This window comes from Haliotis rubra, unplaced genomic scaffold (assembly GCF_003918875.1).
Source record: "Haliotis rubra isolate DU_JTF1 unplaced genomic scaffold, ASM391887v1 Scf445, whole genome shotgun sequence".
NCBI lineage: Eukaryota > Metazoa > Mollusca > Gastropoda > Lepetellida > Haliotidae > Haliotis > Haliotis rubra.
Genome location: NW_025767130.1, coordinates 397,131 through 469,219, shown reverse-complemented (window position 1 = coordinate 469,219; position 72,089 = coordinate 397,131). Strand labels below are relative to the sequence as shown.

General features: G+C 41.4%; 1 long non-coding RNA gene across 1 annotated transcript; it reads left to right on the top strand.

Annotated features, from left to right (window-relative positions):
- Positions 1–68,621: 68,621 nt before the first annotated feature.
- Positions 68,622–69,612, top strand: LOC124289625. The gene is made up of 3 exons (XR_006901715.1): positions 68,622–69,068; positions 69,259–69,387; positions 69,572–69,612. It is a non-coding gene; the product is annotated as an uncharacterized LOC124289625 (long non-coding RNA).
- The last annotated feature ends 2,477 nt before the right edge of the window (positions 69,613–72,089 follow it).

Genomic DNA, 72,089 nt, shown 5'->3' with positions numbered 1-72,089 from the left:
CAAACACCTGGTGTCTCTCCAGGGTCCCCAGACAATGGCGTGATGGCTCTTTTGTCTGTGGTTGCCCTGTACCTGGTTCCGACAGCTGACACCCTGATATTCTACCCTGGATACATGCCACAAAAAGATTGGACGCACGGAAATACTCTGAGGATTGTCACCTGTTCCAACATGACATTATCCATGATCGTTAATTCAATCAAGTAAGGCAGCAAACCTGCCATATACAATACCACCCTCCAAAATGGGAGGCACTGGAAGTATCTTGGACAAAAAAAAAGTTGTCTGATTTCTAGGGATTTCAGCTATACGGGCTGAATTACCCCCTTTAGAGATTTCTTAAGGACATCGCTAACCACTTCGACCTTATTAAATGCCAACCATTGCAAAAGGTTTGCGTCATTGAATGATTGCATGATGAAAGGAATAGCTAAATGGAAATAGAACAGAGAAAATACAGTTAGACTGAATAAAGAATTAGAATGGATGGACAATACCTAGGAAACTTGAGAATATGCCAAGTAGTCAATACAAATTTCCACAAGAGAAATGTAAGTGCAATAGAGATGAAAGAACAGTGTTACCGAATATTGTCGTAACTGGCGATTGGGTGTTAGTAAACCCTACCACAGTTACCTATTAATTATGGTCGTTCCACATTGTCGGGGAGATGGTAGCTCTGGCGCTCCACTCGCTTGGTCCGTTGCAGGACGCTAAGTCAAGGAGTGAGGGTTCTGACGACCGTGACTCCTAATTAACCACATAACAGTCATGTACTGGCACACATACATTCAAAGATAAACGCAACACCAAGTTTATACTCACATAGCTTTTACTCAGTCTCAGTCCATCTCTACAACTTCAACATCAGACAAGGCAGGTTCGTACCACACGAGGCAACTGAGTGGCGTGGACTGGCTTCCGTCACTAAAAAGCGCGCACCACTCGATCAGTGCCCAACCTGTCTTTTTATATGGTTCGAGCCTGGCCTGATCTTGATCACATGTTTCAACTAATCATTTTGATTCGGTTAGCCTGTATCCGACCTTGCACTCATGAATATTACGATTGGAAAAGTACCGTTAACAATCATTCGGTTACTCATCCCTTTATTGTTTGTTTCAATATAAGATTAATTTGTTATGTCTTTCACAACAAATGTGTTCTGTCTCTCTTTCCATAGCCTACGGCTAAACGCCATTGTATGGAAACTTTCCGTCTCCATACCGTGCCTAACCGTTATGACTCATGAGCAAAACTGCAAATCTAAATACGAATCTGATGTAATTCTCTCATGGTTTTTGGGATGCATTTTTACCTTATAACAATATTAACGAAAATCCGATGCTTGAGAAGCGGGGCCGAATGAGTTCTGATCATGGTCTTATATACCTATGGAAGGGTATGATTTGACAAAATTTGTCAACAGTTGCAATCCATTCTTTGTCACGAGCTGAAGTGTTTCAAGACGTTTACATAGTACTGGTAAGCAGGCCTTTTGCCGGACATTTTCCAATGGAGATTAACATAGGATTTACTACCCCAAACAAGTCGAGACAAATCACGCGAAATAATTGCACAACAACTATACAATTTTTTGTATACATATATATCACATGGGGAACGTCATTAATCACTGTAGGTTTTTCAAATCGCTTTTGTAATCACCCCAACCACGAGTCACTAACACATTGGGGTGTTTTCAGTGCTATTGACACCCGTTTCCCAGGGTGACATGCATACAAATATTGTATAGCTATTATCCAGATGGGGTTCCCCATTCACAACCACGAGTCACTAACACATTGGGAGGTCACAACGAAATGTCTGAATATTGTGGTATTGACACCTACCGTGATTAATGACGTTCCCAGGGTGATATGTATACAAAATATTGTATAGCTGTTGTGCCAATTATTCACGGCTATTATCCAGATGGGGTTTCCCAATCACAACCATGAGTCACTAACACATTTTGGAGGTTACAACAAAGGTTTGAATATGTGTGGTGTGTATATCACCACACACAGACAACGATATACGGGGATGAAATAGAATTATAATAGCATCACCAACACCGCATTAAACAAACTTCAATCACCACCCACGTTCTACGCAAAGTACGAACATATACCACATCCGCGAAATGGATTCGGTTCTTATTGCGCGAATACTACATCATCTATTGACGTTGGCCTATGCCCACACAATTTTCCAAGACTTGAAATCAACGTCACGTGAATCAGTTGGGCAAGCACTAGTCTCTATAGACGAAGAATCCGTTATGACCAAGTGGAGAGACTACATAAGTATCATTCCTAGTCTGCGCGCCATATCACCGTTGTATTATTTAAAATATGAATGCAGGGACTATCGCGATACGGTTTTTATAACAGATCATTGGCAAGAAGAGCTTTATCATTGTGTGTTGAGGGTGAAAAGGAGGAACACACCATCCGTGGCGGTGGAGGTGTATGGCTCAGCAGATATTAGCTCGTAGGTATTATGACCCGAAGGAACCAGGTGCCTTTGGAGGATATCAAAAGTTTGAACAGACTTTGAAAAACACCCCCACATCAAGTCGCAGTGTGTGAGGAAGTGGCTTAACAAGCAAGACACGTATACCCTCCACAAAGCTCCACGTAGAAGATTCAAGAGAAATAGAGTTATAGTCAGCAGAGTCGGGGTACAAGCAGACGCTGACTTATGCGATGTGTCAAACATAGCACATAACAACGAGGGTGTAAAATGCCTGCTTATTATCATTGACTGTTTTTCCAGATTTGTATGGATCAAACCAATCGGAAAAGATAGCCCCCGCCATGAAAACCTTATTCACAAATATTGGGGCGAGGGTGCCGTTCATGCTGAGGACGGATAAAGGCATGGAGTTCCAAAATAATGCTGTGAAAAAAGTTTAGTCAGTTTCATGTTAATCACTTTGTTACACCAAATGATGACATTAAAGCCAACTTTGCCGATCGTTTTATTAGAACATTGAGAACTATGCTATACAGATATTTCACGTACAAGAGGACGTATAGATACACGAACATTACACAGGATATTGTTTACAACTATAACCACCGTCCACACAGATCACTTCCCAACGGGGAGAACTCCAGCCGATGTTAATCACACGAACAAAGCTCGCATATGGTTGGATATGTACGACAGTAACAAAACAATGATTAAAACACCGTGCCACGTGAGGAGAGAGGTAAATCTGGAAAAACAATTACCACACGTTCAGAGATATGCGTTTAAGATTGGAGATCTAGTGCGACTATCCATGAGCAAGAGAGCCTTTGAAAAAAGAGTACCAAGAGAAATGGACTCAAGAGGTCTTCAATGCTGCGAGTCGACAGAGACGAGATGGTATTCCTATAAACAGTTTTGAAGATCTGCAGTCAGACCCAATCCAAGGTTCATTTTATCAATCCGAATTGAGCAAATTTAAAAAAAACCCAAAGGAAACACTTTGGCGTATGGAGGGTATTCTAAAGTACAGAACAGTGAAGGGGGAGGTAATAAGAAAGGCATCAAGCAAGCGCTTGTTAAATGGGTAGGTTACCCAACGAAATTCAATTCGTGGGTTGACGCGAAAGAGATCCCATAAACCCGCACCAACAACCCATAACAAAAAAACAACACAACGCCAGCACGAAGAAGTGAGTCACAAAGAAAGGATAACATATCACAATGAAGGACGAATGGATAGTCGCCCACAGCAACAACAGTGCTTTATACTTCCCAGACAACCAGCCACACAAGTTTTCCCTATATCGTCAGCAACCTCTACAGTTGGACGGTCATTGGAGTGTTGCTTTGAGGGAATTTTATGCTAAACGCTCAAACGGAAGGAGGAAGACCAAGGTAACAGATGACATGCTCTACATCTATTGCTCCATATGCGAACCAATCATTGTGAACGGCGTCCACTTCTACGACGGGTAAAATCAACAACATATTCCACAACCACACAGTCGTGGAATATAAAAATAGATGATCCATATGATATAAGCATTCGACTCGTCAATGACACTATTCAACAGATCGACATATACATAACAGATGTAAGCGGCACTCCAGCCACATTCTTAATAGATGTGTCATCATTGACACTTCATTTGAGACGATACCCTTTTTTGGTTTAGACATTCCCTTCAACTAAAACGAGAGAGGAGTCATGTCGGATAGTTTAATAGAATACCGATGAAAGCGATGATGGTTTTACATTCCAAACATATCTAGGTGGCGAAAATACTATGATGACGTCGCTGAGGGAAGGAAGAGGAGCAATACCACAACAGACCACCCCCTCAACACTATCAGGTTCAAACCTGCTTCTAATATGATCACATTGGAACAAAGCCCAACATCACATGATTTATTGCCCCCTCCACTTACCTTTTCTACTACAAAGTCAACAACAGTCGTCACTGACAAGGAGGTCATTCCACAAAAGGACATAAGAAAAGTAACCCCAAGTGAGCAGGTCATAGATCAAGCAAAGGCAGAGATCAGATGACACCCCGAGTCAGTCTCTACAAGCGCAATGGGCTTTATCAATAAAAACGCGGACAACGTCGCAGTAGGCAGTAGTGCAAGACAGCGCCCTCTGGGAAAGGGAGAAGTAGAAGAAGGAGGACAAACCACCTCACAAAGCGAACAACCACAGTGAAAAACAAGAAGAAGAAGAGTAGGAACACAAGTGGGAAGAAGAAGAAGCTGAAGCGTGGATCCGGGAGAAAGAGAACCATTGAAGACATCTTTGGTTATTCTGCTAATCCCGCATACAGTGATTTCAAACCCACTATCAAAAGCTATACTCGGGACTTGATGCAAAAAGATGGGACACTCAAGTAGGAAGAAACAAAATCCATGAATTGAAGCCAACAATCGGTTATACCTACTTGGGTTGTCAGTCAAGACGTGATGAGGTAATTTTACGACGATGTCGTATTGGCCACAGTCGGTTTACACATGACTATCTGCTAAAAACGGATGGGGATGGACCCCCCCATATGTCTCTCCTGTAACGAGGTTCTCACCGTCAAGCATATTCTGCTTGACTGTGTGGATTTTACATCTGCAAGGGACTCGCATTATCACGCAACCAATCTGAAAGATCTGTTCTCCAGCGTGAGCGCTCATCTGATACTAAACTACCTGAGGGAAGTCGATCTATATCATAAAATGTAACTGTGTAATGTCAATAACGAATGTACCTGCTTTTCAATTTAGTGCTATGACATTCTCTGTTCTAAAATGACAACGTAATGAATGTATGTCTTTGAAACAAAACCACTTTGTACTTACAATGTATATTAATGCAAACTTGTTCTCGTCACTATATGGCTGGAATAATGCTGATGTGACGTAAAGCCCAACTCAACTCATTCTTCTCAACTCAAAAAAGACAAACCAAACAAACAACAAACCCTAGAGACGAGCATAACAAGTCATCGGATATGACGGCGCTAACAAACGATCCCAAGTTTTTCACCGAAACGCAACATCCCGAATTATCCTTATTCGACCTACCACCAACACAAACAGCGGTTGAAAGGGTCTATCTACAAGATTGTCGCCCAGTATCACCTCTGTCTGCATCCGCACCCATCGAATTTCACATTAGTGGGCAAAACGGGTTGGAATACATCGACCTCAGAAGATCACCCTGTATGTCAAATGTAAGATTACTCTCGCGGACAACTCAGAACTGGTTCCCGATGAAGAATGCGGTCCAATAAATCTCTTCTTGCATTCCCTTTTCGGACAAGTAGACGTATGGTTGCAAGGTCGGTTGATTAACTCAACAACGAATCACTAGCCTTCATTCAAATGCTTTTGAACACCAATTATAACGACAGCACAACAAAGATGGGGGCGCAACTTTTTTCAAAGGACACTGCAGCAGAGTTAGATAAAACTAACCCAAATGGGAATAATTTGGGCATGTTCAGCAGGTATGAACTCACTTCCCAGAGTAAAACGTTCGACCTGGAGTCCCCCTTGATGCATGACCTCTTTCAGATGAAACGCTACATACTGAACCAAGTCGACGTGCAAATGAAATTGTACAGATCCACTCCCCAATTCTTGCTCATGGCAACCAAAACGGACACTGCGTATGCTGTTCAAATCGATGACATCATCCTGAAGGTTATGAAAGTGTGTGTGAATCGAGGGGTCATATGGGGACACAATGAAGCGCTATCTAAGACACCAGCCAAATACCCCTATCGAAGAACGGAAGTTAAGATGTTTTCTATTGTCAAGGGTCAAACCAGCTAAGCGTGGGATAACATATTCCAAGGCATTCGTCCAAACAAGATTGTAGTGGGGTTTGCTCCTCCAAGGCTACGGGGATTGGTAACTACCAGAAGAATCCTTATAACTTTGCCAACTGGGACTTATCGCAGATAGCATCGTCGGTGAGTCAGGTCCCATGAAACTGCGCTTTGGAGCGGAAACAGGGCGAAGCTACATCCCAGCCTATGTCAATCTATTCCGCTCTACTGGATGTTGGATGATGGGTGATGGAGAAAGTGTTAATCGGGTGGACATTTCTCGGGATGAGTTCCATGGTGGGTAAGGACTGTAGGTCTTTTCATTGGATCCGGTGTTCGGTCAGAACAATGATGGAACATATCTACACCTTCAAAAACAAGGAACTCTTAGACTTGAAGCGCAGTTTGCAACACTGCTTCCCCAGACCGTATCGTGCGTGGTTTATGGAGAATTCTACCATGACTTCAGTAAACACTGGATTGTGATTGGTTAATTAAAGTCATTCAGAGGTATATAATCACGTTATACAGGTCTCTGTTTTCCGTGCGCAATCATACATGGTTTACGGTAATGCACTATTTTTGTCTGCCCACTAACATGGCGGACACCACACAACCTACCGATGCATCGATAAATTACGGCGATTTTACTGTCGGAAATTACACATATGTCTTTAAAGATGGATTTAGCGATGACGGGCTCGACTCACTACTTGCGTAAATCACAGCAATAGGTGTTTATACATACAAAAGTACTTCGAAAGCATGGAAACAAATATTCAGTCGAACAAGATCTAAACATCGTCTGCTTTCCGAATAAAAATTCAGCAAAAACAAATTTGTTTACGTTGAATCTATGTTATGTCAGAATAGATCCAGCAATAGACTGCTACAAAATTTCTGTGTTAAATTTATTATCAGCTTTCGTCAACGATATCGCCACTGATCTTGATCTGGTAACAGAGGATGCATTAACATCGAACGCCGAAGAAATTTTAATGCCCTCCGACCACATAAATAAACATTTGGGTTATCAATTCAAACAAAATGATATTTTGAAATTTGTACTGTTTCAAATTTAGCGGTAGTAAAACACAATTAGATCTACAGAACCTGCAAACCATTCTGTTTAGCCCAACATATTTTTTTCTAAATGTATAATATCGTTGAAAAAGTTATTTAGCTTAGTCATGATCCCTCTTGTCCATTACACTGCTTGATCTAAAGTATTCTATTAAAGTATAATTAATTACCTTACCGTGTTTATGCCAGAGGCACACCCTCGTGTCCTGATCCATCCTTTCGGGAAATATCACCACAAATCTGGCTCTTTGTCAACAGACTCGCGAACATGCCAGCGAATCCGATTCAATTTGAATTCACTACAATTTGAGTTGAGTTGAGTTGAGTTGAGCTTTACGTCACATCGGCATTTTTCCAGCCATATAGTGACGAGAACAAGTTTGCATTAGTAAATATTGTAAGTACATACTCGGAATGAGTTTTGTTTCAAAGACATTTATTGATTACATTGTCATTCAAAAGCAGAAAAAGTCATAGCATGAAATTTAAAGGCAGGTGGTTTGTGACATTTCATAGTTACAATTTATGGTTGTTACATTTCACAGTTACAATTTATGATACAGATCAACTTCCCTCAGGTAGTTCAGTATCAGATGGGCGCTCACGCGTGAGAACAGATCTTTTAGGTTTGTTGCATCATAATGTGAGTCCCTTGCAGGCGATAAGTCCACGCAGTCAAGCAGAATATGCTTGACGGTGATCACCTCATCGCAAGAGACACACATGGGGGGTCCATCCCCATCCGTTTTCAGCAGGTAGTCATGTGTAAATCGACTGTGGCCAATACGACATCGTCGTAAAATTACCTCATCGCGTCTTGACTGGCAACCCAAGTAGGTATAACCGATTGTTGGCTTCAATTCATGGAGTTTGTTTCTTCCTACTTGAGTGTCCCACCTTTTTTGCATCAGGTCCCGAGTATAGCTTTTGATTGGGTTTGAAGTCACTGTATGGGATTAGCAGTGGAGATAGGGGCTTTTCGAGAGCTGCTTTTGCTGCAGCATCGGCCTTAGTGTTACCTGCTATGCCGACGTGACCCGGCAACCAGCAGAGGATGATGTCATATTGGCCAGTAGAAAGGTGGTTGTACTGTTCTAATATGTCCAGGATGATTGGGTGACTTGAAGTCACATTTAGAAGTGCTTGAAGGCAGGATAATGAATCTGTAAATACAATGAAGTTTTTGGACTGATTTTGCTGTTGAATGTAGGTCAAAGCTGAGAAGATAGCTTTGGCTTCAGCGGTGAAAATGGAACTGTTGTCGGGGATCCTAGAGGAGACAGTCTTGGCTCCAATGACTGTAGCACTGGCAACTTGGCCATCGTCCTTGGATCCGTCTGTGAAAATGGATCTGTGAGTGTTATACTTGGAACGTAACTGGTTGTATTCCTGTTGGAACACCAAGGGATTAGTTTCAGACTTTTTGAGTTTGGTGAGGGTGAGATCGACCTGTGGTTTCACCATTTGCCATGGTGGTGAGGATAGAAGTCGGTATGGTGCAATGATGTCGAGATCAATTTTAGCTGCAGTTATGTGTGGTTTGATCCTGATTCCAAGTGGTGGAACCAGGCTTGGCAGTTTAGGAAATAAGATTTCATAGAGCGGGTTGAAAACACAATTGTATGCTGGATTGGACTCATTTGAACGTAATTTAGTGATATACTGCAGTGAGAGTTTAATGCGGCGTTGTTCAAGGGAAGGTCCATTGGCCTCTGCATATAGACTGTCTACCGGGGAGGTCCTAAAAGCTCCCAGGCAGAGCCTCAGTCCTTGGTGGTGGATAGAGTCTAATTTTTCTAAATTGCTTTTGCAGGCTCCACCGTAGACAATGGAGCCATAATCTAGTTTACTGCGAACTAATGATCTGTACAGGTGGAGGAGGGTGGTCTGATCCCCTTCCCACTCTGTATTTGAAACTACTTTTAGCAAGTCTAGAGCCTTCAAGCACTTGGTTTTCAATGAGTATTTCTACTGTGATGGTAAGAATGTTAGGGTCTGGATCCTTGTGTGGTTTATATTTTCGACAAAAGTGGTGTTTTTTTGATCCATTTTCATTGGAATGTCGTGCATGGTGGGTCAGGACGTTAGTGAGGCTGTTAATTTTGATGCTAAAAGTGCTGCAGGATGCTGCCTTTTAATAGTCTGGTCAGTGGAAATAGAGACAGTGTGGACCCCCGAACTTGAAATTGTCTGTTATTTAAAAACCGAGATATGAATTGAGGTAGTCTACCCCTCAATCCAAACTCGTGTAAATCTTTTAGGATACCATGTTTCCATGTTGTACCATATGCTTTTTCTAAGTCGAAAAAGATAGATACTGCATGTTGTTTGTTGACAATGGAGTTTTTGATGAATGATTCCAGACGCACCAGATGGTCAATGGTACTTCGGTTTTTTCGGAAACCACATTGGAGGTCACTGAGGAGGTTATTGGTCTCCAGGTACCAGATTAATCGATTGTTGACCATGCGCTCCATGGTTTTGCAAACGCAGCTAGTTAGTGATATAGGACGGTAGTTTGAGGGATCAGTATGATCGCGACCTGGTTTTGGTATAGGGATGATAATGGCATTGTGCCATGAAGGGGGGAAAGTGTCCGGATGTCCAGATGTCATCAAATATATTTAGGAGTGTTTCCAGGCCTGTGTCAGGGAGGTGTTTCAGAAGCTGATAATGGATTTCATCAGCTCCTGCCGCAGTATCGTGAGCTTGTCCTAGGGCAGTACGTAATTCATGGAGGGAAAACGTTTCGTTGTAATCCTCCCCATTATCAGAGTTAAAATTGACTGGTTTCTTTTCTTGTTGGGTTTGATATTTCTGGAACTGAGGGTTATAATTTGATGAGGAGGAGTGGTTTGCCAAAGTTTCGCCGAGTTTGTTTGCAATTTCAGATTTATTTGTTAGAAGGGGAGTCACCATCTTTCAGGTGGTGAACTCCTGATTTTGACCCTTTGCCCTTGATCTTTTGAATCATGTTCCACACCTTGGACATGGGTGTGCGGGAGTTGATTTTGGACACATATTTCCTCCATGACCGGCGTTTAGTTTGTTTGAAGGTACGTTTTGCCCTGGCATTTGTCATTTTAACAGCATTCAGGTTGTGCACTGTAGGATGTTGTCGGAAATATTTTTCCGCCTTCTTCCTATTTTTCCTAGCTTGTTTGCAGTTTGTATCAAACCATGGTTTGCGTATGTGCGGGTTTGCAGAGGACTTAGGAATACTTTTGTCTCCGATGGCATTTAGGACGTCTGAAAATAGTTCCATGGGGTCAGGAAAATTCCTGAAGTTGTCCGGCTTAAGTTTTTCTGAACATAGGTTTTGGAATAAGGGCCAGTTGGCCTTAGTAAAATTCCATCTTGTTGATGGTGGTTCATCCGTGGGGTTGATAGGAGTAAGAATTGTTGGGAAGTGGTCGCTTCCACAAAGGTCGTCATGGACCGACCATTCGAACTCATTTGAAAGATTAGAATCTGTAAGTGATAGATCGAGAGCAGAGTATGATCCGGTGGCAGGATGGAGGTAGGTGTTTGATCCATCGTTGAAGATGCATACATCATTATTGGACAGAAACTCTTCAAGGATCTTTCCCTTACTATTTGTATCGTTACTCCCCCATAGGGGGTTATGGCCGTTGAAGTCGCCCATGATTATGCAGGGCTTTGGGAGTTGATCGTATAAGTTCTGAAGATCTGATAGGCGGACAGTTGAGGTGGGAGGGAGATAGAGGGAACATAGTGTAAACCCTATGTTCAGAGTTATGCGGACAGCAACAGTTTGTAGGTTGGTGTTAAGTGGAACAGGGCTATGGAGGGTGCCCTGCCTCACCAGGATAGAAGTGCCTCCTGTAGCTTTTACACCGGGAGGAGAAAAGGAGTGATAGGAACTGTACCGACGGATGTCAAATTTATCGGTCCTTTTTAGGTAGGTTTCTTGGAGACAAAACGCAGATGGTTTGAAGTCTTGAATCAATAACTGTAATTCATTATAATTATTCTTAAGTCCTCTGCAATTCCATTGGATAATGTTTTGTGGATTCATGGTGCTTCCACTGGTGACATGTCACGTGAACGAGAAAGCGTTTGATGAACTCCTATTGGTGTCTGGTGGAGATGGAGTTACCTCCATATCCAGAGAGGGCCAAAGGAGTTATGGACCTCGATGGGGACCTCTGAGGGAGAGGTGGCCTTTGGTTTTGTGTTTGGCGGTTGTTCGAGTTGCTTTAGTCTCTCTAGTCTCTTTTTTCCCATTTTTTCTGCGCGCAGTTTCTGTCTCTGGTTTTGGCATTTGTTCTGGCGTTTGTGATTCAGAAGTTTTGACTTTTGGCGTTGGAGATGGAGTGGCTGAGATAGGCTGAGTTGTGTTGAGTTCAGTTGGCTGGGAAGACGTGACCCATGTCAGGTCGGTCTGACATGAGATGGTTGCAGTAGTGATGGTAGGACGGGAGACAGCAGCAGAGTAGGTGATGGTTGAAGGGGCTGCAGTTAGACTTGCAACCCTCTTCTTTGCTTCGTGAAAGGAGATATTTTCTTTGTGTTTGATCTTCAGTATCTCGGATTCGCGTTTCCATACTGGGCAGAACTTGGAAGAGGCCATATGGTTACCACCGCAGTTTGTGCACTTCACTTCCTTAGTACAGTCGTTGCCCTCATGCTTGTCACCACAGCGGTAACAGACAGCAGAGGAACGACAGGACTTGGATCCATGTCCAAACTTTTGGCAGTTGTAGCACCGGAGTGGATTGGGGACATACACCTCCACACCAATGCTACAATAACCAGCTCTAATCGAGTCAGGAATGTTTGCTCGCGCGAACGTGAAGAGATAGGTGTTCGTTGGTTGAACAACACCATCCTTTTTGAAGGTAAATCGTTTGACGGCTGTGACGGATTGCTGAGATAGTTCCTTGACAATTTGTTCTTCAGTCATGTCAGACAGGCATCGAGCTCTGTCCCGTACAATGCCTCTACACGAATTAAGGGTTTTGTGTGCTGAGACAGCGACCTTGATATTTACAAATTCTTGTATTTTGAGAAGATTTAAAGATTGGTGTTTCCGTGTACATTCTATCAGGAGAGAGCCAGATCGGAGCTTTGTGACATTGGCAACCTCTCCGCAGATACCAGCGATACCTTTGGAGATTGCAAAAGGGTTCAATTGCAAAGGTTGCTTGTCACAAGCCTCAATAATCAGGAAGCGTGGCCAGTAGTCAGGTCGGGGGGGGGCGTACTCTCGTCAGACGAGGAATTGTCGGTATCCATGTGTCGTCTTTTTGAACCGGGGTATTGGGAAGCCATGTCGTAGGTAATGTGGTTCGGCATCCCCTCTCCCCACCCACCGTGGAGTGTCAACAAGGACGGTCTTATATTGCAGCGGATCTCCAAGCTGCAAAGACCAGGGATAAGGGGGTGTTATACTCCAGCGAATTTGACATGAAATGCTGTAGGTGCCTACCAGATTAAAGGTCAGGATGGTTCTGTCCATGACAATCAATTGGAGACGTACAGAGATCGGAGGTCAGCATCACCAGATTGGCCCATGAGCCACCGCCTTCTGTGCATGGGTCTGCGAGGCTAGTTTGTTTTGGTGGAATATTTGTTAACTTTTTGAACATGGTCAAAAGTGTTATGTGATACCACGTTTTGTATAGACATTCCATGCACAGGGCAAGGCGTGACCAGCCGATTGGTAGAATCGGGCCTATTCTACCACCCGTCTAGGCAAAGTTAGGGTCGAAGTGGTGTGTTGGATTAGTGAACACTATTGCCGGTTCCGTCATCCTCAACCACCAGACTCCCTTCCTCTGCCGACACAGGGATGCAACCCACGGCAAACGGGTTGCCCAATTTGGTCGCCTCTTACGACCAGCAATGGGGTGCTGTGGACCTATTCGACCCCGGGTCCACACGGGGGCGAAGAGCCATTAGCGTTACCCAGCACCCACCACGAGGAGGTTGCTCTTCAAGGGGTGCCCACTACAATTTGAAGCCACTAGGTCACAAAACACTTTCCAAATTGTTGAAAATAATATCCGTAGAATCGAATTTGAGAACAAAGTACACACATGAGTGTGTAAGAGTCACCACAGCTGTCGCACGCAGACGTAGACGTGCGTGAAATCGTCAAGTTGACAGGGCGCAAAATTCAACAGTATCTAAATTCGGTACAACACGGACTTCTCGTTACAGCAAAAGCGCCCCTACTCTTAAATTTTTTACCAGTACCAGTAATTAGATATCAAAGACTATCTCAGTCATACAATCAGGTTAACCTTGCGCAAACTGTCAGAGGCTCTCCTGTCGCATCTTTCCAAATTTGCACGTAAATGTAAACAATGACTTCGAGAAAAGGTCAAGGCCATGAGGTTGCTACCACTTTTCTGGTTGGGAAAGGGTCTACGGTGGAATTTTCAAATGTGAACCAAGCTTTTTAAACTTATTTGATATATGTTTTCCAACTTATCAGTTAATGATTGGTGATTGATGCATTGAAACAAAAAACGTGATTTGTTATTACTGAATCTGGAGTTTGGTGGCAAACCGTCAATGACTAACAAACACCCCTTTTCGGGCGATACCACTTGAGATTGGAATGCGAGGCCGCTTCACGTATTGACTTGTAACCAAAGAAAGAGCTCCACCTGAAATTGTTCATAAAATTGTCATGGTAGAATGGAGATAAACCTACTGTGTTGGAAAATCAGAGGTATATAACGAAATTATAATAGCTCTAAATTGTTCATTTAAAACCTCACGCTATGCGTTCGGTTTTAAATTAAATTTAGAGCTATTATAATTCCGTTATATACCTCTGATTTTCCCACACAGTAGGTTTATCTCCTAATTCGACGACATTTTTCAAATAGAGAAAAGCAGGAACGTTGTCCTATAAGAGAAGGAGTGCTGTGGTGAACAAAGTTATGAACACTCACCAACTGGAATGTATCATACAGTGCGACCCCATACTTAGACAACACGTTTTGGTAGTGTTCGCTTTGAATCATTTAACAAAAGACCTGGTGCAGCGTATGACAAGGAGGGAGGATTATCCATCTGCTATTACAGTTAATACAGAGAGAGATCTCATGAGGATGGTCAACACTGGTTTGCTGTTTACGTAAACGAGGACAGTATTGAAATTTTTGATAGCCTTGGGTTCGATCGAGGAATAGTCCACTGACTTAAAGAGGTACAGGACTTTGTGGAAGATATAAATACCAATGACTGTCGTCATCATCGTTTTCATATCAGCAGAAGAGCGCTTGTTCGGAGTCACATCAGAGTGCAGAGTCTCTAGGGGAAAATCCTTGGAACAATACGTTGTGTATTACCTCTTGTTCCGGTTGAGAGGGTGGCGTTTGAGAGAGATAATGCTTGAACAATTTTCCCGCAACAACTATACTGGAAACGATCGTTATGTTTATGAATATATAGCAAGGAGGTATACGTTGTGTGTCAGTTCGCAGCAAACGCCACTTCACTATCGAATGTGAGGTTCGGCGGTTTCTTCTTCTGCTATGTATACACAAGAGTCTAACGACTATACGAACAACATGGAAAGTGTTAACCACGCTATGCTCCCCTTTCCAACACCCTCCACTCATCTTCATAAGCGGGGCAACTCAGTCTGGCAAAAGTTCGTTCACGAAGAGACTTATAGATCACGCACACGCTATGTTTGACACAAGGTTGACGAAGATAATGTACTGGTACTCTATGTGGCAGCGGTTGTATGACAGCATCGAATCATCGACTTATGGGGGCGAGGGAGTGAAGGTTGAATTTCATAAGGGTTTGCCAAAAGAAGAGGATATAATAGAATGGAGCAACAAGGAACGTGAACACAACTTGTTGGTCATAGATGACCTTAACAACAATGAGTCACCACTTAACCATTTCAGTTTGTGTTATCAGCCAAAACCTGTTTCCATCAACATGCTACGGGAAGTATGCCAGAACTATTTCACTGAACTCACATTTCATTATTCTTTTTAAGAACCGAAGAGACGCGTCGCAGGTGGCAACCATTGGTAGACAGATCCTCCCAGGGAAGGTGGCACTCTTTCTGGACGCATATGAAAGAGCAACGGAACATAATCCATACGGTTATTTGTTGATAGATCTCTCACCCAAAGGAAGCAAGAAGTACCAGTTCAGAACTAAAATATTCCCTGGTGAACTGGTGACCGTGTATACACCAACAATACAATGAGTAGTAAGCACCTTATACGCCACCCCTTTTACGAAGAAACATATGTTTTCCTGCGACTCATTGCGCACACTCAATCTGACAGACAGCGGAAGGCATTACTGGGTACTATGACCACTCAACAAATGGATTCTTTGTGTGAGATTTGTCTGAATATGTTACGAGGAAATATCCCTTTATCTGAGGACTATAAAACGAGACTCCGGAAGAAGAAAAAACAGTTACGCCTTATAGCAGACAGGTCGGTGAGCAGAGTAAACACCAGGAAATTATTGGTGGGAATTAGAAAGGAGTTACCGGGTATCATTTCTTTGTTCGGGGGAGGAAATCGCTCTCCCATCACAGTGGAAGAGGAAGGAGAAGTTGGTAGTGGTGAAGAAAAGGAAGAAGAAGAACTCCCTAGTTAGGGTAAGGAAGTCGCAAACACAATAAAATAAGAGGAAATCATGTGCACGAGCTCAATCCGAGCCCAAGAACTGGTGCTCGTTCCAAAGAGGAAATACGAACTGCTGTTAAAAGGTGGTGAAGAACCTCATCATACTGGTTCTTCTTTATTGTTACACCCGATGATACACCCCCGATTGCGGGAGGTGGGGGTGGTTGAAAGCTAAAGAGGAAGAATCTCAAAAAGACATTACGTCGCCTCCCGCTTTTTGTGTGCATGTGTGTTAGAAATGCTCACCAGCTAAAAATAAATGTGGACCATGTATTTACGTGCTTAAGACTGTTGTAATATGTGTTTATTTATTATTATTATATATACTGTTATATAGTATTTATGTGTTTACTTGCCTTTGGCTTTGTTTGTGGGTATACGAGTATAGGTGTATTTAGTCGTTTATTTTTTTAAGAGATGTATTTGTTTCTCTATTATTACAATAACATTGTCTGTTTGTCTCATTCTTTGATTGTACAACAAGCGTCTAACTGGGTTTAACTCTACAATAAAACTAAAAAAATAAAATTAAAAAAAAAAGCCAGTACTTTGCTATATTTAGCGTGTTTTCCACACACACACACACACACACACACACACACACACGATGGGCGTGCTTACACAGTCGGGAATGAACATTAAGCCCCCATTTCTGAGCGAATTGTCTCCCACCATGCACACAAACGTGAAGATGTGAATGGTTGTTGTTGATGGTGTTGTCACCCGCCGAAGAGGTGGACGCAACTGATTCACAATTGTTGCTGTCCACGTGTTTATGGAAGCGTGTATTATCGTCGAATGTTGCATGACACTTCAAACATTCTAATCTACATCTCGAAACACACAGTTTATAATGTTTTTCGTACTTGCTACGTCCTCCTTTAATCCACCTATTGCAACGTTTACATCTAATTAGGTTGAGAGGTTTTATCCTATCGTCTCCTCCTCCCACCATGGTCAAATGACTCTCTCTCTCCTTCTATTCGGTTACTTTCCTATTTGCTTTGAACGTGCGTGCGGCGTTGATGTATGAAACAACTTGTATCGCATTTTCAACGGGTAGACACACCCCATTACTTTTCTTGAAGGTAGTCTTCTCAGCACCAGTCTTCCGACTGCTAACTCTTCTGATGTTGACGTACCAATAGTTATTTAACTTTGAATACGTCACCTTAAAGCGGGGACGAACTGAGAGCATAAACCCGGATGTCATGACAGCTCGGCTTCGTTTCCTGTACCTCTTCCTCACGGTTGTGAGTTGCCGCTTCAGTAACCCCAGGTTGGTTGCGAGCTGTTGGTGTGAAACAATAAATTTGAGCTAGCAGTGATAGGATAAAAAAAGGTAAAGGAAAATAACTTAAGAAACACACTCTCACACACACACACACACAACGCATTGCGTGTGAATGTTTTTTGTGTTTTCCACGCAATATTATGTAGAAGGAGCGCACACACGCACACACGTTAATACTCACCTTTTTTAGCAATGGTCCAGGGCATCTTAAATTTGCTGGCTATATTCTGGGTGTTTCTTTTAACCACGACCACCATCACATCATCAATTTTTACTTTAAGAGTGACAGATATAGCATCCTGAATGACGACCCACTACCCCCATTTGAACCTCAGTTCTTCCTCCTTGTCATCACCGTCTTGCTCGATGGTGGAGGATGAAGAGCAAGAGAGTTTGTCATCATTATCAGTGTCGTCAAGGTCATCATCATCATCATCCAAACTTATTACGGTATCGTCGTCATCATCCGTGGCGTTCCCCGCTTCCTCCTTTCGAGATGGTTCGGGTTCGCTACTTCTTCGCTCGGCTTTGTTCAACGGTCTATGGAGCTTATTGGTACCCCCTCCCCTTCTTCACCACTGCTTATGTTAACGATTGTGGCTTCATCATGCTGTTGGTGGAAAACCAACCCTTTCCTGATGAGTTTAACCGCCGGTGTAGTGTCAACCGAGTCGTCTACCTTGGTGGGCGAGGTGCGAGGTCTTTTTTTCCCCTCAGAAGAAAGCTGACATAGGTGGAGTTTCCATTTCTCCTAGTAAACCGACGGCCCCTGCTTTGTAAAAATGCAAGATGTCATTTTTTGGAGATAGGGTCGCGTATTGATATATATATATACCCTACCGACCACGGGTTGTCATGTGTCAGCACTTTAACATACACATAAACACACCCACTCGTTGCTATGTCGCATTAAAACATCATGCTTTATGAAACACCATAATCGAGTTTTGATTGATATTTGTGAATTAGATTGAGTAGGTTTCGGTGACTACATACACGAGAAAGTGAGAGGGTACGATTTCTCACGTTCTCATTTGCCAGTGAGTGTTTTTTGCGTTGACAACACACAACCTGTCTATCCGTCTCCACACACACACACACACACACACACACACACACACAAACACAAACACACACTCGTCAAGGAGTGCTATACCCCATCCCCTAACAGCCACTGGAGGGAGGACCTAGCGTTTGATTGATATTTCCGGAAAGTTTGCAAGAGCGTTGACTTCCCACTCCCAATTAACCCTTCTATAGTCACGACTACAGGTCTCCCCCATACCTCGTCATCCTTTAACGGTCGAGTTTGTGATGTTTATGCTCGTTCTTAAGTCAAACTCGAGCTTTAGTAGATAACGTATATAAAGGGAGGGGTGTGACTCTGTCTATGGAACATGTAAGAGTCATATCATACATACACATACAATACAGGAGGAACCGCCCACTATCGCAACACCCCATTACTAGTATCATCTGTGTGTGTGTGTGTGTGTGTGTGTGTGCGTGCGCGCGCGCGTGTGTGTAGGTGTAAAATAAATAAATGAATAAATAAATAAATAAATGAATGATACACTTACCTCGCGAGGAGCTCAATTATTGTGAATTGTTGGCCAAAATCATGCGCAGTATGTGTCCTCTTCCACGTCCGAGTGAGGGGGTGGGGCTGATAACGCAATATCACAACATTTTTAGTAGATGATGTAAACGTATTATTATTATTATTGTTATTATTTATATATTCATTTATATTACACACACTCACACACACAGAGACAAGTGCACGCACCACACACACACACATACCCGCGGTATTCTTCTACCGGCCAAAGATCTGGCAAGCGCGGTATTGCCCTTGGGAGGGTCCTCCTGATAACGCAATATTACAACATTGCAGAAGATGTAGACGTATTATTAGAATTATATTTACATTATATTATTAGTATTATCATCATTATCGCGCTCTCTCTCTCTCTCTCTCTCTCTCTCTCTCTGACGCGTGCGAGCACACACACACACACTCACTCACACGGACACACACTCTCTCACACGCACACTCACACCCACCTACCCGCGGTATTCGCGTCGTGGGCGATGGGTTTGGTGGAAGGGTGGTAGCGGGGTAGTAAACCTTAGTATACCCCTACCCAGAGGGGGTGCTCTCGCCGAGGGCTCTGCAATATACACCGAAGGGTTGTCCGACTCTCGAATGAAAGCGGATGCCACTTCCTTGACCACTCCAAAATAAAATTTCATTAACAATAAATGACGTGACAATAACTTTTATGTTTCCACGATCAAATAAAACACCACACATTATTGAAATCAGTACGATAGTCTATTTGGTGCTCTCCTTCGGCATGTGGAGCGTCTGGGGAGCTGTGGAAGGTTCCCTTCCTCCTGTTGTTGTGTACGAGGATGTTGTTGGTGATGTGTTGGTGGAGGCTGCTGGAGCTGTTGGGGGTGTTGCGGAGCAAGCTGGTGGTGTGGCTGGTGGGGTTGTTGCTGCTGTCGTTGCTGCTGTTGTTCCTGTTGCAACTGCATCAGCTGTTAGGGAATGCGCTGCACATAGTCCAGAAGGTGGCGAGTGATTCTCTCCCTCATGAGAAGAGCGAACCCACCAACAAACCAGAGAAGGAGCTCCATCACACACTTTGCAAGGCCTGTAATAGATAATGCGAGTTACAATCACCTCCACACACAAAGACGCATCTATTCGAGGTGCCGATGATGGATAATCGCGGGCTACGAAGGTGACTGCCGTCGCGCTCTGTCTATTTCCGAAATGTCTAACATGTCGATTTCAATATCATGTTGTTCTCGTCCCTTGCAATACCCTCGCCCCCGGCGGCACCGTTTGCATAACCCCCAATAGTAGGCACACGCGATCCCCAAGACGACCCATCCAAGTCCCAGAACGGATATGACTGGTGGAATCCACGCATCAATTTCTGTAAAAAGACAATTACAACTTAACATTTTTATAATAATAACACCGTCTACATTGTGATAGTAAAACAGATAATAGTTATCCTAAGGTGTGATGCGATGGTTGACTTACCTCACATTACTGAATCAGTAGTAATAATGTCATCATCCATCATTTCCATATGAAAATTCATGGTGTGGTGTGATTGCAGTTTAGTTACACACGCATAACAACACATCCGCTTAGCTGATTTGGAACGACGACAGTATACGGTGGTGGTGATTATTACAACCATTAAAAGTCCAACACCGCAAAGTGACCACAACCATTTGGAGTCTGTAAGATATAACGGGTATAGTATGTTTAATATATTATGTGTATCATGTTAAGCATTATTACCAACTTCCTCGTATAAGGATGAGGATGATGTGATGAAGCCGGCCTCATCCCATTCCATGTCAACCATCACCACAATTGGGTCAAGGGACATTGATGCACTAACCATAGGTTGTAATTCCCTCACACCCGGTAGCAGTTGCCTCATTTGAATATATCTCATCTTGCTTCTCAAACGATAAATGAGACAGAAACCCACACCCACAACAACGGATAACGCTACGAACATGATAATCAAATTATATATATTTACTTTGTTTCCGTTTCTTGGTGGCATTGTTGGTATACTACCTGATACATTATACGGCAGTGTTGTTTCGTCTATCTTGATGTTGCTGAATGGGGATGTTGTTACGACAGGGAAGAATGGGGTGATGATTGGGGTAGTGATTGTTGTTGTTATGGTGGGGTTGGTGGTGGTGGTAGTAGTGGTAGTTATAATAGTGATGGTGGCGACAGCAGTAATTGTAGTAGTATATACTGAACCGCAAAAGAAACGCAAGTTACTATTTTCAAAACATACGTTCCAAATGCATTCCTTTTAGGACAACAAAGTATACCATTATAGAACTAAGCATTCGAAGATGGTTTTGCCTTTGTTGCCGCTGATTCTTGACCATATCGCCAAATCGCAATCATTTTCATGTTTTTCGTGTTTTTTGCATGAAGTTTTTGTGTTTCACACAAAAATGCGTGCATTTCACTCCAGTTTGAAGCTTTATAAGGCAGGTCATTCAAAAAAACACCATAGAACACAAAATTGACTGTGACAACGCGGAGAAAACATGCCACGTCTAACTGAACAGCAACGATGAATCGCCGTTGGAATGTTGCAGACCGGATCCACTTCAACTAAAGTGGCCAGGCACTTCAGATGTCACGTGACAACAATCACAAGACTATCCGCAAGGTATCGTCAAACCGGTAATGTTCCAGACCGACCATGTTCAGGACGTCCCAGGGTAACAACGCCAGCGCAAGATCATCACATCCGGGTTACTCATCCGCATAACCGACAGCAACGAGCAACACAGACAGCTGCAACCATTCAAGGGCCACAACGTCACATCTCTGAACACACTGTTCGTCGTCGTCTGAGGGCAGCAGGGATGAGATGTCGCCGTCCTTACTTCTGACGCAACGTCACCGCCAAAATCGTTTACAGTGGGCGCGACAACACCACCGTTGGCGACGTCAACAATGGCAACAAGTGTTGTTTTCTGATGAGTCCAGAATCAACTTGTCCCATGCCTACGGCCGATAACGTGTATGGACACGACGTAATGAGCGTTACGCCAACTGTTGTGTTGTGGAAGCTGACCTCTGGGGAGGTGGAAGACTCATGGTAAGGGGTGGCTTCAGCTACCACCACAGAACATGTTTACACGTGTTTCGTCAACGTGTGACTGCTCTAGTCTACAGAGACCAGGTCTTTCAACACCACGTTGTACCGCTCTTCCAGGCCAAACCTCAGCTCCAGACGTTCCAGCAGGACAATGCTCGTCCTCACACTGCACGGGTCTCTATGGACTTCCCCAGAGGGAACAACATTGCTGTACTGCCCTGGCCCACTCTGTCCTCGGATATGGCACCAATCGAGCATGTGTGGGATGAAATTGGTAGACGGATACAGACAGCTGCTCAACCTCAAAACGTTAGAGATTTGGAAGCCAGATTGGCCAGGGAATGGAATCAAATTCCCCAAGCCTTCTTTCAGACACTTGTTGATAATGCTTACGTGTTGTTGGCATATAACCCAACCAAAAACGTTAACTGTGACGTAGTCGGGTTTCGTGATCTCGCTGCATGAAACGGATGAGTGACGCAGCTCCACGTACTTCAGGTTTGGGTAGGCCTGTCCGTCAATGGAGAATGGTGAACGCCATCCACTCCCCCTCACTCGCACGATTTTCGGGTGATAGCCCTCGATCAGGTCTCTAGACCCGGTCCCAAGGCAGTTCAATAAGATGTTGTGTTGCACGATGCAACGCTGAGGCAACTGTGATGCAATGTTGCCCATCGCTGATGCTCCCATCACCAGGGTCATGGTGATGAGGATGGTGGTCGTCAACGCTTCTGTCATTCTCTCTGTCTTCTCCTGTTGCTGTGTACTGGTAAGGTGAGCAGTGACCGGTGACCTGACCTTTTATGTACGTAAGATAACCTCAACCCGCGCGGTGTCATTCCTTGATTAATTACGTCACACCAAGGCAATGATTGGTCATTACTGACCGCATGATGATGGGAGAAGTGGATGTGGGAGGGGTTTGAAGAGCATTCACGGGGTAATGAAGTGGGGGGAGGGTTGGGCATTTTGTTTGTGTACTATATTTTATGTTGATGAATGGGTGTAATGCATTATCAATATATGATACACTCAGATTCAGTCATTTCATGAATTTCACTTAGTAACTTTAAGCTAACCAAGGGGATCACAATTTGAACATGTCTCATTATTGGGGTGAGGTAAAAAAATTAGACTATTTTTTTGTTGTTGATTTGAGCATGAAACAGATATTAAATGTGTATCCTTGGTACACACATGTATATATTAAATACAATGTGTTGTTTGTAATTGATGGTAATTAATTGTTTATGTTTTCAATATATGTTAGTGATGTTGTAAGTAAATCATAGCATTTATATATGAAAATTGTGCAAAGTAATTGAGTGATGTATTTTGTACCTTATTATTCATCTCATATGCTTCTTAGTTACAAAATGTAATAATTGGTAAAATATGTAATGAATTTGTTTTGATGTTGTTTTAATGGAATGTTTCTGTAAAGTACCTACCTTAGTATTTGCGTTACAACGCATGGTCCCATCAGGTGTGAAGGTCGCATTTGTGGCCATGTTGTAGCCTCTTCTTAGCTGTGGGAAGCTTTGATGGATCCTGACGTTTGTTATGTTGTTCAGACGCTGGCTTACCACAACATGTGTTTCCCTCCATTCCCTGTGCCTGCCTTGGAGGTTCACTTCATTTGTGAAATGGTAAAATTTCACATTCTGGTTTGTCTGAAATAATAGAACTGAATTTACTTAATAGTGTTTGTGTTATTGAAATTTAAACAAAGGCGTTTCTGCAATGATTTTGAAGTTAATTTATTTAGTGGCTGAATAAGTGTTGGTGATACATTTTTGATAGTGAAATATTAATGAATATCATAGATTGTACTGATTTATGATATTATGATATTATGAATATGTAAAGTGTTTATATCCGAAGTAAAAAAATATATTTATGTTGTTTATTTTTGTGAAGTATTGCAGTGGATTATTAAAATTATTACATAGAAAGCAATGTAATATTTTACATTACTAACGGTGTATTTAACTTATAATATTATAGGTGATATTTTATTTACTTTTTATTAAAGTTGAAGGGATCTCTGTAATACTTAGTGATAAACTATAGTTGAAATTTTGATAGACATTAGTTGATTTGATTTGAGTTGGGCTTTACGTCACATTTATAAAGTAATCCATAACACTTGAAACGAGTGTTAAACCACGACAAATACTTGTATTATAATATACACTGGATACCTCTGTAACATGGCATCAATAAATACAGATGAAATGTCATATACACCATGAATGACATCTGTAATACATATAATAGGTTACAAAAGTTAACATCTATTTAACACAACGTTCAGTAAATGCTTTGCGGTTATAAAGACAAGAACGAACAACAAAGATAAGCATGTGATGGACTGAGAGCATACCTTGAAACACGGATACAAATCGACTATAGAACAAGAATTGTTTTTGTGTTTTCATTTCTAAACATAGATATATTGATACAATGAACGACTAATAATGAGATTTATGACAAATATTAATTCAATATGAGACAATTTAGTACAGTAGCAATGTGAACAATATATTTCCCGCAACCCGCGAAAAAGATTCGGGTTATAGGATTATTTTTTGTGAAGAATTCGGACTGAAGAAAATATGAACAAAGAGAAACCCGAAAGATGATCTACAAGAAACTAGTTTTCAAAGAGGAGGTAAAGAAGAAACAATGTCTTCTAAGGAAGGCATGTCAGAATCTGTTGACCATGACGAGACAGCGGATAAGCAGCCTGAACGGTCTGCTGAGGCCGGCGCTGCTCGCGTTGAGGATGTTTGCATCGTGGCAGGTATGAATCGTGTCAGAGTGGCCTGAGGAAGAGGACCGGCACCCAAAGACTGAGCAACAGTATTGGGTCGGCGCGCGCGCAAATGTCTCCGAAGACATGTGTCCACCGTTAACGAAAGCGGGGCATTTGGGGCTGAAAACGCGACCACCAGTATAGGGGGTACCACAAGCGAGACAATAAACATTTGGGCCGGACAACGACCAACGGGACATAGTCCGGAAGTGAAGCGCACACTCACCATGAATTGTTGCAAAACAACAAGGGAGGGGCTGAACCGATGCAATTTCCGTATCCTTAATTGCGGCCTTACACATGACACAATGTGACTGTTTCAGCCATCGTTCATACCTATCCCTCGTCTGTTCCACCACAGCAGATACTCGAGGGGCATTGAAGGCTACCGCACCCGAAGAGTTGTGCAAAATTAGACACCCTGGGAAGCCGAATTGAATCTCCAAATAATCAATTAGATTGGCGAAAGCCGTTTGGTAAGATTGGTAGCATTTCGCTGGCACGCATAATCCAAGTGTCCATGTTACGAAACGGATTTTTGCGGGACAAGGCCGTTTAGGCACATGTATCGCACTTAGTGATGTGATGTGTTGTTTTTTCTCACGGGGATGTCCTTGCATGAACAACTCAAGTCCGTCTGAGGGTCCACAACTGTTTATTCTGCTCTACACTTCCAGGCGTAGTCAAGACCTTCTCTGCAGCCTCCCTCTAGGCCTAGTGCCTGTACCGTTATATACCCAGGGTTGGTCATTCTTGGTCCTTTGTCTTTGGCCCCCCTTCGCATCTGATCAGTGATGAGTCAGCCGTCTTCGCTCTCCCCATTTGCCCTTAATCCCTATTAGGCAATCATTATATCTGGACAAGGAAATTAATGGCCAAAATGCACTTTGCTCGATGTGTTATTTGATATGTGGGATGACTTGGCCAAAGTGTCCTTTGTCCAGTGTACTGCTGATCAGGGGCTATTGTTTGATCCCCTGTCCAGTACTATATTTAGGGGACAGCACGTGTGCCTGATTAGCGTGGGGCGGCTGCTCATCTATTAGTGACCTCCCTCCCGCTGTCACTCCTATGAGTATTGCCCAGAGACAATGGCATCTCACTGACCAGTGATAGTGTTCAATTTCTTAATTTGCTTAATGAGAGGGGGCCAGCTGGGCTTCTGATATTCTACCCTGGATATACTTCCCCGTCGTCACTGCTAATCCCATACAGTGACTTCAAACCCACTATCAAAAGCTATACTCGGGACCTGATGCAAAAAAGGTGGGACACTCAAGTAGGAAGAAACAAACTCCATGAATTGAAGCCAACAATCGGTTATACCTACTTGGGTTGTCAGTCAAGACGCGATGAGGTAATTTTACGACGATGTCGTATTGGCCACAGTCGATTTACACATGACTATCTGCTGAAAACGGATGGGGATGGACCCCCCATGTGTGTCTCTTGCGATGAGGTGATCACCGTCAAGCATATTCTGCTTGACTGCGTGGACTTATCGCCTGCAAGGGACTCACATTATGATGCAACAAACCTAAAAGATCTGTTCTCACGCGTGAGCGCCCATCTGATACTGAACTACCTGAGGGAAGTTGATCTGTATCATAAACTGTAACTGTGAAATGTAACAACCATAAATTGTAACTATGAAATGTAACAAACCGCCTGCCTTTAAATTTCATGCTATGACTTTTTCTGCTTTTGAATGACAATGTAATCAATAAATGTCTTTGAAACAAAACTCATTCCGAGTATGTACTTACAATATTTACTAATGCAAACTTGTTCTCGTCACTATATGGCTGGAAAAATGCCGAAGTGACGTAAAGCCCAACTCAACTCAACCGTAAGGACGTGACGAATGCGACCAATGACCGTGACCAACCCTGAGGTACAATTATGTTACATATGGATGGACATTACAATGTCAATGCAGTACAGTATTGACATCTGAGTTACAAGCGTACATTTGGTGCCATTATCAATCACATTTAGTTTTATGAAGTGATGGACGTAATGGGAAAACAATGAAATAGTGGTGTTATAAAATGGACATACATGGAAGTTATGATATAGCCCAGTTACGCAGTGAATTTAAATGATGGACATGGTAGATAAAATCAATTAGTGTCATTATAAACATGTACATAAATGGAAGTTAGGATATAGTGTGGACCCGTATTTGTCATTTTGCAAACTAATAACATATATACAGAGCTACAATTACATTTCACTAAGATATAATGCGACCTAACAAAAAATATTGTGGTGTGTAAAGTGTTTGCGGAATCCAATGATATATATGTGACAAACCATCATTGGTGTGTATGGTGTGTCTTCACAATCATGAAATTGTGAGCGGGCTCGAGACTGTGATGCTGGTAATTATAGGGGTGGGAATGTGGGTTGGGGTTAACTTGTACACTGTCAGCATAACTATTATTACTATTTCTAAGCAGTTAAAAAGTGAAATCAACTGACAACTAAAAGTAAAACAACTGTCCGGATATAATTTAAGGCACAAGGTATAGGTCCATCATAGTCAATCACAGGCGCTCTTTAAAGTGTTTTCTGTGCACTCAGTCATCCCTGTCACTACTAAACACATCCTTTGTGTTACCTACTCTCCTACTCACATCACCTGTATCAAACTAATCCTCTAATGACGTCATTTTCAACTACACAAATTTTCCTTAGGTCAACTGGCCCTATACTACCGGGACTTGTGGGGAAGTGAATGATCACTCTAAACACTCTCCCATGGGTATCGAGCACGCCTGTGGACCCATCCGTGATCAAGAGACAGGTAGATGGTGGAATCCATCAGCTAACCCTGCCGCAGAGCGACAAACACCTGGTGTCTCTCCAGGGTCCCCAGACAATGGCGTGATGGCTGTTTTGTCTGTGGTTGCCCTGTACCTGGTTCCGACAGCTGACACCCTGATATTCTACCCTGGATACATGCCACAAAAAGATTGGACGCACGGACATACTCTGAGGATTGTCACCTGTTCCAACATGACATCATCCATGATCGTTAATTCAATCAAGTAAGGCAGCAAACCTGCCATATACAATACCACCCGCCAAAATGGGAGGCACTGGAAGTATCTTGGACAAAAAATAGTTGTCCGATTTCTAGGGGTTTCAGCTATACGGGGTGAATTAGCCCTCAGAGATTTCTTAAGGACATCGCTAACCACTTCGACCTTATTAAATGCCAACCATTGCAAAAGGTTTGCATCATTGAATGATTGCATGATGAAAGGAATAGCTAAATGGAAATAGAACAGAGAAAATACAGTTAGACTGAATTAAGAATTAGAATGGATAAACAATACCTAGAAAACTTGAGAATACGCCAAGTAGTCAATACAAATTTCCACAAGAGAAATGTAAGTGCAATAGAGATGAAAGAACAGTGTTACCGAATATTGTCGTAACTGGCGATTGGGTGTTAGTAAACCCTACCACAGTTACCTATTAATTATGGTCGTTCCACATTGTCGGGGAGATGGTAGCTCTGGCGCTCCACTCGCTTGGCCCTTTGCAGGACGCTAAGTCAAGCAAAAACTTCATCGTATTTACAGATTCATTATCCTGCCTTCAAGCACTTCTAAACGTGACTTCAAGTCACCACTAAGGCCGATGCTGCAGCATAAGCAGCTCTCGAAAAGCCCCTATCTCCACTGCTAATCCCATACAGTGACTTCAAACCCACTATCAAAAGCTATACTCGGGACCTGATGCAAAAAAAAGGTGGGACACTCAAGTAGGAAGAAACAAACTCCATGAATTGAAGCCAACAATCGGTTATACCTACTTGGGTTGTCAGTCAAGACGCGATGAGGTAATTTTACGACGATGTCGTATTGGCCACAGTCGATTTACACATGACTATCTGCTGAAAACGGATGGGGATGGACCCCCCCCATGTGTGTCTCTTGCGATGAGGTGATCACCGTCAAGCATATTCTGCTTGACTGCGTGGACTTATCGCCTGCAAGGGACTCACATTATGATGCAACAAACCTAAAAGATCTGTTCTCACGCGTGAGCGCCCATCTGATACTGAACTACCTGAGGGAAGTTGATCTGTATCATAAATTGTAACTGTGAAATGTAACAACCATAAATTGTAACTATGAAATGTAACAAACCGCCTGCCTTTAAATTTGATGCTATGAATTTTTCTGCTTTTGAATGACAATTTAATAAATAAATGTCTTTGAAATAAAACTCACTCCGAGTGTGTACTTACAATGTTTACTAATGCAAACTTGTTCTCGTCACTATATGGCTGGAAAATTGCCGATGTGACGTAAAGCTCAACTCAACTCAACTCAACTAAGTCAAGGAGTGAGGGTTCTGACGACCGTGACTAATTAACCACATAACAGTCATGTACTGGCACACATACATTCAAAGATAAACGCAACACCAAGTTTATACTCACATAGCTTTTACTCAGTCTCAGTCCATCTCTACAACTTCAACATCAGACAAGGCAGGTTCGTACCACACGAGGCAACCGAGTGGCGTGGACTGGCTTCCGTCACTAAAAAGCGCGCACCACTCGATCAGTGCCCAACCTGTCTTTTTATATGGTTCGAGCCTGGCCTGATCTTGATCACATGTTTCAACTAATCATTTTGATTCGGTTAGCGTGTATCCGACCTTGCACTCATGAATATGACGATTGGAAAAGTACCGGTAAAAATCATTCGGTTACTCATCCCTTTATTGTTTGTTTCAATATAAGATTAATCTGTTATGTCTTTCACAACAAATGTGTTCTATCTCTCTTTCCATAGCCTACGGCTAAACGCCATTGTATGGAAACTTTCCGTCTCCATACCGTGCCTAACCGTTATGACTCATGAGCAAAACTGCAAATCTAAATACGAATCTGATGTAATTCTCTCATGGTTTTTGGGATGCATTTTTACCTTATAACAATATGAACGAAAGTCCGATGCTTGAGAAGCGGGGCCGAATGAGTTATGATCATGAGCTTATATACCTATGGAAGGGTATGATTTGACAAAATTTGTCAACAGTTGCAACCCATTCTTTGTTACGAGCCGAAGTGTTTCAAAACGTTTACATAGTACTGGTAAGCAGGCCTTTTGCCGGACATTTTCCAATGGAGATTAACAAAGGATTTACTACCCCCAACAAGTCGAGACAAATCACGCGAAATAATTGCACAACAACTATACAATTTTTGTATACATATATATCACATGGGGAACGTCATTAATCACTGTAGGTTTTTCAAATCGCTTTTGTAATCACCCCAACCACGAGTCACTAACACATTGGGGTGTTTTCAGTGCTATTGACTCCCGTTTCCCAGGGTGACATGCATACAAACATTGTATAGCTATTATTCAGATGGGGTTCCTCATTCACAACCACGAGTTACTTACACATTGGGAGGTTACAACGAAATGTCTGAATATTGTGGTATTGACACCTACCGTGATTAATGACGTTCCCAGGGTGATATGTATACAAAATATTGTATAGCTGTTGTGCCAATTATTCACGGCTATTATCCAGATGGGGTTTCCCAATCACAACCATGAGTCACTAACACATTTTGGAGGTTACAACAAAGGTTTGAATATTTGTGAAGTGTGGTGTGTATATCACCACACACAGACAACGATATACGGGGATGAAATAGAATTATAATAACATCACCAACACCGCATTAAACAAACTTCAATCACCACCCACGTTCTACGCAAAGTACGAACATATACCAAATCCGCGAAATGGATTCGGTTCTTATTGCGCGAATACTACATCATCTATTGACGTTGGCCTATGCCCACACCATTTTCCAAGACTTGAAATCAACGTCACGTGAATCAGTTGGGCAAGCACTAGTCTCTATAGATGAAGAATCCGTTATGACCAAGTGGAGAGACTACATAAGTATCATTCCTAGTCTGCGCGCCATATCACCGTTGTATTATTTAAAATATGAATGCAGGGACTATCGCGATACGGTTTTTAAAACAGATCATTGGCAAGAAGAGCTTTATCATTGTGTGTTGAGGGTGAAAAGGAGGAACACACCATCCGTGGCGGTGGAGGAGAAGGTGTATGGCTCAGCAGATATTAGCTCGTCGGTATTATGACCCCAAGGAACCAGGTGCCTTTGGAGGATATCAAAAGTTTGAAAAGGACCCCCACATCAAGTCGCAGCGTGTGAGGAAGAGGCTTAACAAGCAAGACACGTATACCCTCCACAAAGCTCCACGTAGAAGATTCAAGAGAAATAGAGTTATAGTCAGCGGAGTCGGGGTACAAGCAGACACTTACTTATGCGATGTGTCAAACATAGCACATAGCAACGAGGGTGTAAAATACCTGCTTATTATCATTGACTGTTTTTCCAGATTTGTATGGATCAAACCAATAAAAAACAAATCATCGGAAAAGATAGCCCCCGCCATGAAAACCTTAGTCACAAATATTGGGGCGAGGGTGCCGTTCACGCTGAGGACGGATAAAGGCATGGAGTTCCAAAATAATGCTGTGAAAAAAAGTTTACAGTCAGTTTCATGTTAATCACTTTGTTACACAAAATGATGATATTAAAGCCAACTTTTCCGAACGTTTTATTAGAACATTGAGAACTATGCTATACATATATTTCACGTACAAGAGGACGTATAGATACACGACCCAATCGGCTGGTCATGCCAAGCCCTGTGTATGTATATTGTGATGCACAAATTTCGGAAACTGTTCAAAATTTATCAGATGTCTTGGCTGCATGATTATATATTTAAATTCAAAATGAGTCACTTCAATTTTGTAATTTGCCTAGAGTCTTATGCGCAGAAGGCGGTGGCTCATGGGCCAATGGGGTAAAAAAATTATTATTTTAGTTTTCTGCTTGAGTATATCATCCGAGTATCCTTGGTGCTGCAAGTTGGAGACCCACTTGCTTTTAGCATTGTCCTTTGTGATACTCCGTGGTGGGTGGGGAGCTCGGATGATGAACCCTTAAACACTAACCATGGCTACCGAAACCATTATTACCAAAAAAGAAACGTCCTCTTGACACAGATCCTGAGGTTAATGACCAACGACCGTCCACTTCTATTGAATACTGGCCACGTTTTCTAGTGCTTGAGACTGTTGACAAGACTCCTTTAAAACTGAACCCTTTTGCTGTTTCAAAAGGCATACAAGGAATTGCAGGTGATGTAAAACAGGTCAAACGTTTACGGACAGGTTCTCTACTTGTTGAATGCAGTAAGAGACATCAGGCAAACAACCTTCTGTCAACTAAATCTTTTGTCGGCATTCCCGTATCAGTCTCGGCTCACCGAACGCTTAACACCAGCAAGGGTATTGTGAGAGACCGAGACCGACTGTTTGCTGATATGCTAGAAATTGACATTGCATCAGAGATGAAGGAACAAGGTGTGCTCTACGTGAAACGTTTCACTGTCCGAAAAAAACAATGAGATCCAACAAACGAACACCTATTTGTTTTCATTCTCCACTCCAACTGCTCCTACTTCCATAAAGGCTGGTTACTGTCAAATCAAAGTGGATACGTACATTCCGAATCCACTGAGATGTTTCAAGTGCCAGAAATACGGCCATGGTGTAAATTCTTGCACATTGTCTGTTGTGTGTGCTCACTGTGGTGAGAAGACACACACGACAGAAGATTGTGCAAGTAATTATAAGAAATGCACAAATTGTTCTGGAGACCATTCCTCTTTCTCTAAAGACTGCCCAATTTGGAAGCTACAGATGGAGATCAATAAGATCAAATTCACTCAAAATATTAGTTTTGCCCAAGCCAAACAGGTTGTCCAAAGATCTGAATTAAAAGAAACGTATGCCTCCAAAACCAGGACTCCATCTGAGGCAACACTTAAAGTAACTACATCATCTTCAAGCTGCCAAACAAATTTGACTTGGGTGAACACCACTTCTCCACAGATTTTCTCCACTGCAGTATCAATTCAAACAGTAGAATCACTTCCTGACAGGTCCGACAGTCAACCAGAGCCAGATCATGATCATGGTACATCATCTCAGTCTACCACAAGGTCTCCATCGCAAGCTCATGTACATCACATTAATAAAGGGAAGAATAAACCTAAGCCTGATTATTCGAAAAAACAAAGTGGCAGAACCCCAAAAGGGTCTGAAAATAAAATTAACCTTTACAACAAATATGGATCACTTGAGGACATGGACGTGTCTGAAAATGTCCATTCTAGGGGCACAAAGCTTGTCGCCCTCCAAAACAGTGCGGGTAGATCCCCAATAAATCCCCGAAAAGATAGTTGATTCGAACAACATCGTACAGTGGAATTGCAGAGGACTACGGCATAATTATAATGAATTACTGTTATTAGTCCAGGATTGTATGCCGTCAGCATTCTGTTTGCAGGAGACTTATTTAAAGCAGACAGATCCTTTTGACCTACGTTATTTCAATGCTTATCATTCTTTCTCACCTCCGGGTGACAGGGCCACTGGAGGTTCTTCAATCCTAGTCAAACAGAATGTTATCCATAGCCCTATTACACTTACTTCTAATCTTCAAGCAGTTGCAGTGCGACTCACTTTACACGTTGCAATCACATTATGTTCTTTGTATATCTCACCATCTTCAGTCATTCAGAAGACTGATCTTCAAAATTTATATGACCAACTCCCAAAACCTTGTATCATTATGGGAGATTTAAATGGCCACAACCCGCTCTGGGGTGGTACAACAACTAATGCTAAAGGTAAACTATTAGAAGACTTTTGTTCAGACAATGATTTATGCATATATAATGACGGTTCTAGCACATATTTACATCCTGGCACAGGAACTTATTCAGCTCTTGATTTATCGATTACTACCTCAGACTTATTGAGTGAATTCGAGTGGTCAGTCCACGACGACCTGTGTGGAAGTGACCATTTCCCAACAATTCTCAAACCAGTGAATCCATCTGATGTTCCTCCATCATCAAGATGGAACTTTAAGAAGGCTAACTGGCCTTTATATGAAACTTTATGTGCTGACATACTCAAACCTGAACTTTTCATGATCTTCCTGATGCCATCAAATGTTTTTCAGATGAGCTCAGACACATAGCTGACAAGTGTATCCCCAAATCCTCTGCAGTTCCTCATGTACGTAAACCATGGTTTAACGCTGAATGCAAACAAGCTCGCAAGGCACGGAAGAAAGCTGAACATTATTTCCGTCGCCATCCTATGGTCCACAATTTAAACAAATTTAGAATTTTAAACGCCAAAGCACGGCGTACTTATAAACAAAATAAACGCCAATCTTGGCGAAACTATGTCTCAAACATCAATTCGCGCACGCCAATATCAAAGGTTTGGAACATGATTCAGAAAATAAAAGGTAAGGGCTCTAAATCTAGCATTAAGCATCTAAAAAAATGGAGATGAATTATTAACTGATAAATCTGACATAGCAAATAAACTTGGAGAAACTTTGGCCAAACATTCTTCTTCATCAAACTATGTACCTGAATTCCAGAAATATCAAAGACAGCAGGAAAAGAAATCTATTAATTTCAATTCAGACAATGGGGAAGACTACAATGAAACCTTTTCGATACATGAGCTTCATACTGCTCTTGACCAAGCTCACGATACTGCTTCAGGAGCCGATGGTATACATTATCAACTCCTGAAACACTTACCTGAATCATGTTTAGAGACGCTCTTATCTATTTTTGATGTCATTTGGACATCTGGACAATTTCCTTCGTCGTGGCGCGATGCTATAATTGTGCCCATCCCTAAACCTGGACGTGATCATACTGATCCTTCCAATTATAGGCCAATTTCATTAACTAGCTGTGTTTGCAAGACCATGGAACGCATGATAAATAATCGACTTGTTTGGTACTTGGAAACCAATAACCTTATAACTAATATACAATGTGGTTTCCGTAAAAACCGTAGTACCATCGATCATTTGGTGCGCTTAGAATCTTTTGTGAAAAATGCCATAATTAATAAACAACATGCAGTGTCGATCTTTTTCGATTTAGAAAAAGCATACGACACAACATGGAAACATGGGATTTTAAAAGATTTACATGACTTTGGATTACGAGGCCGTTTGCCTCACTTTATATCCAACTTTTTTAAATAACAGGCAATTCCAAGTCCGAGTGGGTTCAACCCTGTCTGACCATTATAATCAGGATCAGGGAGTCCCGCAAGGCAGTATTTTGTCTGTAACACTGTTTAGCATCAAGATTAACAGTTTATCAAAGGTTTTAAACGATTCAATTGATGGATCACTTTTTGTGGATGATTTTAATATTTCTTGTCGCGGTAAGAATATGCATACTATTGAACGGCAAATGCAGCTGTGTTTAAATAAAATACATAAATGGTGTCTTGAAAACGGTTTTAAATTTTCTAAATCCAAAACTAATTGTATACATTTTTGTAGAAAATATAAACCGCATAAAGACCCGGAACTGTTTCTCAATGGCACTCCCATCAAAGTTGTAAAGGAGGCCAAGTTCTTGGGTTTAATTTTTGACTCGCATCTAACTTTTCTTCCCCATATCAAGTCACTAAAAACTAAATGCTTGAAGGCACTTGACTTGTTGAAAGTCGTTTCCAATTCTAAGTGGGGAGGGGATCAAGCTACCCTCCTACAATTATATCGATCATTGATCCGTTCTAAACTTGATTATGGCTCCATCGTTTATGGTGGAGCCTGCACCAGTAATCTAAAACTTTTAGATTCTGTCCACCACCAAGGTCTAAGACTATGTCTTGGTTCCTTTAGAACATCACCTGTTGACAGCCTTTACGTCGAGGCTGATGAGCCATCTCTTACACAACGCCGTATCAAATTAACTTTACAGTATATTACAAAACTTTATTCCAATGAGTCAAACCCTGCATATAACTGTGTCTTTAATCCACTATATGAAGATCTGTATAACAAGAAGCCTTCTCTTGTTCCGCCTCTTGGTATAAGAGTGAAACCTTTTCTTTCTGCTGCTGGCATTGAGCTAGAACATATAGCTCCTTCCCGTTTTCTTTCTTCTCCGCCTTGGCAATTGGTTCGACCACAAGTTGACCTAACATTAACTACATTTAAAAAATCAGAAACAAATGAATTACAGTATAAACAAGAATTTAGTCAATTAAGAAATAAATATAATACATACAAATCCTTATTTACAGATGGGTCCAAGGATGGTGGCGCAGTGGCATGTGCCACTGTCGTTGGATCCAGAACAATATCTTCTAGAATACCAGATAACAGCTCTATATTTACAGCAGAAGCAAACGCCATCTTAACAGCTCTTAAATATATTAATAAACACCGTAAATATAAACAATATATCATATTTTCCGATTCTCTTTCGTGTCTTCAGGCTATTAAAAATCTTTCTTGCAAACATCCACTTTTGTTAGAAATTATTGAGTTGTACAATGAACTTGCTACTGGCCAATGCGACATCGTCTTTTGTTGGTTACCCAGCCACGTTGGCATTTCTGGGAACACGATGGCTGATATTGCTGCTAAGGCAGCACTCCAACAAATCTGTGACACCACTTCTTATCCCATACTCTGATTATAAAGCCAACATTAGAACATACATCCGCGATCTAATGCAAAGAAAGTGGGACACCCAAGTAGGTATTAATAAATTACATGCAATAAAACCCTACATTGGTTACACCTACTTGGGTTGTCAGTCCAGATTTGAGGAGGTCATTATGCGACGATGTCGCATTGGCCATACCAGATATACTCATGAATATTTATTGAAAGGCGAAGATCCTCCGTTTTGTATCCCTTGTGATGAAAGGATCACAGTCAAGCATGTCTTGCTTGACTGCATTGAATATTCCATCACAAGGGATATCTATTTCACATCCAAAACACTGAAGGATCTTTTTAATAATGTCAGTTCTCATTTAATTCTTGCATTTTTAAAAAAATAGATTTGTTGACTGATTTGTAAATAGTTAAATATTTTATTATTGGTAGTTTATATTAGTAACTGAGATTGTTAGTGGCTGTACCCTCAAAGGGGGTTGACGTAGCGTAAAATTATTGTCCTCCTGAGGGGGTACGTAAGTCCCAAAACTTTCAATGTCAATTTAAGTGTACCAGGTTTTTAATCGTAGAATAAGTGTGTTTTTAATTTATGGCTAGATTTCTCTTCTGTCGCCAATGGCTGAAGGGATGGTGTAAATCCAACTAGGGTCCATGCAGGTAGCAAAAGTAATGTAAGTCCCCATGGTTCCTAGTATGGTGATCTACCTTCAGTTGTTGGCGATCTATAGCCCGTTTTTAGATTGTATTGTCTTCATAAATAAAATAGTTTTACATGTTCATGCTAGTTTTAGACTCCATCTGTGATACTCTAGTTATTTTACAGTCCTTCGCTGACTGATTCTTTAGCAACTTTAATTTATTATTTATATAAAACATCTCTCGTCACTATATGGCTGAAATATTGCCGATGTGACGTTAAATATTAACTCACTCACTATAGATACACGAACATTACACAGGACATTGTTTACAACTATAACCACCGTCCACACAGATCACTTCCCAACAGGAGAACTCCAGCCGATGTTAATCACACGAACAAAGCTCGCATATGGTTGGATATGTACGGCAGTAACAAATCAATGATTAATACACCATCCCACGTGAGGAGAGAATTAAATCTGGAAAAACAATTACCACACGTTAAGATATATGCGTTTAAGATTGGAGATCTAGTGCGTCTATCCATGAGCAAGAGAGCCTTTGAAAAAGAGTACCAAGAGAAATGGACTCAAGAGGTCTTCAATGTTGCGGGCACCCATGAAAGGCCACCTCCTCGTGGTGGGTGCTGGGGTCACGCTAAGCGCCTTTCAACCCCCGTTGTGGACCCGGGGGATATTTTCAGTCCACCAACCCGTTTGCCGTGGGTTGCGCCCCTGTGTCGGTGGAGGACGGTAGTCTGGTGGTTGAGGGCACTGGTTCCAGGAACCGTGTTCCTGTTGCCCAACACACCACTTTGCCCCTTACTTCACCTAGACGGGTGGTTGAATGGGCCCAGTTCAATCAATCGGCTGGTCATGCCGAGCCCTGAGCACTAAATTTCATTGCTCTAACATTATTTGGCTTGGTTTTATTTGGACACAATATTGACATGTTTTGTTTTGTGTATCTTCTCTGTGATATATATGGATTTTCAAATTTCTTAAATTTTGCCTAGATGCTGGTGCCAGAAGGCGGTGGCTCATGGGCCAATCTGGTAGAATAATTGATTTTTTCATTTGTTCTGCTTGAGGTATGTCATCCGGGTATCCCTGGTGCTGCAAGTCGGAGACCCACTTGTAATTAGCACTGTCTTCATGATACTCCGTGGTGGGTGGGGAGCTCGGATGATGAAACAATTACTAACTCAACATGGCTTACCAAACTCCCTCGAAAAGACCAAGCGACAACTAGACAATGACAATGAAGAGAGAATGAATCCACACTTACGGAAAATTGGCCACGTTTCCTTGTTCTTGACACTGTTGACAAGACTCCACTCAAGTTGAACCCTTTTATAATTTCTAAGGGGATATATGGCATTGCAGGCGATGTTAAGAACATCAAACGCTTACGTTCAGGCTCTCTACTGATTGAGTGCAGTCGAAACAGCAGGCATCGAACCTATTGACAATGCAAACTTTTGCTGGCATCCCTGTTTCAGTCACTCCCCATAGAACCTTGAACACATGCAAAGGCATTATAAGAGACAGAGACCGTTTGCTAGCTGACATGTCAGAACTGGACATTGTATCGGAAATGAAAGATCAGGGTGTGACCTATGTCAAACGATTTACCACCCGCAAAAACAACGAACTAATTCCGACAAACACATACCTATTTTCATTCTCAACTCCAAGTCTGCCTCAGTCTGTTAAAGTTGGTTACTGTAGTATCACAGTTGCAGTCTACATCCCAAATCCATTGAGGTGTTTTCGATGCCAAAAATATGGTCATGGTGTTAACACCTGTACACAGCCAGTGACGTGTGCTCACTGTAGCGAGAGGTCTCATGTGACGGAAGACTGCACTAGTACTGTAAAAAAATGCACAAATTGTTCAGGCAATCACTCAGCCTTTTCCAAGGATTGTAAATTATGGCAAAAGCAAATGGAAATAAACAAAGTTAAATTCACTCAAAACATTAAGCTTTACTGATGCTAAAAGATTGTGGAGTCAACACTACCTAACGAAACTTATGCATCAGTCGTCAGATTACCTTCCGAAACCGTGCCTAAAGTATCCACTTTGTCAATTCAATGTCAAACTGAGCTGACTTGGGTTAAAACTGATAACCCTAAACTTCTCACGCCTGAGCAATCTACTCAGACTTCAGACACAAGTGTTAACACTATGATGATATCTACAGTTCAGGATGAAGAACGCACAGTGTCACATTCTACAGAACAGACTCGTTCTGAAACAAGTTCGAAGGCAAAAGTACTGGCAAACCGAGAACGGGAACTGGGAGAAAAGAGTGGCAGAACACCCAAGGGTTCAGAAAATCGGATAAACTTATTCAATAAATATGGTTCACTTCGAGGAGATGGACGTGTCTGAAAACATCCATCCCAGGGCACATAGCTTGTCGCCATCCAAAAAACAGTGAGGGGTAGATCCCCAATCAATCCACCTAAAAGATAGGTCATTTTACTAATATCGTGCAGTGGAACTGTAGAGGTCTACGGACAAATTTTAACGAACTACAGCTATTAGTCCAGGATTTAACGCCATCAGCATTCTGTCTGCAAGAAACTTATCTTAAACAGACGGACAATTTTACTTTACGCCAGTTTACAGCCTATCATTATTTTTTCTCCTCTTGGTGACAGGGCCACTGGAGGTTCTTCTATACTTGTACGGCAGGGTGTTATTCATAGTCCTGTTACACTCAAAACTAACCTTCAAGCTGTTGCAGTGCGACTTACTCTACACGTTGCATTTACATTATGCTCTGTATATATTCCACCTTCTTCAGGCACTTCAGAAGACTGATCTACAGTCACTCTATGACCAACTCCTGAAGCCCTGTATCATTATGGGTGACCTAAATGGTCACAACCCGCTATGGGGTAGTAACAACACTAATACTAAAGGTAAAATATTAGAAGATTTTATCTCCAATAATGATCTATGCATATACAATGATGATTCAAGCACCTATCTGCATCCTGCAACAGGAACCTATTCTTCTCTAGATTTATCTCTTGCAGACTCTAACCTCCTAAATGAATTTCATTGGTCTGTCCATAGTGACGACCTGTGGAAGTGATCACTTCCCAACTATTCTTTCAGAAATAACTCCATCTGAATCTCCATCATATACAAGATGGAACTTTTCGAAGGCTAACTGGACCCTATTTCAAACTTTATGTAAATGAAATTACGAACCTGAATTCTTCAGTGACGTACCTGATCCCATCAAATGATTTTTGCTGACGTTTTCAAAGGAAATAGCTGATGAGTGTATCCCCAAAGTCCTCTACAACTCCTCATGTACGGAAACCATGGTTTAACGCTGAAGACTGCAGACAAGCCAAGGCGACGGAAAAGGCTGAACATTATTTCCGCCGCCATCCAACTGTTCACAATTTAAATAAATTTAAAATACTCAAACGCGAAAGACCCGTCGTACCTTCAAACAAAATAAACGACAATCTTGGAGGAAATATGTCTCAAAAATAAATTCTCGCACACCCATATCTAAGGTGTGGAACATGATTCAGAAAATAAAAGGCAAAGGTTCTAAATCTGCTGTTCACCATCTTAAAGATGGAGATGAATTTAATAACTGATAAGTCTGACATTGCAAATAAAATTGGCGAAACTCTTGCCAAAAATTCTTCTTCATCAAACTATGTACCTGAGTTTCAGAGATATCAAAAACAACAGGAAAAGAAAACTTAATTTCGAATCACAGACGGGGAAGATTACAATGAAAGTGTTTTCATACATGAGCTACATACTGCTCTTGACCAAGCTCATGATACTGCTTCAGTGATGACAATATACATTATCAAGCTACTGAAACACTTACCTGAACCATGTCTAGATGACACTTCTTAGATATATTTGACCAAATATGGACATCTGGGGAATTTCCTCCTTCATGGCGTGATGCTATAATAGTGCCCATCCCTAAACCCGGTAAGGATCATACAGATCCGTCTAATTACAGACCGATTTCATTAACTAGCTGTGTTTGTAAAACCATGGAACGTATGGTGAATAATAGATTTGTTTGGTATCTTGAAACCAATAACCTTATAACTAATATTCAATGTGGTTTCAGGAAAACCGTAGTACCATCGATCATTTGGTGCGATTAGAATCCTTTGTGAAAAATGCAATCGTTAATAAACAACATGCAGTTTCGATCTTCTTCGATTTAGAAAAGCATACGATACCACATGGAAACATGGCATTTTTAAAGGATTTACATGATTTTGGATTACGGGGTCGTTTACCTCTTTTTTATATCACAACTTTTTAAATAACAGGCAATTTCAAGTCCGAGTGGGTTCAACCCTGTCTGACCATTATAATCAGGATCAGGGAGTCCCGCAAGGCAGTATTTTGTCTGTAACACTGTTTAGCATCAAGATTAACAGTTTATCCAAGGTTTTTAAACGATTCAATTGATGGATCACTTTTTGTGGATGATTTTAATATTTCTTGTCGCGGTAAGAATATGCATACTATTGAACGGCAAATGCAGCTGTGTTTAAATAAAATACATAAATGGTGTCTTGAAAACGGTTTTAAATTTTCTAAATCCAAAACTAATTGTATACATTTTTGTAGAAAATATAAACCGCATAAAGACCCGGAACTGTTTCTCAATGGCACTCCCATCAAAGTTGTAAAGGAGGCCAAGTTCTTGGGTTTAATTTTTGACTCGCATCTAACTTTTCTTCCCCATATCAAATCACTAAAAACTAAATGCTTGAAGGCACTTCGACTTGTTGAAAGTCGTTTCTAATTCTAAGTGGGAGGGATCAAGCTACGCTCCTACAATTATATCGATCACTTGATCCGCTCTAAACTTGATTATGGCTCCATCGTTTATGGTGGAGCCTGCACCAGTAATCTAAAACTCTTAGATTCTGTCCACCACCAAGGTCTAAGACTATGTCTTGGTTCTTTTAGAACATCACCTGTTGACAGCCTTTACGTCGAGGCTGATGAGCCATCTCTTACACAACGCCGTATCAAATTAACTTTACAGTATATTACAAAACTTTATTCCAATGAGTCAAACCCTGCATATAACTGTGTCTTTAATCCACTATATGAAGATCTGTATAACAAGAAGCCTTCTCTTGTTCCGCCTCTTGGTATAAGAAGTGAAACCTTTTCTTTCTGCTGCTGGCATTGAGCTAGAACATATAGCTCCTTCCCGTTTTCTTTCTTCTCCGCCTTGGCAATTGGTTCGACCACAAGTTGACCTAACATTAACTACATTTAAAAATCAGAAACAAATGAATTACAGTATAAACAAGAATTTAGTCAATTAAGAAATAAATATAATACATACAAATCCTTATTTACAGATGGGTCCAAGGATGGTGGCGCAGTGGCATGTGCCACTGTCGTTGATCCAGAACAATATCTTCTAGAATACCAGATAACAGCTCTATTTTTACAGCAGAAGCAAACGCCATCTTAACAGCTCTTAAATATATTAATAAACACCGTAAATATAAACAATATATCATATTTTCCGATTCTCTTTCGTGTCTTCAGGCTATTAAAAATCTTTCTTGCAAACATCCACTTTTGTTAGAAATTATTGAGTTGTACAATGAACTTGCTACTGGCCAATGCGACATCGTCTTTTGTTGGTTACCCAGCCACGTTGGCATTTCTGGGAACACGATGGCTGATCTTGCTGCTAAGGCAGCACTCAACAAATCTGTGACACCACTTCTTATCCCATACTCTGATTATAAAGCCAGCATTAGAACATACATCCGCGATCTAATGCAAAAGAAGTGGGACACCCAAGTAGGTATTAATAAATTACATGCAATAAAACCCTACATTGGTTACACCTACTTGGGTTGTCAGTCCAGATTTGAGGAGGTCATTATGCGACGATGTCGCATTGGCCATACCAGATATACTCATGAATATTTATTGAAAGGCGAAGATCCTCCGTTTTGTATCCCTTGTGATGAAAGGATCACAGTCAAGCATGTCTTGCTTGACTGCATTGAATATTCCATCACAAGGGATATCTATTTCACATCCAAAACACTGAAGGATCTTTTTAATAATGTCAGTTCTCATTTAATTCTTGCATTTTTAAAAAAATAGATTTGTTGACTGATTTGTAAATAGTTAAATATTTTATTATTGGTAGTTTATATTAGTAACTGAGATTGTTAGTGGCTGTACCCTCAAAGGGGGTTGACGTAGCGTAAAATTATTGTCCTCCTGAGGGGGTACGTAAGTCCCAAAACTTTCAATGTCAATTTAAGTGTACCAGGTTTTTAATCGTAGAATAAGTGTGTTTTTAATTTATGGCTAGATTTCTCTTCTGTCGCCAATGGCTGAAGGGATGGTGTAAATCCAACTAGGGTCCATGCAGGTAGCAAAAGTAATGTAAGTCCCCATGGTTCCTAGTATGGTGATCTACCTTCAGTTGTTGGCGATCTATAGCCCGTTTTTAGATTGTATTGTCTTCATAAATAAAATAGTTTTACATGTTCATGCTAGTTTTAGACTCCATCTGTGATACTCTAGTTATTTTACAGTCCTTCGCTGACTGATTCTTTAGCAACTTTAATTTATTATTTATATAAAACATCTCGTCACTATATGGCTGAAATATTGCCGATGTGACGTTAAATATTAACTCACTCACTATAGATACACGAACATTACACAGGACATTGTTTACAACTATAACCACCGTCCACACAGATCACTTCCCAACAGGAGAACTCCAGCCGATGTTAATCACACGAACAAAGCTCGCATATGGTTGGATATGTACGGCAGTAACAAATCAATGATTAATACACCATCCCACGTGAGGAGAGAATTAAATCTGGAAAAACAATTACCACACGTTAAGATATATGCGTTTAAGATTGGAGATCTAGTGCGTCTATCCATGAGCAAGAGAGCCTTTGAAAAAGAGTACCAAGAGAAATGGACTCAAGAGGTCTTCAATGTTGCGGGCACCCATGAAAGGCCACCTCCTCGTGGTGGGTGCTGGGTCACGCTAAGCGCCTTTCAACCCCCCGTTGTGGACCCGGGGGGGATATTTTGGTCCACCAACCCGTTTGCCGTGGGTTGCGCCCCTGTGTCGGTGGAGGACGGTAGCCTGGTGGTTGAGGGCAGTAGGAGCCTGGAACCGTGTTCATGTTGCCCAACACACCACTTTGGCCCTTACTTCACCTAGACGGGTGGTAGAACTGGCCCGGTTCTATCAATCGGCTGGTCACGCCATGCCCTGCGCATGGAAACATTCAAATTTAAATTTCTGTACATTTATATACTGTTTATATTGAATGTTGTAAAATTATATGGTACTTGTATGTATTTGCCTAGAGTCCTATGCCAGAAGGCGGTGGCTCATGGGCCAATCTGGTGATGTTGACCGCTGTATTCTGTATGTTTCTGAGTTGTTGTTATGGGCAGAACCTCCCTGACAATATACGTGGTAAACAAATATAGCTATACATGTCATATTTGCTGGAGTATAGCAACCCTGTATCCTTGGTGTTTGCGTGCTGGAGACCCGATGCAGTTAGACACCGTCCTTGTTGACACTCCATGGTGGGTGGGGAGCAGGATTGCTGAATAAATATATGTCACCATGGCTCATAATCACAATGGTTCGAAACGCAAACATCTTGATTCCAGTTCCTCTGACGAGAGTATTACAGATTTTGATTCGTGGGCTCGATTCATCGTGATCGAGGCTGAAGACCACTTACCAATTAAACGAAACCCCTTTGCAATTTCTAAAGCTATTCATGGACATTGTGGAGAGGTGAAGAATGTCACCCGGCTTCGTTCTGACTCCCTACTTGTAGAATGTGTGAGGAAACAACAATCCCTCAATCTGTTATCCATCAATCAATTTGCCAATGTTAAGGTTGTTGTATCGGAACACCGGACACTCAACTCATGCCGAGGCATTGTACGTGATCGGACCCGCTCCTTGTCTGGCATGTCGGAGCAGGAAATAGCTGATGAATTAAAACATCAAGGAGTGTCTGCAGTTAAGCGTTTTACAAGGAAGAAGGAAGATTCAACAATTGAACCAACGAATACGTACTTGTTTACGTTTGCCAGATCATCATTGCCACAATCTATCAAAGCTGGTTATGTCAACATCGGAGTGGAGGTGTATGTCCCCAATCCACTCCGGTGCTTTAAATGTCAAAAGTTTGGCCACGGATCAAAGACATGTAATCGCTCCGTAGCTTGCCAACGCTGTGGAGATAACCATGAGTATACTGACTGTCAACAAGCACTGAACTGTATAAACTGTGGTGGCCAACATATGGCCTCATCTAAATCCTGCCCTGTTTGGCAAATTGAATCAAAAATCTTAAAACTAAAATGTGAGAACAACATTACTTTTGGAGAAGCCAGGAAGTAACTGACTTCTCAGTCAGCCTCTCAATCCACATATCAATCCACACTCTCTTATGCTACTGTTGTTGCTAAGACAGTTCCAACTTCATCTGTTTCCTGTCAGACGGAATTGACTTGGATCAATTCCGAACAACCTGCTGTGACATCACCTGTAATCATGGTTGATAGTCAAACATCGACATTACCGTCTAATTCTCAGGCGGAAAGTCAGACTCAATCAGTCTTGGAAGAACCATCCAGTGAAAAAATCACAAAAAGTGGCAGAAAAAAGTTAAATAGAAAACAATCGCCCAGGAATCCCGTTCCATCAAAGGTGCCTGTCCAGAACACCTATAGTGCTTTGGACATGGAAGTTACTCCATTATCACAGGGTTCTGTGGGGAGTTCTTCATCACGCTCACGTGAGAGATCACCAATTGAACCACCATGAGTCCTTCATCTAATATAGTCCAATGGAATTGCAGAGGACTTAGAAAGAATTTCAACGAGATACAATTGTTAGTTCAGGATTTTAACCCATCGGCAGTCTGTCTACAAGAGACTTATCTTAAACATACTGATACATTTGATTTGAGGCAGTACATGTGTTATCATTCATTTTCTCCACCAGGAGATAAAGCGACTGGAGGTTCTACTATATTAGTAAGACACAACGTCACCCATAGTGGTGTCCGTTTAAATACTAATCTTCAAGCCGTTGCTATTCGACTAACTTTGCACATTACACTTACTTTGTGCTCTTTGTACATTCCACCTTCATCTGCTCTTCGACAATCTGATCTTCAGAATCTGTATGATCAGCTACCAAAGCCCTGTATCATCATGGGCGATTTAAACGGGCACAACCCTCTATGGGGAAGTACAAGTACAAACAATAAAGGCAAAGTCATTGAAGATTTTATTTCTGATAATAATTTATGTGTGTTTAATGATGATTCAAGCACTTATTTACACCCTGCTACAGGAACCTATTCTTCACTTGATCTGTCCCTCGCAGATACGTCTGTTTACACCGAATTTGAATGGTCTGTTCATGACGACCTTTGTGGAAGTGATCACTTCCCTACTATCCTCAAAGCTATAAAACCGGATGATGATCCCCCTTTATCACGTTGGAATTTTTCCAAGGCCAACTGGTCCTTGTTTGAAACAATATGTGTGCAAAAATTGGTACCTGACAATTTGATAAATGTATCAGATCCCATACAGTTGTTTTCTGCTCAACTGACTGAAATTGCTGAACAAACAATTCCTAAGTCCTCTGCAACTCCTCATATTCGTAAACCATGGTTTAACAATGAATGCAAACAAGCCAGGAAACATAGGAAGAAAGCGGAAAAATATTTCCGCCGACATCCTACAGTTCATAACTTAAATAATGTTAAAATTACGAATGCCAAGGCACGACGTGCATATAAACAAAACAAGCGTCAATCTTGGAGAAACTATGTCTCCAAAATTAATTCGCGCACACCCATGTCTAAGGTGTGGAACATGGTTCAGCGAATAAAAGGCAAAGGGTCAAAATCTGCTGTCCACCATTTAAAAGATGGTGATAATTTAATAACTGATAAATCTCACATTGCAAATATAATTGGCGAAACTCTTGCCAAAAATTCGTCTTCGACAAATTATGTCCCTGAGTTTCAGAGATATCAGAAACAACGGGAAAAGACAAAAAAATAATTTTGATTCACATAACGGTGAGGACTACAATGAAGTGTTTTCATTACATGAGCTTCACACCGCTCTTGAGCAAGCGCATGATACTGCAGCAGGTGATGATAATATCCATTATCAGTTATTGAAACATTTGCCTGAATCATGTCTTTTGACACTTTTAGAAATATTTGATCAAATATGGACGTCTGGGAATTTCCCTTCATCATGGCGTAATGCCATTATAGTTCCAATACCAAAACCTGGCCGGGATCATACTGATCCATCAAATTACAGACCCATCTCTCTAACTAGCTGTGTCTGTAAGACCATGGAACGAATGGTAAATAATAGATTAATTTGGTATCTTGAAACCAATAACCTTATCACAAACATTCAATGTGGTTTCAGGAAAATCGAAGTACCATTGATCATTTGGTACGATTAGAATCCTTTATTAAAAATGCTATAGTAAATAAACAACATGCAGTGTCGATATTCTTTGATCTCGAGAAAGCATACGATACCACCTGGAAGCATGGCATTTTAAAGGATTTACATGATTTTGGTTTAAGGGGTCGTTTACCTCTTTTTATATCGCAGTTTTTAACAGACAGGCAATTTCAAGTCCGAGTGGGTTCAACCCTGTCTGACCACTATAATCAGGATCAGGGTGTCCCACAAGGCAGTATTTTGTCTGTTACGTTATTTAGTATTAAAATAAACAGTCTGTCAAAGGTTTTAAGTGATTCAATTGATGGGTCACTTTTTGTGGATGATTTTAATATTTCTTGCCGTGGTAAAAATATGCGAACTATTGAGAGACAATTACAACTTTGTCTCAACAAAATTCATAGATGGTGTCTGGAAAACGGGTTTAAATTTTCTAAATCTAAAACAAATTGTATACATTTCTGCAGAAAATACAAACCTCATAAAGACCCTGAATTATCTTTAAATGACACACCCATCAAAGTTGTGAAGGAAGCTAAGTTCCTTGGTCTTATCTTTGACTCCCATTTAACTTTTCTGCCGCATATTAAATATCTAAAAGCCAAATGTTTGAAGGCACTCGACTTGTTGAAAGTCGTTTCCAATTCTAAGTGGGGAGGGGACCAAACTACCCTCCTTCACTTATATAGATCACTGGTCCGTTCGAAGCTTGATTATGGCTCCGTCGTTTATGGTGGAGCCTGTAAAAGCAATTTGAAACTACTTGATTCTATCCATCACCAGGGTCTAAGACTTTGTCTTGGGTCTTTCAGAACCTCTCCCATTGACAGTCTCTATGTTGAGGCTGATGAGCCATCTTTAAAACTTCGCCGTATCAAATTGTCCCTACAATATATCACAAAGTTATATTCTAATGAATCCAATCCTGCTCACACTTGTGTTTTTAATCCTCTTTATGAGGATTCGTATAACAAAAAACCTTCACTTGTCCCACCTCTCGGGATAAGAATCCAACAATATATTTCTGCTGCTGGCATTGAGTTGGAGAATATATCTCCTTCCCGTCTTCTTTCTTCCCCTCCTTGGCAATTAGTGAGGCCACAAGTTGACCTAACACTGACAAAGTTTAAAAAATCCGAAACTAACGAATTACAGTATAAACAAGAATATAATCAATTAAAGAATAACTATAATACATACAAATCCTTATTTACAGATGGGTCCAAGGATGGTGGCGCGGTGGCTTGTGCCACTGTCATTGGATCCAGAACAATCTCCTCTCGTTTACCAGATAACAGCTCTATTTTTACAGCAGAAGCAAACGCCATCTTAACAGCTTTGAAATATGTTCAAAAACACCCTAAATATCAACAATATATCATCTTTTCTGACTCACTTTCTTGCCTTCAGGCTATCAAAAATATTTCTTGTAAACATCCTCTTTTATTAGAAATTATTGAATTGCAAAATGAGCTTGCTACTGGCCAATGCGACATCGTCTTTTGTTGGTTACCCAGCCACGTTGGCATTTCGGGGAACACAATGGCTGATGTTGCTGCTAAGGCAGCACTCAACAAATCTGTGACACCACTTCTGATCCCATACTCTGATTATAAAGCTAACATTAGAACATACATCCGCTATCTGATGCAGAAGAAGTGGGACACCCAAGTAGGTATCAATAAATTACATGCAATTAAACCAACCATCGGTTACACCTACTTGGGTTGTCAGTCCAGATTTCAAGAGGTCATTATGCGACGATGTCGCATTGGCCATACGCGTTATACTCATAAATACTTGCTAAAAGGTGAAGATCCTCCGTTTTGTATCCCTTGTGATGAGAGAGTTACGGTCAAGCATATCCTGCTTGACTGTGTTGAATTCTCCATCATAAGGGATAAATATTTCAGTGTGCAAACACTTAAGGATCTTTTACTACTATTAATTCTCATTTAATTATTGATTTTTTAAAAGAAATTGACTTCATTGATGAAATCTGATTAACATGTTCTGTAGATAGATGTATTTTAATGATTGGTAGTTTAGATTAGTAACTGAGATTGTTAGTGGCTGTACCCTCAAAGGGGGTTGAAGTAGTGTAAAATTATTGTCCTCCTGAGAGGGTACGTAAGTCCCAAAACGTTCAAAGTAGAATTTTCACATACCAAGTTTTTAATCGTAGTATTTTTGTTCATTTATATTTCGGCTAAATTATCCTACAATCACCAGCGACTGAAGGGATAGTGTAAATCCAACTAGGGTCCATGCAGGTAGCAAAGGTACTGTAAGTCCCCATGGACCCTAGTATGGTGACCTACTTTCAGTTGTTGGTGATCTATAGCCTAGTTTTATATTGTGTTGTCCCCTATGGTTAAAATGTTTTAGACTCTATTACTAGTTTTATCTGTATATGTGATATTCTAGTTGTTTTACTGCCCTTCGTTGGCAGGTTTTTATAATATACATATATTTCACTTCAATATCAAATGTTCTCGTCACGATATGGCTGAAATATTGCCGATGTGACGTTAAATATTGACTCACTCACTCACTCAATGTTGCGAGTCGACAGAGACGAGATGGTATTCCTATAAACAGTTTTGAAGATCTGCAGTCAGACCCAATCCAAGGTTCATTTTATCAATCCGAATTGAGCAAATTTAAAAAAAACCCAAAGGAAACACTTTGGCGTATGGAGGGTATTCTAAAGTACAGAACAGTGAAGGGGGGAGGTAATAAGAAAGGCATCAAGCAAGCGCTTGTTAAATGGGTAGGTTACCCAACGAAATTCAATTCGTGGGTTGACGCGAAAGAGATCCCATAAACCCGCACCAACAACCCATAACAAAAAAACAACACAATGCCAGCACGAAGAAGTGAGTCACAAAGAAAGGATAACATATCACAATGAAGGACGAATGGATAGTCACCCACAGCAACAACAATGCTTTTTATATTCCCAGACAACCAGCCACACAAGTTTTCCCTATATCTTCAGCAACCTCTACGGTTGGACGGTCATTGGAGTGTTGCTTTGAGGGAATTTTATGCTAAACGCTCAAACGGAAGGAGGAAGACCAAGGTAACAGATGACATGCTCTACATCTATTGCTCCATATGCGAACCAATCATTGTGAACGGCGTCCACTTCTACGACGGGTAAAATCAACAACATATTCCACAACCACACAGTCGTGGAATATAAAAATAGATGATCCATATAATATAAGCATTCGACTCGTCAATGACACTATTCAACAGATCGACATATACATAACAGATGTAAGCGGCACTCCAGCCACATTCTTAATAGATGTGTCATCATTGACACTTCATTTGAGACGATACCCTTTTTTGGTTTAGACATTCCCTTCAACTAAAACGAAGAGAGGAGTCATGTTTAATAGAATACCGAGGAAAAGATGAAAGCGATGATGGTCTATACATTCCAAACATATCTAGGTGGCGAAAATACTATGATGACGTCGCTGAGGGAAGGAAGAGGAGCAATACCACAACAGACCACCCCCTCAACACTATCAAGAAGCTGAAGCGTGGATCCGGGAGAAAGAGAACCATTGAAGACATCTTTGGTTATTCTGCTAATCCTGTACAGTGATTTCAAACCCACTATCAAAAGCTATACTCGGGACTTGATGCAAAAAAGGTGGGACACTCAAGTAGGAAGAAACAAACTCCATGAATTGAAGCCAACAATCGGTTATACCTACTTGGGTTGCCAGTAAAGACGTGATGAGGTAATTTTACGACGATGTCGTATTGGCCACAGTCGGCTTACACATGACTATCTGCCAAAAACGGATGGGGATGGACCCCCCCCATATGTCTCTCCTGCGACGAGGTTCTCACCGTCAAGCATATTCTGCTTGACTGTGTGGATTTTACATCTGCAAGGGACTTGCATTATCAAGCAACCAATCTGAAAGATCTGTTCTCCAGCGTGAGCGCTCATCTGATACTAAACTACCTGAGGGAAGTCGATCTATATCATAAAATGTAACTGTGTAATGTCAATAACGAATGTACCTGCTTTTCAATTTAGTGCTATGACATTCCCTGTTCCAAAATGACAATGTAATGAATGTGTGTCTTTGAAACGAAACCACTTTGTACTTACAATGTATATTAATGCAGACTTGTTCTCATCACTATATGGCTGGAATAATGCCGATGTGACGTAAAGCCCAACTCAACTCAACTCATTCTTCTCAACTCAAAAAAGACAAACCAAACAAACAACAAACCCTAGAGACGAGCATAACAAGTCATCGGATATGACGGCGCTAACAAACGATCCCACCGAAACGCAACATCCCGAATTATCCTTATTCGACCTACCACCAACACAAACAGCGGTTGAAAGGGTCTATCTACAAGATTGTCGCCCAGTATCACCTCTGTCTGCATCCGCACCCATCGAATTTCACATTAGTGGGCAAAACGGGTTGGAATACATCGACCTCAGAAGATCACCCTGTATGTCAAATGTAAGATAACTCACGCGGACAACTCAGAACTGGTTCCCGATGAAGAATGCGGTCTTATAAATCTCTTCTTACATTCCCTTTTCGGACAAGTAGACGTATGGTTGCAAGGTCTGTTGATTAACTCAACAACGAATCACTAGCCTTCATTCAAACGCTTTTAAACACCAACTATAACGACAGCACAACAAAGATGGGGGCGCAACTTTTTTCAAAGGACACTGCAGGAGAGTTAGATGAAACTAACCCAAATGGGAATAATTTAGGCATGTTCAGCAACGTGCAAATGAAATTGTACAGATCCACTCCCCAATTTTTGCTCATGGCAACCAAAACGGACACTGCGTATGCTGTTCGAATCGATGACATCATCCTGAAGGTTATGAAAGTGTGTGTGAATCGAGGGGTCATATCGGGACACAATGAAGCGCTATCTAAGACACCAGCCAAATACCCCTATCGAAGAACGGAAGTTAAGATGTTTTCTATTGTCAAGGGTCAAACCAGATTCGCGTGGGATAACATATTCCAATCCACTCCGGTGCTACAACTGCCAAAAGTTTGGACATGGATCCAAGTCCTGTCGTTCCTCTGCTGTCTGTTACCGCTGTGGTGACAAGCATGAGGGCAACGACTGTACTAAGGAAGTGAAGTGCACAAACTGCGGTGGTAACCATATGGCCTCTTCCAAGTTCTGCCCAGTATGGAAACGCGAATCCGAGATACTGAAGATCAAACACAAAGAAAATATCTCCTTTCACGAAGCAAAGAAGAGGGTTGCAAGTCTAACTGCAGCCCCTTCAACCATCACCTACTCTGCTGCTGTCTCCCGTCCTACCATCACTACTGCAACCATCTCATGTCAGACCGACCTGACATGGGTCACGTCTTCCCAGCCAACTGAACTCAACACAACTCAGCCTATCTCAGCCACTCCATCTCCAACGCCAAAAGTCAAAACTTCTGAATCACAAACGCCAGAACAAATGCCAAAACCAGAGACAGAAACTGCGCGCAGAAAAAGGGAAAAAAAGAGGCTAGAGAGACTAAAGCAACTCGAACAACCGCCAAACACAAAACCAAAGGCCACCTCTCCCTCAGAGGTCCCCATCGAGGTCCATAACTCCTTTGGCCCTCTGGATATGGAGGTAACTCCATCTCCACCAGACACCAATAGGAGTTCATCAAACGCTTTCTCACGTTCACGTGACATGTCACCAGTGGAAGCACCATGAATCCACAAAACATTATCCAATGGAATTGCAGAGGACTTAAGAATAATTATAATGAATTACAGTTATTGATTCAAGACTTCAAACCATCTGCGTTTTGTCTCCAAGAAACCTACCTAAAAAGGACCGATAAATTTGACATCCGTCGGTACAGTTCCTATCACTCCTTTTCTCCTCCCGGTGTAAAAGCTACAGGAGGCACTTCTATCCTGGTGAGGCAGGGCACCCTCCATAGCCCTGTTCCACTTAACACCAACCTACAAACTGTTGCTGTCCGCATAACTCTGAACATAGGGTTTACACTATGTTCCCTCTATCTCCCTCCCACCTCAACTGTCCGCCTATCAGATCTTCAGAACTTATACGATCAACTCCCAAAGCCCTGCATAATCATGGGCGACTTCAACGGCCATAACCCCCTATGGGGGGAGTAACGATACAAATAGTAAGGGAAAGATCCTTGAAGAGTTTCTCTCCAATAATGATGTATGCATCTTCAACGATGGATCAAACACCTACCTCCATCCTGCCACCGGATCATACTCTGCTCTCGATCTATCACTTACAGATTCTAATCTTTTAAATGAGTTCGAATGGTCGGTCCATGACGACCTTTGTGGAAGCGACCACTTCCCAACAATTCTTACTCCTATCAACCCCACGGATGAACCACCATCAACAAGATGGAATTTTACTAAGGCCAACTGGCCCTTATTCCAAAACCTATGTTCAGAAAAACTTAAGCCGGACAACTTCAGGAATGTTCCTGACCCCATGGAACTATTTTCAGACGTCCTAAATGCCATCGGAGACAAAAGTATTCCTAAGTCCTCTGCAAACCCGCACATACGCAAACCATGGTTTGATACAAACTGCAAACAAGCTAGGAAAAAATAGGAAGAAGGCGGAAAAATATTTCCGACAACATCCTACAGTGCACAACCTGAATGCTGTTAAAATGACAAATGCCAGGGCAAAACGTACCTTCAAACAAACTAAACGCCGGTCATGGAGGAAATATGTGTCCAAAATCAACTCCCGCACACCCATGTCCAAGGTGTGGAACATGATTCAAAAAGATCAAGGGCAAGGGTCAAAATCAGGAGTTCACCACCTGAAAGATGGTGACTCCCTTCTAACAAATAAATCTGAAATTGCAAACAAACTCGGCGAAACTTTGGCAAACCACTCCTCCTCATCAAATTATAACCCTCAGTTCCAGAAATATCAAACCCAACAAGAAAAGAAACCAGTCAATTTTAACTCTGATAATGGGGAAGATTACAACGAAATGTTTTCCTCCATGAATTACGTACTGCCCTAGGACAAGCTCACGATACTGCGGCAGGAGCTGATGAAATCCATTATCAGCTTCTGAAACACCTCCTGACACAGGCCTGGAAACACTCCTAAATATATTTGATGACATCTGGACATCCGGACACTTTCCCCTTCATGGCACAATGCCATTATCATCCCTATAATTAAAACCCGGTCGCGATCATACTGATCCCTCAAACTACCGTCCTATATCACTAACTAGCTGCGTTTGCAAAACCATGGAGCGCATGGTCAACAATCGATTAATCTGGTACCTGGAGACCAATAACCTCCTCAGTGACCTCCAATGTGGTTTCCGAAAAAACCGAAGTACCATTGACCATCTGGTGCGTCTGGAATCATTCATCAAAAACTCCATTGTCAACAAACAACATGCAGTATCTATCTTTTTCGACTTAGAAAAAGCATATGATACAACATGGAAACATGGTATCCTAAAAGATTTACACGAGTTTGGATTGAGGGGTAGACTACCTCAATTCATATCTCGGTTTTTAAATAACAGACAATTTCAAGTTCGGGTGGGTTCCACACTGTCTGACTATTTCCACCAAGATCAGGGCGTCCCCCAAGGCAGCATCCTGTCTGTCACACTTTTTAGCATCAAAATTAACAGCCTCACGAACGTCCTGAACAGTTGCGTTGATTGGTCCCTTTTCGTGGATGACTTCAATATCTCATGTCGTGGTAAGAACATGCACGCAATAGAAAGGCAGCTACAACTCTGCCTTAACAAAATCCAAAAATGGGCCAATGAAAATGGTTTTAAGTTTTCAAAATCCAAAACAAATTGCATTCACTTTTGTCGAAAATATAAACCACACAAGGATCCAGACCTAACTTTAGATGGTACTCCCATCAAGGTAGTAGAAGAGGCCAAATTCCTTGGACTCATATTCGACCGCCACCTGACATTCTTACCACACATAAAATATTTGAAAACCAAGTGCTTGAAGGCTCTAGACTTGCTAAAAGTAGTTTCAAATACAGAGTGGGGAGGGGGATCAGACCACCCTCCTCCACCTGTACAGATCATTAGTTCGCAGTAAACTAGATTATGGCTCCATTGTCTACGGTGGAGCCTGCAAAAGCAATTTAGAAAAATTAGACTCTATCCACCACCAAGGACTGAGGCTCTGCCTGGGAGCTTTTTAGGACCTCCCCGGTAGACAGTCTATATGCAGAGGCCAATGAACCTTCCCTTGAACAACGCCGCATTAAACTCTCACTGCAGTATATCACTAAATTACGTTCAAATGAGTCCAATCCAGCATACAATTGTGTTTTCAACCCGCTCTATGAAAACTTATTTCCTAAACTGCCAAGCCTGGTTCCACCACTTGGAATCAGGATCAAACCACACATAACTGCAGCTAAAATTGATCTCAACATCATTGCACCATACCGACTTCTATCCTCACCACCATGGCAAATGGTGAAACCACAGGTCGATCTCACCCTCACCAAACTCAAAAAGTCTGAAACAAATCCCTTGGTGTTCCAACAGGAATACAACCAGTTACGTTCGAAGTATAACACTCACAGATCCATTTTCACAGACGGATCCAAGGACGATGGCCAAGTTGCCAGTGCTACAGTCATTGGAGCCAAGACTGTCTCCTCTAGGATCCCCGACAACAGTTCCATTTTCACTGCTGAAGCCAAAGCTATCTTCTCAGCTTTGACCTACATTCAACAGCAAAATCAGTCCAAAAACTTCATCGTATTTACAGATTCATTATCCTGCCTTCAAGCACTTCTAAATGTGACTTCAAGTCACCCAATCATCCTTGACATATTAGAACTGTACAACGACCTTTCTACTGGCCAATATGACATCATCCTCTGCTGGTTGCCGGGTCACGTCGGCATAGCAGGTAACACTAAGGCCGATGCTGCAGCAAAAGCAGCTCTCGAAAAGCCCCTATCTCCACTGCTAATCCCATACAGTGACTTCAAACCCACTATCAAAAGCTATACTCGGGACCTGATGCAAAAAAGGTGGGACACTCAAGTAGGTAGAAACAAACTCCATGAATTGAAGCCAACAATCGGTTATACCTACTTGGGTTGTCAGTCAAGACGCGATGAGGTAATTTTACGACGATGTCGTATTGGCCACAGTCGATTTACACATGACTATCTGCTGAAAACGGATGGGGATGAACCCCCCCATGTGTGTCTCTTGCGATGAGGTGCTCACCGTCAAGCATATTCTGCTTGAATGCGTGGACTTATCGCCTGCAAGGGACTCACATTTTGATGCAACAAACCTAAAAGACCTGAGGGAAGTTGATCTGTATCATAAATTGTAACTGTGAAATGTAACAACCATAAATTGTAACTATGAAATGTAACAAACCGCCTGCCTTTAAATTTGATGCTATGACTTTTTCTGCTTTTGAATGACAATGTAATCAATAAATGTCTTTGAAATAAAACTCATTCCGAGTATGTACTTACAATATTTATTAATGCAAACTTGTTCTCGTCACTATATGGCTGGAAAAATGCCGATGTGACTCAACTCAACTCAACGCATTATTTCATATATATATATTATAACTCTTCGGATTTGGGGTTTTCTGGGATTTAGTTTATATATTTGTATCCTTAGTTTTAGATTTAGATTTAGTTTATATATTTGTATTTTTTACACAACAACGCCTACGTCAGGGAGATGCCCCGATTGTGGGGTAGATGCCAGCAAGGCGAAAGCCGTAAGTATGTTTTAAAATCATCTTTCGGTTTTATTGTATTATTTCGGAAACCAGGAAATGAATCTCAAGCGACAATCATGCAGCACACATTACTGAAAAAAACATGGCATCCTTCCAGAATAAGGATGACATTGTTTGGGGCGAAAATGATTTGTAAGTATTTTCATATTTCTTGTTACTCTAAAACTATTAGTGTTATTCTTTACATGCGACAAAAAAAAGTATTTGCAAGTCGAACCATATTCTTGTCCCATTAATTCTTGTCACTATGTCGTGTATGTGTGCGTGCGCACGTGCATGTGTTATTCCCTATGTATTACCTGTTAGAAACATCTTCATATTTTTTTAATGTAGGTGTAATCCTTCTTTTAACAGGAACATGGAGCTGTTTGATCAGCTAGATAAAGCTGTGGATGTAAGTATCTCTAAATATCTCTATCAAATTCCAAAATCACTACTGGCTATAAATATTACGTTGTTTCAGACCTATCTCACTAAAAGTAGGCTACATAAGGGACATATTTTATTATACGTGTGAGGAAGGCATGAGTAATAAGTTTTGGGTTTTTTGTGCTGTTTTTTTTTCTTTAGTTTTATCTAGCGGAGCAGGAGCAACAACAATGTCAACAACATCATCATCAGCAGCAGGAATAGGACCTGCTGTGAGGGTGACTTAGTTGATGAATTACATAATACTTTTTGTTTAAAAGAAATATAATTTACATTGAGTGTTAAGTGAGATTGCTTTTGTTATACACAATATTGATTCTAAGGTTTTAATATCTGTTTTCTCATGATATATTTTGCATATTGTTTCTGGGATGACCCTAAAGGTCGTGTCAATGAATGAGAGGTGTGCCCAAATCCGGGCACACTTCCAAGCCATCATGGAATTGCTACCGTATTAAGTAAGTACTTATTTTTTCCTCTTTCTTTTGACAGCAATAAAATCTCTTTAGGTTACTGACTGACGGAATGACGAATTGAGTAATTTAAGTCATAGAACGCTACACAACGGATATGATTAATTTAAGCTGTGGTAAACATGCAAACAAGTTGATGACATGTTGGAGCAACTGGATTGGGTTTTCTTGAAGCGAGCAGCAATTCAGACACAACCTGACTTTGTCTTCCAACAAAGAGGTGCAAAGGGAGAGTGCAATTTCACTAAACTCTCTGTCAATAACAAAAGCAAGCCATTGAATCTACAAGAACTCACAAAACTTGAAGACTTTGATTGACTAAGCACATCCACATCTGTTCAAGTAAAACGCAAATATTATTGATGACAACTTCTTCTGTATTGTATGTCACACAAAATAGGTTTGGGGAGTCAACTTACGGCAACAGCAGTGTACATTGTGTGGCTTATTCTTGACGAGTCCTACCTCAGGTACATATTGCCATCATATGTAACATAATTGGGTTACATATCAGTCACTCTGTTGTTGTCTTAACCTTTATATATCTATCACTCTATCACGTTGTCTTAGCCTACCCATTATTGCTTGCTTATAGAAAACAACTTGAGTCCTTGAGTTGCGGACACAATATCTTCAGTTTGACATAACAACGTTTCTATGCAAACGTTTTAGTCTAATAATGTCTGTCTTGTCACTTGACTTTTCACTTAACATACTCAGGTTCCTGGGGTTTCTTTCACGAAGCAATTTTTACTAAGGTTAACCTCAACTCCCATTCTTTAACATTGCGCTAAGGTTACCATAGTGACTTACACCTTAGTGCAATGTTAAAGAATGGGAGATAAGGTTAACCTTAGTAAAGGTTGCTTCGTGAAAGGAGCCCCTGGTTTAACATCAAGTATGAAGATGATGAGAACATCTACACATACAAGTTGCTTGAGGACGAGTGAGTGAGTTATAGACACACAGACACCCATAACTTTTAAATGAACAATGCTATTTTAAAAAGGATTCAAAATTGATAAGTTTTTCTTTTGAAGGGAGCACTCCAGTGATATATGGCATGCGCATATTACATTCAAACAAATTTTTGCCCTGTCCAGCCTAATTTATGAATACACATTGCTTGAAACGAAGAAAGTTTCCTTTAAAAAACTCCTGAGTACTTGTGCTTGTGAACACGCAATTTTGAGAAAGTTGTGTCTGATAGATTTCTTATGCGTACGTCAACATTGTTATGTATTTTCATTGAGGTGAGTTATGAATGAAAATACACACGAATATTTCTATCCTACTGCTTACATTTTCAGTTCTAATGCTTCTTTCGTATTTTTACTTACTTGTTTAACGTGATTAATATCAGTATTTATCCTCTGCTTTGGGGCTAGACAGGAGACCAGTCTAAACAAGTGTCAATTACGTCATAATCAAAGGGCTTATATAGCTCGGCAAACAAAGGCCTCATAATGGCGTAACATTGCAGCAGCTATATCGAGGGTAATAGTTTCATTGTAGTAAAAATGTGTATGATTTCAAACACATATACTAAAAATTTCCATTTTTGTTACCCATAAGAATAAATGTGATTTTTTTCGCGTACACTTCCCCTTTAGTGCTTACATTTCAAAGAAAAACATCATACTGTTAGCATCTTGTACATACTCTGGAAACATGGTACACACCGAAAGTGTTCGAAAGCCTGTTTCAAAGTGGGATGTGTGCCTTGGAACATAGGTAAAAAATATCCCAAGGAAAAGCAAAGTGCCCTAAACTGTCAGGTTCACCCCTGAGCTACCCAAGAAAGTGACCAGTGCCGGGATGAGTGGGGTCCAGGCAGTACAAACACTCACCAGTTTGCCATACCGCCTGTTAGGGCCGAGGAAAGGAAACATCTCTAAAGACGATAAGAGCTCACTGGAAACAAAACGTGACAGGGAAGACCACTGAAATCTATTTATTCCTGTGATCCAAGCTTTGAAATACTTGCAGATAATAAAAAGTTAATATTGGTAAATGATTTGGGTGGCCAAATTTGCCTAATTAAAGAAAATTAAAAAGATTTCAACTTCACTCACAGTTGAGGAGACAGAAGAACTGTTCAATCAGGCATTTGGTGAACACGCTATGACATCAGCTAATTTTAAGGGGGACCTCGTCATGAATGTAGAACATGAACAGCAGTGGGGCGTTAACTGGACAGAGAGGGGGAAATGTACCAACTGTAACTACCTGTCCAAGCACCATAAGCTGTACAAAGAGATAAGGGGGGCCTCGTCATGAATGCAGAACATGAACAGCAGTGGGGCGTTAACTGGACAGAGAGATGGAAATGTACCAACTGTAACTACCTGTCCACGCATCGTAAGCTGTACAAGGAGGTAGAGGAAGCTGCGGCTACAGTGTTTTCCACCAAAATGGGATTGAAGCTTCATATGAGACAACATGGCAAGGCCTACCCGTTTAAGTGCTCCATGTGTGAATAGAGGATTTCACACCAAGATGCGTCTACAGGAGCACTTGGCTCGGCACCTAAAGACTCCCTTTGCTGTATGTACTATATGCAGTAAAGGGTTGTCATCGCAAGACAGTGTAAGAGCACACAATGCTCTTCATGCTGCACCAAGCCACAAGTGCACAGATAGTTGAAAATTGTATCACACACTGGCCTCCCTAAAGAAGCATGCAGCATTGCATGGGGAGAAATCTTCCCAGTGTGAGATATGCCAAAAGAACTTCCACCCAGATAAACTGAACAGACTCAGATTTGAAAAGGCAAATTTACAACATTTGAAAACATGTCACAATTGAACACAAGTGTTGTATATACCTCTGTTTGATCGAATTTCGATCCATTATCATCCCTATACCAAAACCCGGTCGTGATCACACTGATCCCTCAAACTACCGTCCTATATCACTAACTAGCTGCGTTTGCAAAACCATGGAGCGCATGGTCAACAATCGATTAATCTGGTACTTGGAGACCAATAACCTCCTCAGTGACCTCCAATGTGGTTTCCGAAAAAACCGAAGCACCATTGACCATCTGGTGCGTCTGGAATCATTCATCAAAAACTCCATTGTCAACAAACAACATGCAGTATCGATCTTTTTCAACTTAGAAAAAGCATATGATACAACATGGAAACATGGTATCCTAAAAGATTTACACGAATTTGGATTGAGGGGTAGACTACCTCAATTCATATGTCGGTTTCTAAATAACAGACAATTCCAAGTTCGGGTGGGTTCCACACTGTCTGAGAACTTCCACCAAGATCAGGGTGCTCCCAAGGCAGCATCCTGTCTGTCACACCTTTTAGCATCAAAATTAACAGCCTCACTAAGGTTCTGAACAGTTGCGTTGATGGGTCCCTTTTCATGGATGACTTCAATATTTCATGTCGTGGTAAGAACATGCACGCAATAGAAAGGCAGCTACAACTCTGCTTTAACAAAATCCGAAAATGGGCCAATGAAAATGGTTTTAAGTTTTCAAAATCCAAAACGAATTGTATTCACTTTTGTCGTAAATACAAACCACACAAGGATTCAGACCTAACTTTAGATGGTACTCCCATCAAAGTAGTAGAAGAGGTCACATTCCTCTGACTCATATTCGACCGCCACCTGACATTCTTACCACACATAAAATATTTGAAAACCAAGTGCTTGAAGGCTTTAGACTTGCTAAAAGTAGTTTCAAATACAGAGTGGGGAAGGGGTCAGACCACCCTCCTTCACTTGTACAGATCATTAGTCCGCAGTAAACTAGATTATGGCTCCATTGTCTACGGTGGAGCCTGCAAAAGCAATTTAGAAAAATTAGACTCTATCCACCACCAAGGACTGAGGCTCTGCCTGGGAGCTTTTAGGACCTCTCCGGTTGACAGTCTATATGTGGAGGCCAATGAACCTTCCCTTGAACAACGCCGCATTAAACTCTCACTGCAGTATATCACTAAATTACGTTCAAATGAGTACTGTCCTTCGTCGGCAGGTTTTTCTAATATCTGTATATGTATTCTATTTAAATGTCAACTGTTCTCGTCACGATATGGCTGAAATATTGCCGATGTGACGTTAAATATTAACTCACTCACTCACTCACCCAATCCAGCATACAATTGTGTTTTCAACCCACTCTATGAAAACTTATTTCCTAAACTGCCAAGCCTGGTACCACCACTTGGAATCAGGATCAAACCACACATATCTGCAGCTAAAATTGATCTCAACATCATTGCGCCATACCGACTTCTGTCCTCACCACCATGGCAAATGGTGAAACCACAGGTCGATCTCACCCTCACCAAACTCAAAAAGTCTGAAACAAATCCCTTGGTGTTCCAACAGGAATACAACCAGTTACGTTCGAAGTATTCACTCACAGATTCATCTTCACAGACGGATCCAAGGACGATGGCCAAGTTGCCAGCGCTACAGTCATTGGAGCCAAGACTGTCTCCTCTAGGATCCCCGACAACAGTTCCATTTTCACCGCTGAAGCCAAAGCTATCTTCTCAGCTTTGACCTACATTCAACAGCAAAATCAGTCCAAAAACTTCATCGTATTTACAGATTCATTATCCTGCCTTCAAGCACTTCTAAACGTGACTTCAAGTCACCCAATCATCCTGGACATATTAGAACTGTACAACGACCATTCTACTGGCCAATATGACATCATTCTCTGCTGGTTACCGGGTCACGTCGGCATAGCAGGTAACACTAAGGCCTATGCTGCAGCAAAAGCATCTCTTGAAAAGCCCCTATCTCCACTGCTAATCCCGTACAGTGATTTCAAACCCACTATCAAAAGCTATACTCGGGACTTGATGCAAAAAAGGTGGGACACTCAAGTAGGAAGAAACAAACTCCATGAATTGAAGCCAACAATCAGTTATACCTACTTGGGTTGCCAGTCAAGACGTGATGAAGTAATTTTACGACGATGTCGTATTGGCCACAGTCGGTTTACACATGACTATCTGCTAAAAACGGATGGGGATGGACCCCCCATATGTCTCTCCTGTGATGAGGCTCTCACCGTCAAGCATATTCTGCTTGACTGTGTGGATTTTACATCTGCAAGGGACTCGCATTATCACGCAACCAATCTGAAAGATCTGTTCTCCAGCTCGAGCGCTCATCTGATACTAAACTACCTAAGGGAAGTCGATCTATATCATAAAATGTAACTGTGAAATTGCAATAACGAATGTACCTGCTTTTCAATTTAGTGCTATGACATTCTCTGTTCTAAAATGACAACGTAATGAATGTATGTCTTTGAAACGAAACCACTTTGTACTTACAATGTATATTAATGCAGACTTGTTCTCGTCACTATATGGCTGGAATAATGCCGATGTGACGTAAAGCCCAACTCAACTCAACTCAACTCAACTCAAAACGTTTAAGGGGGCGTGGCCGAAGAGAGTTTCCGATCATAATTTTCACCCAATCTGAGGGCTCTGTTTGATCGAATTTCGATCAAAACGTTTTGGGGGGCGTGGCTGATGAGAGTTTCCGATCATAATTTTCACCCAATCTGAGGCCTCTGTTTAATTGAATTTCGATCAAAACGGTCCGGGGGGCGTGGCCGAAGAGAGTTTCCGATCATAATTTCACCCAATCTGAGGCATCGCCATTATATTCATTTCTGGTGTTCTGCCTCTAAAGTACTGGTGAGGTTTTCGCGTCGACTCATACCTCTGGTAGACGTTGATGTTAAACATGACTTCAGCGGTTAACAATGTCCCAAAGTCTCTCTCAGCGCAAGTCGTAGTGAAACCGAATTCACGTTGTCATTTGGAATTAGGCGACTAAGTGTACGTGTCGGCCAAGATGTGGCATGGCAAGCTGGGTATACATATCACAAAATACGTCACGTATCGCAACGGCAAGTCTTATCCTACCAAATTGGGTCTGAGTCTGAACTTGAAGCAATGGCTCAGTTTACCCGATGGTTTCGTACAAGTGGACGAAGCTAGAAAAGAAGGGACTGAGGGGCGCAGTATTCATCTGGGGGGTAATCTCTACCTTACCTTAGACGATGACGGAGTGGATGTTAGAAAGTGGACTTGGGATCACGAAACTAAACAGCTGACAGATGAAAAAGGAATTATTCTTTCTGAGGATCAATGGGAGAGGCTGAAGAGTTGCATTCCGGAGATGTTTGACTATGTTCCCGAATTGAAATACATGATTCCTTGTATTCTTCAAGAGGACCACCAAAATCAGGTGGGTTATCTGAGGTGTAGCTTCTGTAACCCCAACGATTATTGGAACTGGTAGATACCACGTGACAGGGGGATGAAATCCCGTGACATTGTACAAAGTTAGTCATTCGCTTCGTAGACGGGGCACGGTAGTTAAGGACGAATGTCACAGGATTCGGATCACGAATAATAACTCGTGTTCGTTCGTCTTGCCATTACCTCCATAGACGTTGGATCTCAAAGACGTGACTTAGTGCGTCTCTGCAATTTGAATATGGAAGCGTCTCACAGTAATATTCTCAGATGGAACCAGGTGGGACTCGTGGGAAGTATACGCCGTGTAGAAGACTTGGTAATTTTATGGTCACTTCCAGCCCCTTTTGGCATCTCGCTCATGCCAACATCTACTTCGAATGAAGAGTCCAGTTTCAACTCATTGTGGCTGGCTAAAGTTTTGGAAATGGTGGCATTAAGATCCTGTAATTTACTGAGAGGTACAACAATAGCATTCGCTAGACCTTCGTGGCGAATAACAACGCAACCCAAATCATTGTCGCCGAGATGTCCCCTGGCTCTCCTTAAAACATCGTCCATCATACTGTGAAGTTCATCTTCCAAGTCTTGCAATCTTTGTCCTTGCCATTGTTCATTCAATTTGACCTCATACACTCGCTGGATGGCTGTGTTTTTAGCAAAAGTCTTTTCATTCCGGAATGAAACTGCGTAGGGCGCTTGTTCTGATACCCCTGTTGCCGCAGTGTCAGGGCTAAAGAACACATCCTCGGGACTTTCGCGATTGACGGGAGCTCGATCGGGACTTTCAGGGTTAGAAGTTATTGACTCGAGTCTACCGAATACTGTCAGTAATGTTCTCGGTGAATCTTGGTTGACCCTTGGACTAATTATTGGTAGGAACTGAGTAAACTCTTTCGTGGATGTGTTTGGAGAGACTGGCGTTATTTGCCCACTGGTTGATGGTCCAGCTGGCACATTTGATAATGAACGCTGTGTGCATGCAGATCGATGTCTTCTAAGATCTAACATATTTTTGAAAATCTGACCACAAGGTCTACAAGGGATACTCTTTTCCCTCCCTTGATCGGAGGAATTCACGTGTTTAGGAGAAGGTGTTGTGCTTTCAGAAGGGTCGTCCTCCCAGTCCCCGTCGGCAATACAAAGCGGCCAGCTGAGCCGCGTCCTCCTTTTCATCAGGAAGAAGTCTCTTCAGTGATTGTCAGAACCTTTTTTGGAGACGGACTGTCATTCCAGTCCCCATCAGCAAGGCACGCAGAGGCCAGCTGAGCTGCTTCTTTCTCTTCGTTATGACGAAGTCTCTTAAGCGACTGTACGGATGTTGCAGAAGATGGGTCGTCCTCCCAGTGCCCGTTGGCAATGCACAAAGAGGCCAGCTCAGCTGCTTCTTCCTCTTCATCAGAACGAGGCCTCTTGGGCGTGACAACGGAGGTTGGTGAAGTCGACCAGTTGACCGGACAATGGATATCAAAATCCATGGGGAGTGGTATATCGTCTTGATCCTGAGCAATTTCATCGCACAAGAGTTTAAATTCGTGCAGGATGACGTACCTCATTCTCGAGGTCATGTCTTAGGGACCAAGCTCTGAGATCCTCGCTCGATGTGAATGAATTCACAATGTTTTTGTAATAGAACGGTATTTGTCCATCTGAAACATGAATGATACCATGCCTAAAATATATATATATATATATTTCATGATACAGTTATTCTAATCGGTCTTATACTAAAGGAAACAGTAGATTATGTCAAGACATTCACGATGCCATTATTTTCACTCGATTCGATAGCATCGAAACGACGTAACAGTCACATAACCCAACTACAATACAAGATGACGTCGTACGCCGCCGCCGACACATTCACAGGAAAGAACTTTGGGAGTAGATGTCCTTAAAAAAAGATTTTTAAAATAGGACGAAAAGGAGGCGAGAAATCGCCGAAATTTAAAAAGACGTCTTTTTATGGCGTCACGTGTGGTCACGTGACCCACTTTTAACTTATATGGATCATTACTCGATGGGTCCGATCTCGATGCGGATTAGTGCGTTGGAGCCGCCTTGTCTAGCTGCTTCCGTTTCGCGCTATGTCGTTGGAATCGGTCTATAAGTACGAGATATGACGAAAACGATGACGTCATAACGAGCTCGTATCCGACGATGAGGTTGGTATTAATACTCGCGTTTTGTTTAAAAACAAATGATTCAAATAAAATTGGAAATCGACCCCAAGGTAGGGTAGTGAGAATATTTCTTAGTTCAGAGCGTTAATACCGCGCATTTCTAAAAATTATTATGGTGCCTATAACTGACGACAGTCAACAGCTTTGGATAACTGTAACTGGAGTTCTAGTGGATCGATTTTAACAAAACTTTTTGCCTTATTTCCAACGTTGCACGAACATTTTATTCATCGGTGCTACCAAACACGTTCGTTTCGGAGACTTTTTTACATGATCGGCGTCCTATTATTTCATGTTATTCAACGCAATTCGAAAAACAAACATTAATCAAGAGAATACTCTTTTCAGGGTCATTCCCATTATTTTGCCTATGTTGATTTTCGTATCTCAAAATGACAGCTGCAATTGTTTGAAAAGTTACATTTTAAAAACACAAAAAAACAAAATAAACCCCTAAAAGATTCTTCCCGATCTATGTTTATCACTTAGTAGGACCTGGTATGTCTTTGTTCCACGAACGCTAACGCCAGTTGCGAGCTTTGGATGAGTTGAGTTGTGTTGAGTTGAGTTGAGCTTTATGTCACATCGGCATTTTTCCAGCCATATAGTGACGAGAACAAGTTTGCATTAGTAAATATTGTAAGTACATACTCGGAATGAGTTTTATTTCAAAGACATTTATTTATTGCATTGTCATTCGAAAGCAGAAAAAATCATAGCATCAAATTTAAAGGCAGACGGTTTGTTACATTTCACAGTTACAGTTTATGATACAGATCAACTTCCCTCAGGTAGTTCAGTATCAGATGGGCGCTCACGCGTGAGAACAGATCTTTTAGGTTTGTTGCTTCATAATGTGAGTCCCTTGCAGGCGATAAGTCCACGCATTCAAGCAGAATATGCTTGACGGTGAACACCTCATTGCAAGAGACACACATGGGGGGGTCCATCCCCATCCGTTTTCAGCAGATAGTCATGTGTAAATCGACTGTGGCCAATACGACATCGTCGTAAAATTACCTCATCGCGTCTTGACTGACAACCCAAGTAGGTATAACCGATTGTTGGCTTCAATTCATGGAGTTTGTTTCTTCCTACTTGAGTGTCCCACCTTTTTTGCATCAGGTCCCGAGTATAGCTTTTGATAGTGGGTTTGAAGTCACTGTACGGGATTAGTAGTGGAGATAGGGGCTTTTCGAGAGCTGCTTTTGCTGCAGCATCGGCCTTAGTGTTACCTGCTATGCCGACGTGACCCGGCAACCAGCAGAGGATGATGTCATATTGGCTAGTAGCTTTGGATGATTGTAACTGGAGTTCTAATGGATCGATTTAAACGAAACTTTTTGCATTATTTCCAACGTTGAACGAACATTTTATTCATCGGTGCTACGAAACACGTTCGTTTCGGAGACTTTTTTTACATGATCGGCGTCCTATTATTTCATGTTTTAGTCAACGCAATTCGAAAACAAACATAAATCAAGAGAATACTCTTTTTCAGGGTCATTCCCATTATTTTGTCTATGTTGATTTTCGTATCTCAAAATGACAGCTGCATTTGTTTGAAAAGTTAAATTTTTAAAAACCAAAAAACAACAAAACAAAACCCTAAAAGATTCTTCCTGATCTATGTTTATCGCTTAGTACGACCTGGTATGTCTTTGTTCCACGAACGTTAATTACAAGGCCAGTTGCGTCGGCGTTACCCCATGATTTCATAACATTTTTAACCAATGGCAACGTCGCAAAGACCATTTTCATTTTTTGAAACTTGAAATCTTATAGTAGCTCTTCGCGACTTTTGCGTCACTTGCGTTTTGGGTTCCGACTTAAGTACATCTCGTGATCGTATCGTCTGCATTCATTCATTCATCATGAATTCGTCATTTCCTATGTGAGTATTTCGGTATGTTTTTTTTTTACTTCTGGAAACACAATGACATTATTACGTTATAATATTGTTATTAATCGCAATTAATTTGGTTTGACTGTTATTTTCCTATGTTTTTTTTGTTTGTTTAACAGCAATAACGGCGCCTCCTCTCCCACAACTATGAAGTATCCGTAAGTACTTTTTCTTTCATTTTCTTAGGTAATTTTATTATTTTATGTCAACAAAAGAATTTTAAATTTTATTACGAGTCGTGTTCATCTTTTCCCCTTATTTTTCATTTTAATTTCATTTGTAGTCTCTAGAGCAGCACTCCTGTAGGTCGTCCGGGAGTGATGACGCTCAAGCGGCGTCTCTCCTACCAGGGAGAACTACCTTCCCCCGTGTAAGTCACTATTTTACTACATCTTGCATCTAGAAATTGCTTTTTAATGTGCGGTATACTTCATGCGCGATATACTTGATTTGGCGATAGTCCTGATGCTTAGGCGTTTTATTCAACGGTTTTCTCGTACGACACCACGTTATATAACGTATAATTCAAAAATTTGTTCTATTTTCTTTTTGCTTTGAAGGGAGAGAAAGGGAGACACGCAGACTCCCAACTCGTCTCCGAAGTCGCCCTCCTGGGTGGATAGCGTAGAGGCGAGTTCGCCCAAAAGGGCAAGAAAATGTCTGTTTTTGGGGGGAGAGACCCCGACAACGTAAGTCCACATGTTACTACATTTACAAATAGAAATCGTTTTTTTAATGCGCGGTATACACTTTTAAACCAACCCATAGAAAACATTTCCTTGATTTAATGGTAGTCTTTTTTTCTGTTCTGCACGATACAATGCATACGGTCTCTGATAATCCTAAATGTATTCTGTTACTTCTACTCTGAAGGGAGAAAAACGGTGACACCACTCAGTCGACTCGGAACTCGCCCTCCTGGGTGGAAACCCTCAGCCCGAGGCATGTGAGTATCATTTATTCATTCATTTTCACTCATTCATTTCATTCATTCATTTTTTTTATAGACGCGACAATTAACCAGTAATCTTAAGTTTGTTTTATTCTAATTCCATTCCTTTTCTTTTTAATCCTTTCAGAAGATCTTACTCCTCGTGGCTGAAGCAAACCAGTTACTGCGGAAAGTACAGGAGTTAGTAGAATTTATTTAGGAAAAAAAAAATGATTACTATTTTGGCCGTAAAAGTAAAATGAAATTGGGGTCTTTTGGAATAATGTGTCGGGGGGCTCTTTTATGATATATGTCGACCGAGTCCACGAAATCTCGGCCGCATTATTATAAGAGATTCACCCGACTAAAATGAACGACAGAAATCGGAGGAAAACGAGGATTTCTCGATATCTGAACGCTCTTGGAATTTACAGTGGATTTATTGTGGTTTCGGATTTGTTTATTCGTTGGAACGTCATCGACATACTGTGAGTATTGTGTGGTTTTTTTTTATTTGTTATAGTTAATAGCGCTGTCACAAATCACGGTCCTCGCGAGAGAGTTGAGTTGAGTTGAGCTTTACGTCACATCGGCATTTTTCCAGCCATATAGTGACGAGAACAAGTTTGCATTAGTAAATATTGTAAGTACATACTCGGAATGAGTTTTGTTTCAAAGACATTTATTGATTACATTGTCATTCAAAAGCAGAAAAAGTCATAGCATCAAATTTAAAGGCAGGCGGTTTGTTACATTTCATAGTTACAATTTATGGTTGTTACATTTCACAGTTACAATTTATGATACAGATCAACTTCCCTCAGGTAGTTCAGTATCAGATGGGCGCTCACGCGTGAGAACAGATCTTTTAGGTTTGCTGCTTCATAATGTGAGTCCCTTGCAGGCGATAAGTCCACGCATTCAAGCAGAATATGCTTGACGGTGAACACCTCATTGCAAGAGACACACATGGGGGGGGTCCATCCCCATCCGTTTTCAGCAGATAGTCATGTGTAAACCGACTGTGGCCAATACGACATCGTCGTAAAATTACCTCATCGCGTCTTGACTGGCAACCCAAGTAGGTATAACCGATTGTTGGCTTCAATTCATGGAGTTTGTTTCTTCCTACTTGAGTGTCCCACCTTTTTTGCATCAGGTCCCGAGTATAGCTTTTGATAGTGGGTTTGAAGTCACTGTATGGGATTAGCAGTGGAGATAGGGGCTTTTCGAGAGCTGCCACCGTATGGCGGGCCGCTCTCAAATGACGGTCCTTGCCGAGAAACTTTGCCTTCGTCTCCCGCAGCGGGGATCGCTCTCGCGGAAACGTTCAACGAGGCTTGTTTAGGGCTGGGGGTCGTTTATTCTATTAGCCCTAACACAGCATTCTTATGCCAATGGAATGTAAACGGACTCGAATAGCGTATGAATGAACTGGCTTATAAGGGCTTGTTACTACACCGTTTTTCGTCTTTTTTTTTTTTTTTGTCTTGTATTCTTTCAAACCGTCAGTTCATTACGATCACTTTCACGTACTATACAAAAAAGGAAGTTGAAAATCAATCAATCAATCAATCAATAATGAAAATACGTAATTCGGTTCTCACCTCAGTTGAAAATGAATTTGTGGGACCGCCACACAGTTTTCAAAACGATGACTCGAAGGAAATGACGCTGACGTAGGGACGCTACGTTCATATATTTTTATAGGCTTTGTTCTATCGGTACTCCTTTGGATTGACTAAATTATGATCCAAAACCAATCACCACTCATCTCCAAACCATTGTACAGCGAGGGACGCTATGGGACCGTATTTTGGCATCGCGTGATTCGTGACGTCATCGACTCTTTGTGTCCTGACGCTGGGAATAGGCCACGCCCCCCGAAACGTTTTGATCGAAATTCGATCAGAGGTATATACAACACACAAGTCACTTGATGTGAGAAAATGATGTGCAAGCTTTTTTCAGTTGAAACAAGTATCATGGGTTGTATTTCACAGTTCGCCTTTTTTTAACCTCAATCAACATATTTACCTTGTGTAGTAGACAGTTAGTTTTGATTCATACATGAGTGAGTGAGTGAGTTAATATACATGAACACTCTGTAGTGGGATTAATTGAGCTTTCACATCCACTCAATTGCATGTTTTTTGACATTCCACGGTCAGTGCATGTAATTGTTCAGTGAGTGAGTGAGTTTTTTTGTTATGCCGCACTCAGCGATATTCCAGCTATATGGCGGTGGTCTGTAATAATCAAGTCTGGACAAGACAATCCAGTGATTAACATGTAATTGTTCAAGTGAAGTTGACATATCTGTGACTGTGATGTTCATTTTGAGATATATTTCAAGACATTCTTCAGTCAAAAAGAATACAATTTATTCATGTAATGTATGTAATCATGAATTAGCGTAAGTTTCACATAAAAGTATTTTGTTGAAAATGGATTTCTTTC